At 37.4% G+C, this 72,089-nt stretch overlaps 1 protein-coding gene and 1 pseudogene across 1 annotated transcript; both read right to left on the minus strand.

Annotated features, from left to right (window-relative positions):
* Window positions 1-20,160: 20,160 nt before the first annotated feature.
* LOC121152769 lies at window positions 20,161-20,311 on the minus strand (annotated as a pseudogene).
* A 1,608-nt stretch (window positions 20,312-21,919) lies between these two features.
* On the minus strand, window positions 21,920-50,856 carry BCHE (butyrylcholinesterase). The gene is made up of 3 exons (XM_040974946.1): window positions 49,340-50,856; window positions 29,496-29,662; window positions 21,920-22,900 (listed from the first exon to the last, which is right to left on the minus strand). The coding sequence occupies exons 1-3, from the start codon at window positions 50,854-50,856 to the stop codon at window positions 22,776-22,778; spliced, it is 1,809 nt and encodes a 602-aa protein (XP_040830880.1). The 3' UTR covers window positions 21,920-22,775.
* Between the last annotated feature and the right edge of the window lie 21,233 nt (window positions 50,857-72,089).

Genomic DNA, 72,089 nt, shown 5'->3' on the forward strand with positions numbered 1-72,089 from the left:
ATTAGAAGCGACAACCATATGGGATTCAGGAGCGTTCAAGGTGAGGACTTAAGCCATTAGGCTATTGTGCCAGGCTCTTGTTCTCTAACTCTTCTTATATCAGCTCATCAGTCTAATTTTTAATATGTTTTTTAATTATTTTGTTTTTATAAGAAGAAACATTGTGTGTATTTCACAATACAGATTTAGAAGCATAGCTGTAAGTTCCAATGTGCCCTCCCTTTTGCAAATGTTCCTCATCTACCTCCTCCTTCTATATGTGTACATACATATGTAAATGTATGCATATATATATAATATCTATGGTGATGCACTTTCATAATATTCTTACAAATGTATATTGCAAAAGTTCATTAAATGTGAAATATATAAAGCGATGGCACAATTGAAATATATGAAAGCCTTTCATAAGGATGCATTCAGTTGTATGCAAAACCAGAGCCTACGGCTGATGGAAGAGTTACTAAAGGCCAGTGTCTCTATTTTATATCTAAAACTGTATTTTATAAATAGGAGAATCGGTGTCCGAGGCTGTGGCTCAACAGCCTGCAAGTTCCAGGAGGCAGACCTGGTGATGCCCAGCTGCTCCACTTCCCTTTCAGCTCCCTGCTTGCGGCCTGATGACCCAGAGCTTTGGAACCTTGCATCTGCATGGGAGACTTCAGAAGAAGCTCTTGGATCCTGGCTTTGCATTGACTCAGCCTCGGCTGCTGTGCCTGGTCGAAGAGTGAATCAGTGGATAAAAGAACTTTCTCTCTCTCTTGCTCTCTATAAATGTTCCTTTCCAATAAAAATAAATAAATTGCTAGCAAATAGAAATAGTTATCTGTTTGAAATGCTAGAATTAAAATTTTTCTTTGTACTTTTTTGTCTGAATGGAATATGTTGTAAAGATATCGATGCATATTCAGGCACATGATGGGTTCTAGATGACTGACATGGTGATACGAAGATTTTCATAGTATGCATTTAAATCGATTTTTAAAACAGTTTCTAAGATTGTATGTGATTTGACAATAATAAAAACAATTGAATGAGAGTTCCTAAATTTCCCTCTTCCAAAAAGCTCTGGAATAAAAATTATTTATATTTTACTTTGCAATTTCATTTTCCTTGTATCTGACAGTACCACTTGCAACAATTAAAGACTAAATGTGAGAAATGAAGATTGGGCTCAAACAGCAAAACTTGGCAAAGCTGTGCAAGACACGGAGAGCTCTATAGGCACAATATTGTATCAAGGACACTGACATGGCTTAAGTCTGTCTGTATCTCGATTAATCTTATCTCTTACTGTCTATCTCCAGTTTGCAGTAGAAATACTTAGCATTTGATTACCTTGTCATTGTAATTTTAATATGTGTAGCTTGGTTTTTTTATTTCTATTTTAACTTTATTTAGTTTTAACAAATCCAATGTGTCCCTTCCTCTCTACCTTCAAGTCCTTTTTTTTCTGTTTATATTTTAAAAACAATCATAATTGTGACTTATCCTCCAGTAAAAGGTTAAATACTTTATGGAATAGAAAGATTAAAACATAAAAAGCAGACATTACTTAGTGGTAATACAGGTACTGGCTCTGACCAATAACTGTATGAATGTGAGGAAAAATGAGCATTTCAGAGAAAGCTTTAATGCAACCAGAGATAATTAAATCTATCGTAGTGTAACATTCCTAGAAATATATAGAAGATTTTTGTGTACACATAAAAATGTGATTATATAAATATTTTCGCAACAAAATGGATTCAACTGAAGGGCATCATGTTGAATGAAATAAGTGGAAATTAGCAAGGCAAATGATGCATATTCTCACATATACTAAAGTTTAAAGCTAAAGTTTAGAGCACACACTAAAAAAAAAAAGTCTCATGGATGACAGATGACTACATTGAGGTGGCAAAAAACTATGCCTCTTTCTTTCGCTCTTGATTAAAGTAGATGGTCAGGCAGCCAAGGAGATATTCACTCCATTCACATTTCTTGAAGCTTCTTTTATACAACCTGTGTGCTGTGAGGTAGAAATGGTCCTGTAGTGCTTATCTCACAGAGCAGAGTGAGGATCTATGTCAGCATATTTAGATTTCTTTAAGCATCGCTCTAGAACTGCTTCATTCCTTTTTAGAATGCAGTTCTATGATTACTAACTTAACTGGATTTGCACATCTTGCTGATGTACAATCCTGCCAGTATACAAGCTGATGTGTGATTCCTATGCCTTCATCACAATCCCATTAGGGCTAACCCTTGAAAGCTTACACTCAAAATTATGTACCTCTACTTTATTCATACAGTCTTTGAACTATCGTACCATTACTTAACTTCCCAAGGACTAAGATGGCGCCCATAAGGAATAATCACACCATTCCAGGCTGGGTCAGACATGGTGATCACTTTACATGTGTAACTTCCTGGGTTATCAGTAAACATTGCCATCTGTCTTTTAATTTGGTTTACATTCTGAGTAGCAAAGAAAGTTTCCATTCTGACGAGCCCATTCAGACCATGATAAGAGGGAGCCAACTCCATGTCAGGAAGGGCAGAGTGTAGATAAGCATTATTTTTATAAGAACCCTGGAATCCTTTAATGGATTTAGGAATCTTTAGGTTTTATTGGGGTTTGTACTGCAATGGACGATTTCCACCCCCCTTGGAAAGTCAGATATACAGTGGGGAGGAGAGACAGGAAGGAAGATCTTCCATCCATTGATTCATTCCACAAGAGGCTGCAACAGCCAGAGCTGAGCCCATCCGAAGCCAAGAGCCTCTTCCAGGTCTACTTGATGGGTGCAGGATCCCAAGGCTTCATGCCATCCTCCACTGCTTTCCAAGGTCAAAAGCTGGGAGCTGAATTCGGGAAGCAGGGCCACTGGGATACAGAGAGAGCCATTAGGGATCCCGGCACATTCAAGGTGAGAACTTCAGTCTCTAGACTACCATGCAGGGCCCAATGGCAGATGTTTTTACTCCACCTTATGATGGGATTTCAGGGGTTGATTAAGTAAAGCTAGTGTTGCAGAATCTAGCTTTCAACCTTACAAGAAATGAAGGAGCAGACAGGTATCTCTGTTCACGCCCTACGTGGGGAAGAGCTGTCCTCGCTAGACCTCGTCATTTTCTGAGTTTCCAGAATCAACCAGGCTTTACCACACAACCTTACCTCATCCTGCCCAGAGGTGCTTCCTATGCAGGGAACCTGTTGATTTTCAGCCATCCCATGGCCTGTAGAACCAAGTAAGGTAAGAACACACTGGGAGCGTTGGGTATTTATGTAGTATATATAACCTTTAACATTTTTATAAGGCATAAATAACAGAGAAATGTAAACATAACCTAAAGTTTGGCATCATTTTATGACCTGACACTGCATTTGATATAATCCAAATCAGCTTAAATAAACATTGCCTCTCCAGGGTGAGAAACACCTCCTCAAAAAATGTTGAGGGATCCTTTTCGGAAACTTTACTGGAAACACTTATTGATTTAATTTTCACAGAAGCATATTTGGCAAGAGCTATCAACATCACAGTGGGTAAAGACATGAAGGGGAGAGAACTATGCTAAAAATGCATACATTTTACATACAAGCCATAGACCCCAGTGGGTTCAGGCAGGTCAGTGGAGAAAACAAACATGTTTGGATATATGATTTCTAAATAGTCTAACTAATAATTTAGATCAGATTAGCTTATTCAGAGAGAACAAAGAGGCAAATACAAATTGGTACTTCCAAAATAGATTCTTTTGTCTCAAATACTCATTAAATATTCACAAGAAGATCATATATTATCTGAAGAAAATATGAGACTTTTTTTTCTCATCAAGAAGTAATGCAATCAAAGTGGTACTCTGATTGTGTACATTAAAATTATTTTTGAAATTAAATTTTCCAATAAGAAATTTTGAGACTTTTTGAATCGATTTGTTTCAAAAGTAATGTTATAAAGTGTCTATGGAGAAAATATATGATTATTATTTGTTTTTCTGTAACCACAGTTATCATTGTGATGAAATGCAAATAGGAAACAGAAAAAAAGAGTTACATGATTAAGAATTTAAATTATAGGTGTAAGTATGAATCCACTTCAGAATGTTTGCTTTCGAGCTAACAGTGATATTACAGGTAAAGCAGTCACCTGTGGTGGGAGTGTGTACCAGGTTCGGTCTTAATGGTTCCTGTTCCTGTATAGCTCCTTGCTGATGGCCTCCACAAGGCAGTGGAAGAAAAACCAAGTGTTATAATAATCTTATCATCACCTAATTAATCATCTTATTAACATTAGTTTTATCAACAATAGTCATTTAAATATCTAATGTGTTAAACAGTGATGTACTTGCAAAAGTGGAACATTCATTCTTGGAATAAACTCCACTTAATCTTTTTTTTTTTTTACATTTTATTATTATTACTATCATTTTATGATTCAGTTCCATACTCCCTTATCCCCTCACCAAATCCCTGCCCTCCACCTAGTTCCTCTATATCATTACTAACATATGGTTCTTCATACTCAGTCGTATGTCTATTGACGAAGAACTCTATGTGTCAACCTTTAGTCTCATTTCTTTACTTCTCATGGGTCAAAGCACTATGTAGGCTCTTGTCCAATATCTGAAATCTATGTTATTTATTTATTTATTTGTTTGTTTGTTTGTTTGTTTATTTATTCAGTTAGTTAGTTGGTATTCTGTTTCTTTAATGCAATAGGACCATTCTCACTGAAGTATGTAATTGAAAAATTGGAAATAGTTTTGAACTCATTAAAAAATAGTAATATTCTATCTGTTTCTACTGAATAAGTTCAGGTAGAATGACATGTCAAAGGAATTGCAATACCCAGCACCCAGATCTTTGTTTTAAAATGCTGTTAACCATTAAAAATGAGCCAGAATACTTTTGAGAGATGAGCTATTTTAAAAGTAAGATGGAATGATCCTGGAAATTATGGTTACAGTAAAAAGCTTACAGCCACTTAAAATATGATGAAGGTACAGGAACATATGAAAGACACCTTAGCAACTCATTAAAAAGTATTTTGACAGTTTGAATATCATAAAGTAATATAATGCATTGATACATTGCATTTCAAAGAAAAGTAATTCTTAAGACAATAATTATTTTAAAAATAATCTGATGGGAAAGCTCATCTTTTTAGAAAAGAAAGTATATATTAAACGGGACCAAAATTAGAATATTATTAGGTTATGCACACTTTAATTAAAATTGTAATTCTCTGAGTAAGAAACATTAATGAATGCGAAAACACCGAAGGAAATTATGGGTAGGCAGAACCAAATACATAATAGATAGCTAACTACAAAGAGAAATAAGAACTACTTTTAAAGGGTGAAATAGCAGCAAAATATTGAGCAATAAAGTTAAAGATTGAAATGCTTACTATAAAGGAGCAACATCAACATAGGTGACTAAAGATTTAAATATCTCCTTAGCAAAGAAAGTGAGAGTATGGATGTTAGGTCTGTGCAGTTTGCACGGACACAGCTAGGACACTGACATCCAAGACTGAAGAAGAACTTCTGAAGAAACTCATTGGTAGCAAAACAGACAACACTGTTAGGAAGTGCTAAAGCAAATGAGCCTTTCAAAAGTACAAATTAGAATGGCTAATAGGCACACAAAGAAAATGTTCATGTTTCAAAGAAAACGTTCAGACGCCAAGGGTATTACAGAAATACAAATAAAAACCACATTGAGGTTTCATCTAACTCCAGTGATATTAATCTATATTGGGAAATTTATTAATAACACCTGTTGGCATGGATGTGGGGATAAAGGTGCACTGTTGGTAGGAGTGGAGGCGAGGGCAGCCACTATAGAAATCAGTATGAGATTAATGAAACAACTGAAATTGGTGACGTTTGCGTAGCTTATCAGGGTGGGAAAGATCGAGGAGTAGGGGAAATTGGGTGAGAACATTGTTATCCATTAAAATAAAATATTGCCACAAAAATCCATAATTTTTAAGAGCAAGTTATTGGATGGAATTCATATTAGAACGTTAGAGAAAGGAACTGATATCCTTATGCCTTTTTACTTGAAGTTAAGCTGAGGCATGATCAGATAGCTTTAGGCATCATTTTGATAGCATGAATGGTGATAAAAAAAAAAAAAAAACAGGAAAAGCCTTGGATGTGGGTGTACCTATGAGGTTACTCCAGAAGACATGGGCCTTTGATTTAATTATGCAAGATCAGAGGACCAACAGGTAATGGGATTGGGCACCACTCAATCAGCTGACAATCCCCACAGGAAACATGGCAAAGAACCACAAAGTATTGCTCTATCTTCTAGTCCTGAGCCACTTTCCTTACGTACCCTGCACATCAGATTTCCAGGTCTCTGAGCTTTCGCCTCTAGTTCTTAGACCAATGTGCCATAGATGCTCAGGCCTTCGGCCTTGGACCGAAAGGGCGTTAGCGTCGGTGGTTCTGAGACATCTGAAGGTAAAGTGAGCCATGCTATTCACAACCCATGACTTCAGAATTTCAGAATGCACACCACTGGACTTAATGCTAGATACACATGAGACAGATTTGCCAATACATGTTGTCTTATCTAGCTATCACCTTTCATCTATGCATATTTATTCATCTACAATTTCCCTTATTGGCTCCACCCTGACTAATCCAAATAGATAGAAGAAACAAGTTGAAAGTAGAGAGTTACAGTAATTTACAGTCTAGAAAATGAAGCCTAAAATACATAGTTCCCATCAAGGAGGCGAGGGAATGAGAAAAATAATGCTAGTATTGCTTAATAATTTCAGCCATTAAATTTTACTTCAACAATGTCTCAAATTAATGCCCTGGATTCTATACGTCCCATTTTTACTTTTACAATGTTTATGTGTCTTCCAAAATTAATTACTACATGTCAAAAAATGAACTACTTTTGTGCAATTGTGCACTTGATAATAGATAAATTTATGTGATGTTGCGTATACCTTGGAAAACTTTTGCAATAGGTGAAGTTTGACCAACTGATAATTTTTTTTGTATTTCACAAGCTGAAACTGATGCTTACATGTAAATAAACAGGAAAAAATAAGATACATAGAAAAAATAGGAAAAAATAATAGGTGGCAACTAAAACAGCTATAAAATCTCAACTTGAGAATTTTTTTTAGAACATAACAGTATCACGAGTCAATCAAGTCCCATGTAACTAAATCTTAATGGGGAATTGCGGTAGCAAAATAATTCCTATTTTTGACCCAGGCAAATAATCATCTGTTTCATAAGGTATAGAGGACCAGGTAGAGATGGCATAACAGGGTGAGTAAGATAATTCTAAGTAATTGTGCAGGCTACAGATGAAGAAACAATGTGGAAAGCTGGGCGATAACGTGATAACTGGTTTCTGCCTACACAATTCAGCAAAGAAGGGATTTATGAATACTTTATAAATTAAAGAAATTAACTGCGGCATTACTAAACTCAAAGTACCACCTACACGGCTTGTGCAGTTTTCTATTAATAGGGCTTGCAGCATTAGCTGCCAAGGCCCTGGAATAAATTACTCTGGAATTAGAGCTTGCCAGGATGATTTATTGCTTCTCATGCACATTACTTGTAGCAAGAAAATGCCATATTTGGAGTCGATCTCTTTGGGAATCCAAAACCTCCGAAGAGTTCCAATGACATAAGAGCTTGCAGTTACAGTCTGATGAATGTTCCAGAGAAGCAATGTGAAGACGACAGGGATAGTCTACATGTAGGTGAGATGTTTTTCCTTCACTTTTTGATCCCCTTGATCCAAACATCTACTTGTAAGAGAACAAGTCTGGACTAAGAGAAGCTCGCAAGTCAAACTGAAAAATGTGCCAACCTCACAATGTGCTATTTGTCTACTAGCATTTCCTTCATCCACAAAGCATGAATGCTTGTCTTCCTCTAGATGTAACACCAGCATTTGTGTGCTTCTTCCTGGCACTTCTTCTTGGCTCAGAGCTCCTCAAGTGCTTGTCATTTCCCGAGCAATAACAGTGCTAGGTGAATCATGTGATGCAATGTTTAATCTCTTGGATTATTTATTTCTAACTCAAAGATCCTAAATACCCTGGCATTCCTTGATGGGGCAGATTCGTTCTAATAGAGACTGTTGGTGGATTCTTGGTGAGCAGTGTTCACCGGGAGGACAAGTCATGATTTTAAAGTGGATTCCTGAATTCACTGGAGAGGAAAGGCAAGGTAGAAGCATGGTTACTGACTGGTCAGACTCATAGGCTGGAAACTCAACACAAATTTCTGAATTACTCATCTTGGAGAATTTCTCGGTTGGTCAATATATCTGTGTGAAATGAGTGTGGTGCACCCGGCTCCATGGTGATTTACTTATGCTAATATGTGAGGGCTCATTCTATACCTTGGTCCATGTGTCCACTTCTCTGCTCACCCATATCTCATCCGTTGTTGACATTAAGACACAAAGGCATCTCTCTGAGCTTTTTCTGTTAGCTTCCTTAGGAAACTGAACAAGTGTAAGTAAGTGGTTCTGCAAATCACATTCTGGACATTCAAACGTACAGGTGATTGATATCTGAAGAGACAAAGTCTCGTGGAACTGAGGCTCCAACCTATAGAGTCTGACACTAACATCAAGTAGAATGTGTTGGAACCGAGTTGTTGGACACCTAGTTTATGTCCACGGAAGACTGTCTTCAAAGATAGGTGCTTCTTCTTGGAAAATTGAACTTCCCATTCACACTGTGGAAACTGGAGAACAAAGACTATATTCCTACATTTGAAATCTCCCCAACACATCGGGCATGAACATCTGGCATAAGGGAATCATAATATTGATTCATCAGTGGTTTTGCATAACAGTATGTAATCACAGTGTGCAGTGGTAGAGTATCCTCACTTGGGTGGTGGACGCTGTCATCTCTGATGATGATGTCTACTTTATCTCTTGACTGTTGGAAGGGGTGTGTGTGGCGGAGGTGGGTGGTGTGATGCCCTAGGCTGTATTCTGCTTAGTCATAAAAGACTTAAAGCTCTAGCAGGGTTGATTTCTGTTGTTTTCAACTTAGAATTGTGAAATATTGAGGCAATATCCCTAAAATAAAATTCATTACTGTCAGTTGTTGACATTTAAGATTTATTTGTAAAGCAAAGAGGACAGAGTGAGTGAACAAAACAGACTGTCTTACCACTGGTTTACTCTCCAAATAGGCACAATGAATGGTACCCCATCAGGATCTCTCCCCTGAGTGACAGGGGCCCAAGAACAACCATCATCATTGTTTTCCTGGATGCATTGGCAGGTAAACAGATTGGAAGAGCATCAGCAATCCAAACCATCAATCCGATATGCACTATGACATGTCACTAGCACACTAGAACTATGATCCCACATTGCATGCAATTCCTGTGAGCTTCTACTCACCTTAGATAGCGTGTCCTTCCTGTGTGTCAGTGGGTACCCTTACTGGGGACATTGAACGGAAACACTATGCTTTCCTAACCAAAGCTTAACTGGGCCCTCTACAGCCCACTGGATGCAGTGACCTACGCACAATGTCAGCATGATCCACAAGGGCTTCCTTCAGGCAACATCATCAGTGACAGGGGCTGCCACATGCTGCTCTTACCTGCAGCCACTAGGTGCCATAGGTAAAACCAGTGCTGCCAGCTGCTGTGTGATTGCACCCTCCAAGCTGCTTCATCGTGTCTCTCTTCTTTCTTTAGAATGTCCACTGAAAAATCCCCTCCATCTATCAACTGCCACTGCATTTCTTCTCTTTTACTTCTACTGTTCTTCTCATGATCAAAATCAGAGCATTTTTTTTTCCTACAAAGCCATTTTGGATTCCCCCCAAATGCTTTATTTTTATGGCCTCCAGTCTATCAGTTTGTAGAGACATTGGAAGAAATAACAATGACTAGGTGAACTTAAAATGAGCCATGCCCTTTTAAAACTGACATCTTTATGATGAACATTGGCCAAGATGCCCGTTGGCACAACTGTATCTGGAGTTACAGTCTTGGCTCATGTCTGTCTCCAGCTCACTGCTATTTAACATGTCAACACACAGGTGAGTTTTGGCTCAGATAACTGAGACTCTGCCATACCTGGGAGAATCCTGGATTGAGTTTATGGTTTCTGGCTAAGCCTTTGAATGTGTTGGGGAATGGACTGGGGGATTGGAGCATTCTGTCTCTCTCGCCTTTTTAAATTGAAATTAACATCCAGGTTCTTTCAAAGAATTTGTTAATAAATTAATGTCATATGCCCTCATTTTATGCAAAATGTACCTCAAAACAACGATGGCAACAACAGCAGAAGATGTTGGAGTCTGGCTGGTAGTGTGTGTGTTAAAGAATGTGGAGGAACAGACTGCAGCCTGCATGTTCCTCCTTTGCTTTAAAAAATATATAAATAAATGATCCGAGCAGTGTTCCTCAGAATCTACATAAAAAGATTTGGGATAAATAAGTAATATTAGTTCTAGGTCTGATAATATGAATGAATGCTTTCTGTAAATTATGTACACTTTTCCTTTTGAAGATTTTATTAACAGAATGTGGGAAAATGTTAACATCTACTCAATTAGCATGACTTAACAAGAAAAGTGCATTCCAAATCCGCTTTCCCATGCAGCATGGAGTGTTGCAGCACAGCTAAGGATTCCATCACCTGGGACGCTGTCCTTCTGTCATAATGTCCACTGGAGTAACCGTACCACTGGTTCATTCTCCAAAGCGGCACTTCTCATTCAGGCTCCTAGTAATTCACTTGAAAAAAGGCAGTGGATGATGATCCAGTTTTTGGTTTTCCCCTGTGCATGTGGGAGCCCTGAACAGAATTCCCGGCTCCTGACTTCAACCTTTTAGCCTGTCTTACTCATGAGCGTGGCAGGCACTGTCTCTCTCTTTTCTTTCTCTCTCTCTTCTTTCTCTCTCTCATTCTCTATTTGTCATCCTGGATTTCAAATAAGCACATAAACCGAAAAATGTATTTTCACACATCAAAAAGAATGTCTGTTCTTACTACTTTCATTTTCCGCTTTTTTCATAGTATTTAATTTTGTTTCAATCTTGTAGGTCTTTGGAATGTTCACTCCGTGTGTACTTTGATTATTTAACTGTTCACAGACACACCCATACCCACCATATATGTATATATCTATAAATATGAATAGTTTAAAGATCTGAGTGAGACAGAGAGGTAGAAATACAGACAGACACAAAGGTAGGGTAAAAATACCTGAGTATTTAATGACAAAGATACAGATACCACTGTCTCGGTGATACACCCACAAATGTAGGTAGAGGCAGGCAGTGTCACGAGAAGAGGAAGGACAGAAAAGGGGACAGAGATGTATTAGGTCATTTCTCAAATGTTTACAGGGATCAGGAATGGGCTAGTGTGGAGTCGGGATCTGAGAGGTGGACTCTACCTGTCTATCCCTGGGCTGTGTCTCTTATTTTTCCCATGGCATTCACGGCATCATGTGGTGTCTAAACAGGTTCATGTCATTCCAACTCCTTGTATCCTTCTGATATTTATTTTTTTTTTTGCTATGAACTTCATAAAATATGCAGGTATCTAACAATCTTATAATGCCCTACCTTACTCAGCTTAATCTCATGTGGCTCTTTTTCTGTCTAACCTTCCATCTTGTTCTCAAATATTATGTGTTTTTCTTTGGATTTTTGTGCTTGCTACCACATTCTTCCTTAGATCTTGGTGGCATATTCTTTCTGCAGTAATGGTAATCTGATTTTTGCCACTTCTTTTCAGAATTAAGGATTGCTGACCATCAATACTGAAGTCACAAACTATCATGATGTTTCCCCAAGTATGTTTGGAAATTGAAATAAGTGACATCAGCTGGGGCATGAATCATAGACTTACTTAACTTATTTGTAAGTCTTACAAAGAAAATATGCACTCTAATATTTTTAGGTGCAACAGCCATAATTTATTTAGAAACTACAGAGGCCAGCATGGTACAGAATCTATAAGGGGTTAATTTATCTTGATGCCAAATAGACTTGGTTCTCTGATAGAAGCTTTGTCTGCATCTGATTCTCACATTTCTTCTTTTGTTACACGTTTATGTTATTCTTCATCAACAGGAAAAAGAACAGTTTGTATGTGTGATGCAAAGATGAAAGTAATTCTGTTGGGTGTGCCTACGGCGCCAAAAAGTCAGCCCCTTTCCTTTGTCATAATTGAAGGGTAGATGCCCTGAGTGTTATCCAGATCCACATATGAACATTACGTTTTCCAGCAGGCTCGGATACAGAGGGATTAAAGCAAACTCTAAGTGGCCAGTTTAGCATTCCATTATGAGGATTAAAGAACATGACTGTATTTACAGCTCAGGAGACCTATGGGTTGTTTTTCTTTTATGTAAGAGAATTGGTACCTTGGTTGAGTTCCCAGAACCCTGTGCCATAAAGCAACAAAGAATCATTTTTGGCCTGTAAATGTTCAGGGCGGGTGTTAGCAGTTAGTGGGGAATTTCAGTAGAGCTCTTGCCAAAAGTGCAATTTTCAATGTTACTGCATTAAGGGACCTATCAGGATTAGTTAATAGCAAAATGCTGCTCCAAGTATTTGAAAGTGTTAACATATTGGATGGAATGATTTAGCATTATGTGTTACAATGCTGACTAGTTCTTGGCAAAAACAAACAGTGAGGGTATTCACTTGTTTCTTCTCCCTCCATGAGAATAATTAAACAACAGATAATCTATTCATAGCATACAAATATGAAGTGTGCTCCAGTACAGAACAGCAGACACCGTGCTCAGCCCCCATGTGCACCATAGCCATTCTGCACCCTCCATGATGATTCACTGCTATTCCTTTGTAAATATGCTCCACCAGCGATAACTTAAAACTACACACGTATATAAACCAAGCATTCTAAGGGTTAAACTATAGGTCCTAATACAGAAACAATATTAAGCATACTAACTTGCATATTTAATTAAAAATGTTTGTGACTTGTTCATTTTAGTTATTTATCTATTAACAGCTATATGATAGTACATTTTACAACTAGATCAAAGTAAATTTATTTCATTTCTCTTGGTAGACCTGTGAGATGTTCCCGAATTTTGGCAAGAATAGTTTGGAATTCACCATTTCAGCCGGTTTAAGTAATCTGAGTCCTTAGTGATGGTCTGAGGAGAGCAATGAAGGATGCGCTGGGCAAACCACGCGGGAGAACAGCGTGGACGTTCTGGCCGATTTTGGGCCTTGATATTTTTGGGCATTTAGGGAGTGAACCAGGGTATGAAGATCTATTCTTTCTCTCCCTCTCAATCTGCAACTGTGCCTTTCAAACAAATAAATATTTAACAAATAAACAAAATCTTCTATGTGGTCATTTATTTGTGAAGAAAACCAAAAAATTTTCTCAGTTATCAAAAGCTTGCATTTACCTTTAGTGAAAGATGAGGCTGAGTTAAAGTAGAAAACTTCATGGGGATGTTGTTTTGAGCAGGAACACTGAAGGCATAACGTAAGGCTTAACTGAAGTTTAGGCAGCAAATTGAGTCTTGGCTCATGGGTGCTGGCTCCTCTCAGGCCACAGCTACACTCAATCTTTGAGTAATATCATTTATTCAGTTATTTCTGTAACATGTTTGAACTAAAAATACCACTTTTCAAAAATTTCCCAAGTAAGATAGCTTCTTTCATCTAGTTTTCATTTAACAGAGTATCCTTCCTTAGATAGCTGGACAGTACATGAAAATTAACAACTATCAAACCAAACCTGTGCTTATTTATTGCACCAATAATTCTCCATTTCTAAAAATTAATAATAACTCTATTCAATTAAGTTTCCAGCAGAAAGTCTTAACAGCCATTGTCAGTGTCTATATCTGTTTGCCAATTATGCTAACTGCTCTTTCAGAATTATCAAAAATGTAAAATCTGCCACTCCACAGTGACTTCCTGCCTTGGGCCACTTGTCTGGGATAATTGGATTGTTTTCTCTCTTCTCTTAATTTCCTCTCCCCTTCTTTACTGTCTACAGGAAGCCAGAGCTGCTTTTCTAACATGCGGTATGATCACAGTCCTGATCCTTGCTGCTACATACGCATGATAAAGGCAGGGACGACCTGCCCAGGACCTTCTCGTTTGTTCCTCCTGAGCTGATACTCCCTGTGAACTCACATGGCTCTTCATCTCAATACCCTTTAGTTGGGCCTATTAAATCAGCAAATAATATTTGATACACTATAAATCTATATTTCCTTATTTTGCTATATCTTATTCATGCCCATTATTTGGGTAATGATATCATTCTTTGAATGTTATTTCAGTGTTTATCGCACATTGTCCGAATAGTTCCGTGGAAGCAGAATTGCCTTCTAGTTTAAATACTACTATATCCCCAACATCTAAAATTAAAAGCAAAAATAATAATACTAATAACTGATGGCAAAAAGAAAAAGAAAATGTGTCCTAAGGTATGTTGAGGGATATTTAAAAATATATGCATCTTTAGGCATTATATATGCATGCATTTTATAAACCAAAATATGGATTAATATATTATTATACACTAATACAAAAATTGAACGTCTCTGTCAACAAGATTACTCTGTTCTTGTTACATATTTGTAAGACAAATAGTTTTGAATGTAGCACTATTAACACTATTCATACATGCATGAATCAGAAAAGTGCAAAATGAAATACATAAATGTGTGTGCATGTAAACATGCACATTTTCTCTTTTTAAAATAGAATCAGGGCTAGACACATATTACATACACACACAATTTATTAATTAAACTAACAGTGATGTGATAAACCAAATAGTGATAACTGGGACCCTTTTATCAATGGCTTAAATATCTTCTTTTTTGAAATAGTGATGAGGAGACTTTGGAAAGTTGATTAGAAAAATGTCTCAGGAAAAATTGCAGTGTGTCTCAGCAGAGGAAAATGTGTGAGAATTTGTAGGACGTCTTTTGATTGTGCCAGTCAGAGGTGACAAAAGCTCATCGGGTGCTGAGCATCTGAAAGCTTCCCTGTTAGCTCTCAATCCTCGGTCAGATAAATCAAGAGGCTGCCTCTTATTGGCTGTGAGACTGAGCGAACTGGGACAGAGTCATGATGCCCTCTCTGTGCCTGTGAAAGCTTCCAGAATTGGAAAAGCAGGAAGATAAAACATTCTGACGTAACTTTCACTTAATATTTTGTACATGACTTCAAAGAGACACGTATGAGTGAGATTATTAAAATATTATCCTTCTTGGTTAACTTACTTATCAAAGAGAATGTTACATACACATTTGGTTTAAAGCTGAAATGACGCTGCAGATGTCAGCATTTGCGATGTTCATATGCTTAACTGCTTTGCATAAAGTTAGTAACTTCAAAATTATCATATTTTATTGTTGTAACACAAAGATAGGCCATTTCAACTGAAGCAAATCATGGAATGTTTTTGAGATCATTGGAATGAGAAACATCTTGTAAGATTCAAAGTGTTGTTTTGTGTAGGGCAATAGACCAAAGACACATTCATGCCTGTGTTTGGAAAAATAGGTAAACAGAATTTCACACATCCTGAAAATCATCCTGTTTGAAATTCTCATAAAAAGTAAACAAAATAACAACAACAACAAAAACACGAAACACGTTTCACTCCAGGTCTATTCGTGCTTGAAACCAGGGACATTGCTCCTGCCTGTTGCCCTCTTGCATTGCTGTGGCAGGTGGGCACCGGGTCAGGCAACTTGGGCACCAATGTCACTGGGCCATATCCTAAGGTCATCTGGCTGCAGGCTATGATGATTTGGATCTGTGGGCTCACAGGGGATCTGGGGGATGGCACCGGTGAAGGTCTGCTGATGAAGGACCATTGAGGGAATTCCATAGTCAAGGCTAATGTACTTGCAGGTAAATGCGGGGTCCTGAGACCCAGTGATTTGGAGAGGGCAATTGGAGGAACATTAAGGGTCAGACCAACGTACAAGTACCAGAGGGAGACATGAACTGGGGTAGGTAGCATCGAACATCACTGCATACCACTCATTGGCACAGATTAAGCTAGAGCTGGTGGTTTGCATAGCAGGGATAGATCATAGTACTCACCAGTGAGAGTTAGAACAGGGGATGAGTGAGGTTAGGCTGGGACCTGGTACTAACCAGAATGTGAAAGAATTAGGTCTGGGGCAGAATTTGTAAGGAGTATGTATGTACTCCCCCCTGTGGAACTGCAGTCTCTGTGGCTGGGAGCAGACCTGGTGGGGTGGTAAGGTGACACCCAGTTAGGTTGGGGTTCCTACTGGTGAGCATAAGATCCAAGGCAAGGTACAGCCCAGATCAGGACAGGTTACAGTATCCAGCAGCCTACAAGTGTTTCAGCTATGGGGGTGAACCAAGTTGGGCCAGTTCAGAATACCCACTGCCTATCTGAGAACCAGGACGGAGGGTAGGGGCATGCCAGGTCAGGTCACAATATCAGCCAGTTTACATTGGGGTCGATATTGGAGGCCTCAGGTGTAGAACCTACCAACATGAGCTGGAATTGGAGGTAAGATAGAACAAGCCATGCTGCAGCACCAGCTGGTGGATGCTGAGGTGAGGCAAACCATGCCAGTCTAGGCACAGTGGGTATCGGTCTGTGAGCCCATGTGCAGGGGTTCTGACAGGGCCAAGGTTCCCTGGCCTGGATCCTTGGGCTAGCAGGGACAGTTGGTGCTAAATCTGTAAGCTCCAGGGAAAGGGGTCTACTAGGGCTCAGCTTGCCAGGACCAGGTCCTTGGGTCTAGCTGCCTGGTAGGCGCTGGGTCTGTGAGCTCTTGGCAGAGAGTCTGGCAGGCTCTGAGTTACCTGGTCTGGGTCATTGGTGCCACCTGCAAAAACCAGTCCTCCTCAGATAAAAGAACAGTGGAGAGCAGGTTCTGATACACATGGATGATAAGACAATCCATTGCGACCTACAGAGGATATCCGATACCATAGCAGAAGAAGGAGAATAGAGCAAATTGGACAACTACCCCTGTCCAATGATGACAGCAAAACTGTGAATGAATGGAGACTCCAAGGTTGACTATGTCAGCCAATTGACATTGAAAGGGTTTCCTCATCCTTGGATCTGTGAGATCCACAGCAGTTCAGAACTATCAAAACCACTTGGGAAGAACCCTCGAAATATGTGCCACCTTGAGGACCCTGAGTTAATATTGGGTTTCTATTCCCTTTCCTGAGTACTGGGTGTTGGCAAGCTCAGCATGGCTGCTCTGCTTATTTCTTCCTTCCCCCAGAAACAGGAAAAAGAAATAAAGAAGATTTGGAAACAATGATCACACCCATTTTTTCCTTTATGCTAAATCCTTCCCACCGTGCAACTATGTATACATCATCAAAAACAAGGATAAAAAGTTTAAAAAGAATTTTTAAAAAGCAGTATAACAAGACATGTATTACTGTTGAAGGGGTTGCTTGCAAGTGAGAACTCCTGAAGTTTAAGTTATCTTAATGTCTTAACAAAACTTTCTATGAGAGAACCGTATTTATTCCAGCATCTTCTCATATGAAACAAAGTACAAGTGAGATTTATGCCCATATAAGTAAAATCATATATGAATTGAGTTCAAAATCATATCACAGGGTTTCCCAACTATTCCTATGAATTAAAGGAAAGAGAAAATAGAAAAAAAAAGGGCAGTAGGGGAAATAAAAGCAAATCTATATAGGAAAGAAAATCATTCATTTTTCATGCTCATTCTGTTAGACAACCAAAATGATCATGAAAATTTAACTTTGATACCAAAGCAAAGAAGAAGCAAACTGGAATGAAGAGGAAAGCACTGGAGACCGAAATATTGCAAGATTATTATATTTCTGGGGCCTGAAAACTAACAGGAAACCGTCATAGAAATTAGGTGTTCAACGCTTACTATAATTTCAAGGTTACCGAGATGGCCACTGTGCACACAATCTTTACATTTTCATTAAAGTCTGCTGGAACTTGGAGTGTACACTTGCTATTTTAATAAACAATGGATTTCACTCAGTATCAGAGTGACTCGTGAGGGAGTTAAACAGGTGAGGGAGACTTTAGTAAAGACCGCTGCAAAAGAGGAGAGGGACAGACACCCACCACGTTGAGACAAACATGACGACACAATCAATGAAAAAGTAAAGGATGGAGGGACTGCATCAACGGGAACATAAACCAATAGCCCCAGTGTTTCTGCCACCGGAAATGGTTCCCCTTTTTCTCTGACATCAGGACGCCTGTTTTACACAGTTACTGTTTGTTAAAGGCAGAAAGGCTCTTCTCACTGAGTTGGTAAAAAAGTGCACTACATCGTTCTGTACTTGATTTAGAAATGTTCTCTCCTGGGTTCTGGAGAGATACCGCATGGGTTGGAGAGCAAAAGATGCATGATGACAGTGGAAGACTTACAGAAATTGAGGGACTTACAGAAATACAGGGGAGTCATGTACAGGTGCCAGTTTCTAATGGAACTGATTGAAGGAAAGATACATGAGCAACCTATATTAAGGATAAAACATGAAGAAAAAAATAGGAAAAAGTTGAGGTCATCTTGATCAATGCTAATAAATTTATATCAACAGATTAGACTAGTAAGTACCCCACTTCCTTTATTATTATTATTATTGCATTCTTTTTGAATAGTATCAGAAAGGGCCATTGTGGATAGAAAGCTAAGTACATAGATCCTCCTTGCATGTTCATTTTCAATAATCTAAGAGTGTTAATATTCTGTAATATGTGTTTACAAGTTGGTCTTCAAAAAGGTTTTTTTTTTCATCCCTTCTCTTTCAGTCATTGAAACAATAACAAAAGAAAATGGAAGGTCTTTTTTCAAGAAAAAAAAAAAGTAATAATTGCCTCAAGCAAAACCTTCTGCTAATGCTTCTGGGATGACAAGCTATTCTCAGCACTGCTAAGCATAACTTAATAATCATAAATAATTGATGCTAACATCTTTTTATCATCTGGGCAAAAGGCTCAGGTGTACTTTGAGAGCTGACAAATAAAAAACCCAGTGTTTTTACAGGATAAATGTATCTGAAAATAGGAGTTAATATGATTATTCCTTATATTGTACATCATTATTAAACCATTCCTTAAACAGTTACCTAATTCCAGGTTAGCTCAGATAAAATGGTATTCACATCCAATAATTAATACTATGTAAGCCGTGTACAATATTTATTTGATTTATTTGATCATTTTTCAAATGTACATTACTTCAAAGAAGGTATTTATTGTAAAACTTAAAAATAAAGATTCCTTGGTTCTGATGCAATGGTCTAGCAGTTAAGGTCCTTGCCTTGAATGTACCAGGATCCCATATGGGTGCCGGTTCTAATCCCGGCAGCTCCACTTCCCATCCAGCTCCCTGCTGTGACCTGGGAAAGCAGTCAAGGATGGCCCAAAGCTTTGAGACCCTGCACAACGTGGGAGATACGGAAGAGGGTCCTGGTTCTCGGCTTCGGATCAGCTTAGCTCCTGACGTCGTTACTTGGGGAATGAATTAACAAACAGAAGATTTTCCTTTCTCTCTCTCCTCCTCTCTATAGATCTAACTTTGCAATAAAAAAAAATAATAATAATTCTTTAAAAAGATATCCTGATTAACGTAGAGGTTTCTAATGTAGAAGTTTCAGAAAACAAAAATCAGCGGGTCAGACATTTATCCTTAACATTCCATAAATTATGTTCCAATTGCATTTTTTAGCAGAAAGTAACTAGTTTCTTTGTATGAGGAGTAAAAATAATTTTTCTTGCAAAAACTGAGGATTTTGTGGTTGTGTACTTGTATCAAAACAATATTAATCTAGTTCTTTAAATAAACCATTTAGAATGAGTCATTGCTTTCGAAACTGTTCCCTGTATGATATCAAATAAAGACCATTGAGAAATACTAATGTCTGTACCCTAGCCTCATATTGTGACTTAACTACCCTTTAACATGTGGAATATATATTGAAATTTTAGTATCTTTCAAAAACAACTTTATAATGTAGCAGTCTGGGAACCGCTAATATAGAAATAATATTTTTTTTCCTCTAAAAATATCTTTCACATGATTTTTCAAGATATAGAGCACTACCATACATAAGTAAGTTAAAGTCAATTTGGAGTCAGAGAATAGATTCTGCTGCAAGATTTTTTTTCTTTAAAAGAGAGAATGAAATCAGTGCCCTGCTATCACAAATTATGGAGTGAAGTTTCCCATATTCGGGGAAACCTCGGGATTCAGCACACCCTAAAATGCAGTGGGAAAGCCTTGCCTGGGGACAATCACCTTTGTATTCCTGGTGTAAATATTCTAACTGAACTGGCTGCAGGTGTAGCAAGCTACATTTTCCCCTGCAAATTCTAAGGTGTAATTAGGAATCAAGATTAATAACCACTGAATTAAATATTTCATTCATCTGGTGAAATTGTTCATGCAAAATTTGTGAAATGATTCATATATATGCACATGAAATCATTGGTCTTGTCTATGCATATCTACCTATCTATTTATCTATCTATCCATCCATCTATCCATCATCTGTCTGTCATTTCTGACCACTTCTTTTATCCTGACACTCACGTGCCTAGATGACATTTTGGATGATGAATCCCTGCACAGGTAGCTAAAATGTTGGCTCTCTTCTCGCTTCGTTGTTCCTCACCACTTTCCTCTTTCTTTCATTTGATTTTTTTCTAGTCTTTACTCAGGTTCTAAAATTATAATTGGTGCAATATTTCTAATGAATTAACTTTTAAGCTATGTTTTACAGTTACAATTCTAGCCAATGACATCAAAACAACTATTGTTTATCACTACTGTCCTTGATATACTAAAAATGTAATTTGCATTTTAATATATGTATAACTATAGAAATGCACAATAAATGTACGTTATGTTTACAAAGTGTACTATGTGTATGTTTGCTGCTCAGTCTGAACGCCACCGTAAGGAGGTGAGCACTCTTCCTTTCGAGTGAAACTTATTTTTTTCCTCATCGTGGAACTATTTAGTGAATTTGCTCAAATGTTTTGCTGCACGTTGGGAGACTCCTGTGCGTATAATTGTAGGGAAATTTGTGTTTATGCTGTGTGTCTATTTTCAGAAATCTGTTAATTTCTTAATTAAGATTCATATTCTTAAGATTCCACCACAGTAAATACTATTTTTGGCTGTTATTCATTTTACTGTTATCTGAGAAACAGACAGAGTCAGATAGAAACGCCCTTTGCATTGTTGCACCTTAAATCTCTGCGATGATGAGGGATGCGCCGCCTGCAAACGAGAGCCTGAAGCATCGCCTTGGCTGTGCTAGCACTTGAGTACCAGCAAAGTGCCTGGCTTCTGAGTGACTATGAAGATGACAAATTGACACTGAATCTGAGTGTAGACAAAGTTATGATCATTGAAAAATGTAGCACGTTCTATCTAATAGCACACAGCTTTTTCTGTCCTGACTGCTGATCTTGAAGATGTAATAAGCATAGAAAGTGCAGACACATTATTGAATTTGTAATGCTGAGATTCCTACGTTTTAGTGACCAACTCAATGAGTTAATTAATCTTGTGTGTGCTCTGGACAGACACGTTGGTAAATGCAGTATTGTACATTTTTCTAATTATAAAAACCATAAAGTTTGTAACAAAGAAAGAGAATAGTTAATGCTCTTCTGGAATTCAGCATTTTCTATATTAAAAGGTTAATAATTGTACATTTACTAAATCTCTTCCAATATGTAAATATCTCTGATTTCAAATTGTTCTCATTATCTTCATTATTTTTGAATTCCAAATTCACACATGTATGTTTGTAGAGGACTGAGGGGATGGAAATAAGAGACAGAAAGAATTAGAAGAATATAGTTTAAGAAGCATAAGTGTACATATTACGAAAAAAGCAAGTCACAGAAATATAGTCTTTATAGTTTTATTCTTGGAAGCAACATTTGATAACATAAGATACTATGAAATGGCTAGCCTCTTGTTTTAAGATTGTCTTTTGCCTTCACATATAAGAGAAGGGACACTTTTATGTGTTTTAAAAATATCTAATGTTAATTTTAGTATTGGTTGTTTTAAGATGTAATTTCTTTAAAATGCTGATTGGTCTATTTTCACCTACTTGAATGGCAGAGCATCAGCGGCAGACACACACAGTGTCCCTCCATCACTCCTTCACTCCCCAGATCAGCAGAGGCTGGTGGAGAGGACCAAAGCCAGAACAGGAATCACGTGTGTGTCGGGGGCTCAAATGCAAGAGCCATTGTCTTGTCACCCAGAATGAATGATTAGGAAGCAGACCTGGAAGACGAGTCAGGATTCCAACTCACATTATTATTTGGAATTGGGCATTCTGCAGAGCAATGTATTCCAGTTCAGCAGAATGGCCCATCTTGGAGGTTTAATTCACTTGGAAAAGTTATCTTTCCATGTGTGGCAATGAAAGCACATGTAGTGTAAAAACCATAGCTTATATTTCAGAGGAAAATTATCTCAAAGTTCTTTAGGAGGTTTTAAAGCTTCATTTCATTTTAATCCACATGTAATTAATTGTCAAACTATATGTTGTGATTTTTAAAGTAAATATACCATAGCCATTTGAATCTTATATGTTAGGCAAAATACAAAGTTAAAGATGCAAGAAATTGATATAATCCTTCCAGCATTTTTCTTTGAGCTGTGTCATAACTTCCTTGGTATCTGTGGCTGAGAGCTGCTGGTGTTTAGCCTTGAGCAACAGAGAAAGGAGCCTTTCATGAAGGGTGGATCTGCTCATTAGAATCCTGCACAGCTTTCTTTCCTGCTGGTATAGTCATTGAAGTGACTCTTCCAGTCCATCATGTAACTGTTCCAGCGATGGAATCCTGCTTTCCACTCTTGTTCTGCTTCATCAATATTTCCTGTAAAACATGAATGTAACATGCATAAATTGAAAATTTAATCTGTTTACTTTCATTGAAAAATAAGTATGATTATAAATTATACCTTCTCTAAGTTGACTTGTAGTATTATTTTAAATTTTAAAATTATTTTATTAGCTTTCTTATTGGAAAACCTTCTATTTAAAACTTGGTATTAAATCAAAGTAAATAACATATACATTGTATAACATATGTGAATTCTAGAAGTCACTAAAAGTACAGCAGCCCAAACTGCAATAAACACACTGGACTGCATCATGCTGAGAAACTTCTAAACAGCAAAGGAAATGGATTTACAGCATGAGGAGGCAACCCAGAGTATGGGAGAACATTTTGCACACACTACAACAGATAAGAAACCAATATCTAGGATTTAAAAGGGGTTTAGCAGTTCAGCAATAGAGAAACCAAAGACCACAACAAACGAGCAGACATTTTTTTAAAAGATTTATTCATTTTCATTGGAAAGGCAGATTCACAGAGAGAAGGGAGACAGAAAGCTCTTCCATCCTTTGTTCATTCCCTAAGTGACTACAATGGTCAGGAACCGATCTAATCTGAAGCAAGGAGTCAGGGGCTTCTTCAAGTCTCCAACCTGGGTGCAGAATCCCAAGATCTTGGACCATTCTCTACTGCTTTCCCAGGCCACAGACAGGGACCTGGAAGCAAAGTGGCACTGTCAGGGCACCAACTGGTGCCCATATGGTATCCCAGCACATGAAAGGGTAGGACTTGGCCAGTGAGTCATCATACTGGGTCCCCAAGCATTCGTTTTTTTTTTTTTCAAATAATCAATTCAAATGGCTAATAGACATGAAAAATAATCAGGCTCTCTACCTACTATGGAAACACACACACACACACTGAGGTCCATTTTAATACCGGTGTGATTGGCCTATATTCAACAATCTACTAAGACCATAGAATGGCATAGACATGGCAAATAAAGGTACCCTATTTCACTCTTGGTGGGAATGTAGGTCAGTACAGGTGTTATAAAAGCCTGTATGGAGAGTGCTAACACAAGTGAAAACCGATCTGATTCATGACCCAGCTAACATACTCCTGGGAATAAACCCAAAGGAAGTGAAATCTGCATGTGAGAAAGTGATCTGTGCATGATAATCCACAATGGTCACAACCAGGTATTGAACGTGTGTAGTCTGATAGAGATGCAACCCTTTTAACAGATGCCCTTTTTAAAATTAAAAATCCTGACTGTGATAGTAACATCTTAAAGATACTAATAAAATATATTCAGTACTAAAAATCAAACAGCAGATTTCCTAATATCAACTAGTCATGGCATTATAATGAAATTAGGAATGGAAAATATTTTCTAAACAACTGGACACATACTTTTGTGGTTGTTTAATTACTTTTCCTAGGCAGTGCATACATAAAACTTCAAAGCAACATTTCTGGACAGGTTATCGCAAGCCTAAGAGAGGACCAAGAAAGATACGATTGGTTTGTTTGTCTTTCAATTTTCATCGTTAATTCAAGCTGTTATAAAGTACTGTCCTGACTCTCGTTTTCTGTTAATGAAACCTGTTAGGCAGATATAATGTCTCAAATAACTGGCTTTCTCTGATGCAAGTATGGGACTTGCATTGAGTTCTGTCTTGGGGTAATTCGGGCATGGACTGCTGGACAGAATTTTTTTCTTTCTCTTTTCTTTCTCTTTCTGTCACTCTGTTAATCTGCCTCTCAAGTACATACGTACTTTTTCCATCCCAATTTTAAAGGGATTTTTCTCTCACCCAATCAGAATTTCAACTCCTCTCTTCAAACAATCCACCAACATTAGCCTTGACAAGAATGTCAAATGCCATTTGCAGGAGAACATTTTACCAAGTTTGTTCATGGCCGTGTAGCATCTTGGCAATATATCGCTTCCATCCTATAGATACAAGCGTATTTCGTATTGTGTAAGAAAACACAAATTATCTGCAATTCCAGTAAAAAAATCAATTTCTAGATATGCAAAAGTAAAATTGATTTTTATTTTCTAAAAAAGCATTGCTTAATAGTACAACAAACAATGCATCCAGAAAAAAATGACCATTTGTGACAGAAATTTACTGATTAAAATTTTTCAATTATTTTAATGATCAGAATATTCCTTGGAAAATAATTCTTTACAGTTTGAATAACAATTTTAATATTAATACTTGAGACTCTTGAGTAGGGCATACACCTTTTAAGAGTTTGGAGAATCTGCATACAAATTACAATCTATTTATACATGCTTTATTAATATAAATAATTAATTTCTTTATGCCTTTTATTAGGTCCATGGATTCAAATTTTGTTTTTAGCCTTCTCAGTCTTATGATTAAATAATTTATAATTTCTCCAAATAGCACTCAAAATTTTGTTTAATACAAGACAGAGCTTATATGCTTTAAGTATGTGTTTTAGGAAAACATCATAGAATTGAATCAGTGTTTTAACTATTTGTTGATTGACAAGAGAGGAATAGTTAGGGTTAGTACTGTGCCAAACAACCTCATAAACTCACTGGCATAACACATCCGCTCACGTTTCTCAGATGTTTGTTCTGCTACTAAAGTTATCTCGGATTTTTTTGTACTCTATGAAAAGGATGACAATTACAAAACCTTTAATTTATCCCTGCATTTTTATAATCAGCAAAATTTCATTGAAGCTGCACAAATTAAGTGTGAGGAGCTAAGCCATGTTTTAGCTCTTTCAGGCTGTGGTCACAAGCTACCATATTTCGCACAGCTTGCAGGGGATACTAGGTTCTCTCTAGGCAATCTAACTGCTCTGTCCTGACCTGGAGTGGTCCACTTCCTTGGAGCAGCATGTACTCCATCTGTGAGTCCCTGTCCATGAGTCCCGCTCACCATCTGCTGACATCATCTTGGGGACCAGGGCTTTAACATTTGTATCTGGAGGGGATATACACGTTCAGGCAGAACAAAAAGCAAATGGATACACTCAAATTGCTAGAGGAAGTAAAGTTGGAAGAGATTATATTGAAATGTGCTTTGAATAATATTAAAAGTATTGTAAGTCGTATGTTACAAAATTTACTGAAATCCCTTCTGTTTCTATTGCATCCTTGTGTTTTGAAAATGCATTAAATTTATGAAAGAATGTACAATACCTTATACATTAGATAGTAAATAATGCCTTCTCTGTTATAATTTTAAGTACTGAGTAGAAAGCTACACTCAGGTTGGGTTTCATGGAGACTTTCAGTACAAGTTTAAAGTGAAAATATAAGTGTGGAATGGATGCATCCTCTCGTGACCATCTGGCAAGCTGGACTCAGGTGAGCCTGCACCAAGATGCTCTGATGTGGAATGCGGACAACAAAACTGGCATCTTCACACTAACCCAAACTTTTGATACCTGTATTATACTACATATGAGAAAAATGTTAATGTCATTAATAATGAGTCCTTCATTTGGCTTTGTTTCTCTTATAATCAGGTAGATAATATCTATAGTACATTCTTAGGGAAAATTTAAATTTCATAACACATGAAACAAATAGACTTTGTTTTCTTGTCGGTGTATGCAATATAGTTAAGTGCCAGATCAGTGCATTTAAAGAAATGTTTTGTTTGAAAATATTCATCAACTGTAAATTACTGCTGAAGCGGCATATATAAAACATCTTGGGCTTCTATCTCAAGAGTGTGAAACTTTTTCAAAGGAAGCCGGGTAGTAGTTCCTTTACAAATATCCTTCATTTTAGAACCACTTTCAAAAGTGGCAGCAGTCCTTGTGACTCAGGGCAAGCCTTCATCCCATCTCAGTTGCTGCAATAGAGGCCTGCGTCTGCTTCTCCTGCAACCTCAAGCGTGTGTCCCTTCAGTGTGGTAGGCGGTAGATGCAGTTCACAAATCCTTGGCTTCTACACAGAGATCTCCACAGCCTCTGGGATACAACCAACACAGACCTGGGCAATGCTGTCTTCTGGGAGCAGACCAGTCTATGCAAGAATGACCCCTCTAAGTCTCCCTCTTTCTCTTTGTCTCAATCTGATTACTCAAACATAAGAATGAATGAACATTTGAAAAATATTAATAATCCATGCCTCATAATCTGAATAATACTAATATTCAAAATATTAAATAATAAAATATTTAATGTGACAAATATAAAAAAGTGTGAACATGATTCTTGATACCTAGAACCTTTTATTTATTTACAAAATATAAATCTATTGTTCTTGCTTGTTTAAATGTAATATTTTTATTATTAGAGACTTGTACTGATGCTATGTCATCATATGCATGTAAGTTGAAATACATGAATCATTTTTAATAGGAAAACTTCTTTTTGGTGGGATAAATTACATATTAAAGCACTGATAAGATGTAAGATCTTGCTTTCTTGAAACTTGAGAAATAAACCAGAGCATGATGTGTTCTATAAAGTTCATTGTTGCGCAAGCTGTCTGGCTTTCCAATAAAAATTAAAAAATAAATCTTTCAAGCTATGAAGTTGTTCCATTGGCCTGGTGTGGTAGTCTAGTGGCTAAAGTCCTTTCCCAGCATGCACCATAATCCCATACAGGCACCAATTTGTGTCTTGTGGCCCAGCTGTTGTGGCCATTTGGGGAGTGAATCAGCAGATGAAAGATCTTTCTCTCTGACTGACCTCCTCTCTGTATATCTGACTTTCCAATAAAGATAAATAAATATTTTTTTAAAATAGCTATTTCATATTTTAGGAAGGAAGGTGAAGCAGCTGCCCTAAAACACTGGAGTATGTGTGTTAAGGGAATGTAAGTATTTGGAGAAATATTTTTGAAGCTTGTGTTCAACATTACTTGTATTGAAACTCTATTTGATCAACAGACAAATTAGAACTGATCACCAGATCTTGAACCAAAATAACTGAGTTATTGTAATCTGTTCATTTGAAATCATCTCTGCTATCCCCGCTCATTTCCGCTCAAATCCCTGTCATGTAAGAACAGTAAACCCAGCTGAAGAATACATAGTTAATGAGAGGCTGAAAGCTACCTCTTTGGCTGTCTTGGCAGAGTTAACCTATGACCTCACTGCTATTCATTCGCAGAGCACACAAGGACAGTTCTGTTGCTCTGCAGTGGCTGCAGAAGCCTGTCTCTGGGTATAGATTTTGCCACAGAACTTTGGTCACACACATAACGCTGGTGTACAAGGCACATCTTCCAAACAGATGAAGAACATAATTGTAATTTTGGACAGTAATATAGTAGGATCCAGAGTCATATTAAGCAGTCGAGTAAATCTCCGAAATTTTCACATTTTCTGAAACTATCCCCCAAGGCTTCCAAGCAAGAAACAAAAAAGCATCTACCAGGTTGTGATAGTCAGCACAAAGCCTCAGTGTGGCAGGGTGCTGTGAACAGATGGGTAAATCCTCAAGCAATTGTCCAGTGAATCCACTAGTGTTTTAAAAACTAAAAGCGGAACACAGACTTGAGAAAGCACTTGAGCTCTCAATCGCAGGGCATTTTAAGCAGAGTGAGTTGGATTCATGTGCCTTTTTTTCCACAGAGAAGAAAATAGTACTGTAATCCATGTTTAATATGCAAGGTCATTAAAGTATTTCCCTAATAATTAATATCGGAATTATTTCATAATATGAGTCCATTCCCCTAATTTTGCTTTAGCTGTAGCCTGTTCTTGTGAGTGTTTCTATGATTTATGATTCTGTTTATTATGTGCCATATCATGTCTGTGTGTTTCTAAGCTCGGCTTCTTCAGAATGTTCAGACTGGGTGTTTTCACACACACTCTCAGAGTTTTTACCCTTACCAGGAAAGAGGGATTCCTCTTAGATAGTCTAACGGACACCAGATGCTGTCATGCTGAATGTCGTAGCAGAACAAATCAACTCTTAGAAGACAAATGAATGGCTTTGTTGCTCTGATAATGGACATACACTTAGTATTAACGAGTAAAACATGTTAATTACCCATTAAGTGATCGAAGATTGGTTGTCTAGGATGTAGCGAGACGTTACTTATCCTACTGCATTTTATCTTTGGGAAAAATATATCGAAATTTTCTTTTCAAACATTTTCATTCTTTATTTACATAAGGAAAAAACATTTCCTGTATTTTATGTACGGACTTGAAGAAGCTTACTTCCCTCCCACCCTCTCCCCACCTTTGCCTCATTGTTTCTTCCTTTTCTTAGAATTTTTATAATGACTTACTTTCAATTTATTCTGTAATCTCAAGCTTAATCCACCACTAAATAAAGAATTCAACAAGTAGTAATTACAAAGACTACCATTACTGGGGGTATTGACAGAACTACAAACAATAATCAAATATGAAGATGAAACTATACTCACATATCTTATATTTTATTATATATATTATTTGCTAATCTGCTTCATATACTCTTACAGCAAACACTTACAATAGTTGGTATAGGAAATTCATTAATCAAATGTTTCTGTTGAAATCACGTAGCTGTAGTTCAAGGTAACTACTTATTAGCAGCACTTCTGCGCCTTTCATAGTCTGCAGTTTCTTCCGTTTGCATAATAATCCACTTTCTACTCACTAAGCACACTGTAAACGACATGTACCTGTCATTTCCAAGACTTTGGGAAAAAATATTTTCCAGAATCGGCATTGTTGAGAACGCAGTTTAGTGTATATTCTTGGGGATTCCGTATTCAAGGTCAGATATTTCTGCTCAGTACTTTTGAAGAGTGGCCATGCCATTCCATTGTTCTGGGTTCCATTTGGATACCTAAATGATTAGACACAGACATTACATTTCAATTGGAATTATTGTTTAACAAAAATATTCATTCTCTTAAAACATTTAGCAAGATCATCCCAGCAGTCACAACAGACGTCTATCTACTGATCATATCAAATATGTTATCTAGTTCACTTTTTAAGATATTAAAAAGCTTTACCAATTAAACTTGTAGGAATTATATTTAGTTTCATTTAACACATTCTTTTCTTCCTTTAAGATTTATATTTATTTGAAACGCAAAATCAGACACTTTTTTCACTCCAGACCTTCAGAACCCTATAGAGTCTGGGGAGGAAAGCTGACATTCACTCAGCAGAGTTTTCTAGTGGGAGATTTTGCATGAATAAGTTGTACTGAATTAGATCCATTCATTCCTATTTAATCAGACCAACTAAACTGTGAATTTATCAACTTTAGAGATAAGTTGCTTTATAATAACCTAGGTATGTATAAACAGAAATTGAATGATTTATTAAAATAAGTAATAAAAATTGATTCAGCTAAAGCAACATCATAGCAGGATTGAAATACCATTAGGAACAGAATTATTTGAAAGGTGGTGCATTTGTCTACATGAATTATGTGCTCTCCTTCCATTCTTTTCTAACCAGAGATGTAAGAATGAAGAGATGCTGGGAGATGCATATTAAACTAGGAGAGACACTGATCTTATTCAGTATAATAATTATCTTAGTCCTTGCCCACTTTCCTTCTAGTTCTAATCAGATGAACTTACAGCACCATTTTAATCGCACATTCACTTCTGACTTGAGCAAATCCTGACTTACACAGAATTGGATTGTATCTTGCGCTCACCTGCAAAGCAGCAACAACACTACTAGTGCTCATCCAACAAATTGTGTTCTATGAAATAACTTCTGATTCGAAATTGTAATCTCAAGAAAACAACATTCCTTTATGTGTGTGTGTGTGTCATTTCAAAAATGATCGCAATAACTACTGAGTTGATGCAAAGATTTACATAATAATTTGAGGAAAACTCCAAAGATTTAAGCAATAACAAGGATATAATTCTTTGTATCAATTAAAAACTTTATAATGTATAATTTACTTCTCAGATACACAATTCTCAAATATTATGTAATTCTAATTTCACAACCACAAATCTCAGCATCTTGACTTTTATGTTTCTCCAAAACATTTTCTGTTCTTGTCAAACATAAGACATCAACAATGGAATATCTAAAGTTTCTTCATAAAAAGGAAAGTGCATATTCTGTTTATAAGACCAGGCTATTTTTTCTGCATTGTGATATATTAAATTTGAAAGATAACCTACACAATTTTACTGCTATGCACGTTGGAAAGAAAAAGAGCATTACATGTATATATATATATATATATATTTTTTTTTTTTTTCCTAACAATTGTGTCTTGGGAAATTAACTACCCAATGTTGATATTGATCACATATGTGACAAACTCTTTTCTGAACAAGTTAAAGAAAAGCCACCAATTGACTAACAATGTTTTATTATGAATAAATATTCATTTCAACTTAATGCATAAATTTTCAATGGGTTATAGAATCCTGATATTACCTGGCCTGGTATTAACATAAAATTTAAGATGAATTTTAATTGAGTCAAAGAGCTATCTCTCTGGAAGCTACAGAGCAATTTTTACGTCTATGTATTTCAGTGTCTTCTAAAATCTGGTACTGAAATCATTGATAATGATTGAAAGCCAGTGTCATGAGATGAGAAGGCCCATCGGCGCTATTTTGTACTGGCAATGTCTTAAGCATGTACATGTTCAGTTTTACAATCCATGTCGTCTCACCCTTTAATAAGATTGTGTTTTAATTTAATGGCCACAGAGACTGTCAAAGGATCTAAGCTTAGAAAACAAATGTTCACTCAATCAACATTTATTCAGTATGTACTATGTCAGACATATTTGAAACACATGTAATTCAGCAAAAATAGAATAGAAATTAATGCTTCTTTGAATATTTCATTCTGTGAGGGAATTTAGCCAATAAACACTTTGATGAAGAAAACATATGTTGTGTTAGTAGATGCTCGAGACGATCAAGAAATGAGCGATGAAGCCGATAGTAAAAACCGATCAGCACCAGCATGTGTGGGGAGCTCAGCGGCAAGTGCATAGCACGTATTTCCATTGGTGTTTCCATTTCATTCATCCAAGGAAACATGGGAATCTAACACCGTGCCTAAAATTCAGGCCAAGGACTCCGGGTGGGACTAGCCCTACTGGAATCCTCAGAATACAAACGTTCCCTGCCTGGGAGAATATCGTGTGGTTACAGGAAGGACATTTTTCATCTTAATAGAAGCCTGACTTCTAGGCAAGGAGGAAGCTGAATACCAAGCCAAAATACACAAGTAATGATTTAATCAAATGCTTGCATAATAGGAGTCCAATTATTATCCTGTAGCTGAAGACTCAGCTGCTGGAGTTGAGGATCACTCACACACGGATTGCTGTAATTTATCCCTGGAGGACACTGTATCTCTGAGGACAGAGCAGTGCAGTTGGAACCATTGAGTCCAAGTTCCTGTTCAATGTGTCTCTCTTCTTGACTGGCTCTGATTTCTGTGATTTTACAATAAAGCTGTGATTGCTAACATAGAGCTTCCTTCAGTTATATGAGTAGATGTATTGAATTGGGGAATGTGATGAATTTCAATGGGATTCTAGATTTTCAACCTCCTAATCTGTATTGTGATATAAATAAGGACCCTGAATTTCGTTGACACTGTGTCAGAAATCTTGGTCCCACTGGCCAATCTGGAAGGTTATCTTCTGAAAGTACATTTTATGTGATGCTGAATAAATGTGAATTTAGCAACTGAGATAAAACAAAGCTTGTGGTAGATACTTAGAATGAGGAGTGAATCATGCAGCTATATAAAAGCACGAGGAATGCAAAGGAAATAGGCTGCTAACGCTTTGTGTCAGATCCAAGGGCAAGCGTTGGTGAAGGCATTTTGCCTGGACCATCACTCCACAGACCGTTATTTACATGTGCTATGCATGTTAGTAAGCAAGGTGTTACTTAAACCCTGGGACACTCAGGCAACCAGAAGAGAAGTTAACCATTGTTCTTCACCAGATGCTCTGCAAGCGAATGCTCTCAGTGCTCAGTGAGAGGACAGCACAGGAATCGTCCAGCCATTCACCAACTGATTAGAGAACACCCATGGAAAATGTCTTCATAGGTCCCCACCCAGGTAGGCATCCTGCCTAATTGAGTAGCCCTGTGAGGGGCCTGGGAACCCCTACAAACCTGAGACATTTCCTGAAAATGACAGTCTCACTGGAGGAACTGCCCCTTGCAGTCTGCCAGGAAAGGTTCTTTCACTTTCACTTCACAAATAAAACTTCTCCTCTACTTCAAACTGTTTCACAGACTTTTACTTCTATAATAAACTGTGGAAAGAACTAACAGTATTTTCCTGGCAATACAAAGACTACAGGAACATCGTATGTTTGGGACTCTCCAAGGAAAGCAGATGTGGCCCTTAGAGCTCCAGCCATGAAAGGACTACTGGGAGATGAACTTAGAGAGGTGACAGGTCACATTAGTCAGGATCCTGTAGAGTTGGAAATGTGTGCACGCGTTCTCTCTGAGAAAGAAAGGAAGTGGTTAGCAGATTTCAACAGTAGCACCAATGATCTCCTTTAAATTATTTGACCAGTATGGAGACTACTAGAAATATTAGGGTGAGAAATTATGGTTTCCTCGACTAAACTAAAAACAGTGATCAAATCTTGCATATATATTGAAAACAGAGAATGTAAGAGTGGCTAATATATCAAATACGAAGAGTGAAGCCAATGATGGTGAGGATTTGGGACTGAAAAACTGGAAGAATGGATTTCTTTTTCCCCTCACTGAGCCTGGAAAGAATAATGTGTTTGGAAAAATATATCAACAGTTTACATGTTAGAGATGTTCCCATGTTAGCATCTCAGATTAAATTTGAGAGACAAATGGTGTTGTGAAACAGCAGTCAGAACGTCATGGTTAAGCTTTATTGATGGAGTCTGGATTCTGCTCAAACATTTCAATACAGTGTTCTCTCTGTAGAAGGAAAAATGTGATTCATTTTACAAATTTCAACATGACATTTAAAATCTGTAAAAAATCTATTAATTGATCTGATGTCAGTACCTGTCTCTATCCTATTCTCATCATACTATACTATCTTGTTCAGTCTCTTCCTTGATGTCCTGATGGAAGCCGCCATTTTATCTCTTACTGCTCTTTTATCTTCTTTTGCTGTCATCTTTCCCTTTTCTGATTAGAGGATAAATAGGTTGCTTTGTTGAAAATGGAAACTTTGCATATATCATGGCATAAGACAAGAAAGACACTGGAATAAATACAAACCATCACAGCTGATATTTTAAGTTACTACATTGCTTGTATTAAGACTGTTTTTATTTTGTTAATTTTGAAGGTCTGTTCATTCATCCGAAAGGCAGAGTTATCTAAAAAGGGGAAGAGGAGACACCTTGCACCCAATGATTCATTCCCAAAATGGCTGTAACAGTTGGAGCTTGGCCAGCCTAAAGCTGCGAGGCAGCAGTGATCACTGGGTCTCCCAAATGGCTCCTGGGGCACAGGCGCCTGGGCCACACTCTTTGGCCTTCTCAAGCGTGTTAGCAGGGAATTGGGTCTGAAGTGAAACAGCCAGCACTAGAAGCAGAGCATATTAGGGTGCCAGCATTGTATGAGCTGGCTTTTCCCTCGAACACCAAAACACTGCCCCTCTTTTGCCTCTAGTAAATATTTGCATTTAAACATCAATGCTACAAAGAAAAATGAGAACTGACATATGATAATTCCTTTATTTTAGGAAAAAACAGTGTCTTTCCTCAAATGATTGAAATTCTGCTTCAAATAACTAATACTTAACATGTGTGTCACACGTACAATACCTTTTCAAATGAACATTCAATATGTAAGTAATTTGTAGAATAACACATAATGTTATTCTACATAATGTGTAGAATAATGTGTGCCAAAATGTTTCAAATTTTACAAATGAGATGATGACATTTAGCATCCCAAGAAAACATAGCAGTCAGTTTAGCAAAAGCAAAATTGTAAATGGGCGTTCAGTTTCACCACCTCCAGCAGTGGTGAGACCAGACGCGTTCACGTGTGGCTGCTTTTATTCCGACACTTACAGAGCGTGAGCACATGACTCGTCTTATACAGGCACTATTATGCATTCACACATAATATGAAGTTGAAGGAAAGTATAGAAACACAGAAAATAGTAACACAGAACATGCAGAGCGATATTCAGTTTTTCTCAATGTCATGTTCTGAGATTCATTTTGCATAAAAGAAAATTCTTGGACTTAACAAGAGCATGAAATCCATTCCAAATAGTTTTTATTCTTTCTAGAGGAATTTTCTGTCACAGTGATATATTTAAAGCTAAGTTTCATTATAGGTTATACTTATTTCTGTTTTTTTATTTATATTATTTAAATTAAACGATGTACTTGCATATAAAAAGAACAGACTTCATGTAATTCATATACATAACTTTAAAAATAAAAAAAAAACATTACTCCCCATCATTTCTCCCTGCTTATTCATAAAAAGAGGATTAGAATCCATTCTCAGTTTCACATACAGATAGGTATTCTGAGTTTTCTGGGACGTAAATAAAAAATGGAAAGAGAGAGCAAGCGAGGGGAGGACAGATAAATAACAAAGAATATGCAAAACTGGTACAATTGTATAAAATGTCATGAAAAGGCAAAACATGTGAGTTTGCTAAACTTCCCAGGAGGGGAGAAAAGAGAAACGAAGACGTATTTTGACTTAACACTAATAAGCCACTACATCTCATTGACATAAATATTTGGAAGGCAAGCTATATTTAGCTGCACACAGAATATGTCTAAGAATAACTAACAATGACTGAGGTCAGAGGTCAGCTAAGAGAGCACGGCTGGAGACATCCTATGAGAGTGGACGATTCATGATCACAACAGAGACAACCAGCTGAAGCACGGCCAGTGGGTATGACTAAGCCTTGTACATGAGTGACGCATGGTTTTTTTTAAGTTTTATCAATTTGTTTGAAACACAGAATTAGAGATGTCCATTGATTCATTCACAGGATAGCTGCAAGAGCTGGGCTTGCTGAAGCCCGGGGACAGGGGCTTCTGTCAGCTCTCCTGGATGGGGGGCAGAGACTCAAGTACTGGGTCATCTTTTGTCGCTTTCCAGGCCATCAGCAGGAGCTAAATGGGCCCAACTGGAAACTATAATGCTAAGGGAAATGAGCGAATCCCAAAAGGTTAGATACCATATGTTTGCCTTGATTTAACCTGTGATTTTTGTTTGTGTGTTTTTGAACCTGTCATTGATACTGTCTCAATCCAGGTGTTTTGAAGAATTGAACTTGCATTATTTTTAACATATTGTTTACTCAATAAATTGTATATTGTTGCTGATGTTTTGTTGGGGCTTTTAACCGACAGGGACTTTACTCTGTTAGCTTTACCTTCAGACCAGAGAAGGTCTCCCCAAGAAGCCACTAAACTTATCTGGACAATAAGATGCTGGACTCTATGCTAGGTATATGCTTGCAATGAAGGAATCTCAACTGAACTTGAACTGTGGTTATGCAGCAAGGGGGAGGAATCCACCATGGGGGGAGGGTTGAGAGTGGGGTGGGGGGAATCCCAGTGCCTATAAAACTGTATCACATAATACAATGTTAATAACAAAAAAAAAAAAAGGAGCAGCAGAGACAGGAACCAGTGCTCACATGGGATGCTGGTTTTTCAAGTGACAGCTTCATAAACAATGCCATCAAGCCAGCCCCTACATGACTCTCCTAAAACGGTTCCTGTTGTCATACACTTTATCTTAGTCTAACCACTTTTGTTGCTATTACTTTTATTAGCCCTTGACAGAAGCTTTTGAAAAAATGATCAGTAGATATCATTAATACAATTGCATGTTTCTTTTTTTTAATTACTTTTAATTGGAGAGTTTGATACACAGAAAGGAAGATCTTCCATCCACTGATTCATTCCCCAAGCTGCCTCAAGGGCCGGAGCTGATTTTATCCGAAGCCAGGATCCTGGAGCCTTTTCTGGATCTCCCACTCGGGTGCAGGGTCCCAAGGCGTTGGGCTGTCCTCGACTGCTTTCTTGGGCCATTAGCAGGGAGCTGGATGGGAAGCAGCCAGCATCCATATGGGATCCTGGTGCTGTCAAGGCAAGGACTTCAGCCACTAGGCCATAGTGCTGGACCTCAATTACATGTTTCTAAAGAGTTACTTCATTGAAATGCTGAGTGACCAAATGGTTAAGATACAAAAGACAGAGACAAATTCAACTGATTTATACTTAATCGAAAACACAGAGTACCTGCAGGACACACAGGTGTGTTCTTTACTAACACATATCAAAATTTCCCAACACATGTTCACCTTTGTTGAGACGTGTTGTCTTACAGTATGTGTTATAAAATTGTAGCTGGGAATCCACTGCCTACTTTAAGAAACTTTTTTTGATATATTGTGAGAATAGTTAATTTTAATTAGTATTTAAAACCTCATTGTGGTCTTAATTCACTGACTTTAAATGTTCCCACAAGTAGATGGATAGGTGCCAAAGAGAGATTAGATACCAGTGTACAGCTCTCTTTAAGTAATCAGTTCACATTGAACAAAAGGTTGAAAGAATACAAGGTTGTCAAAATATGTCTGAGTGCTTTAGGACACTTTTCATACGAGGAGCAAAGTTTCCATGGTCTGCAGGTTTGCTCTTCCTTCTTTGCTCTGCACTGTTTGGACAGAAGAGTTTGCCTAATGAGCTGGGGAGTTAAAGAGGAATGCTGAGCCACGGCCACCTCCTTCAGCTTTCCACAAAGCTGCATGGAATACTCGATCCATTTAAATAGAATCAGAACATTTTCTTCCTTTCTTACTTATTTCCATTCCGTTCTTTCCTTGCTTCCTGTTTCATGAGTTTGCTATTGTGCTAATCCATCCTGCTTAATTTCTAAGTGTGAAGAATAATTATATTTGCACCTGCTTTTTTCCCCCTAAGGGCAACACACAAATGTAGTCACTTGGATATGATTATATAACTCCCTGAACTGCTATTGCCTGATGAAATGACTCAAATGTTCTACATATATGATGTGAGGAAATTTCTCATTCTAACAAGAGGCCAAAGTTTATGTGAACTATGATCAAGAAAATCTTCTAAACTTGAAACAAAGCGGCATTCTTTTGTCCTTGTGTTCATTAGCTACGTCTGTTTTTGTTTGTTTGGTGCTGTCTGTTGATGTCCATAATCCTCATGTCTTGGAAATGAATAAAAAATTGCCAAGGAGGCCTGAAAGCTCAATTTTGTAATCGCAGTGCAAGTGGATTGTAAATACATCATCTATGGCTATATGTTATTTCTAAATGAAAAACAGAACTTTTTTTTTTGCTTCTCTCTAAAAAACGATGTGTATGCTGGCTAAGATATTTTGAAGTTACTTGAGTTATGTTTCAGAGAGAGGGAGAGGGAGAGAGAGAGAGAGAGAGAGAGAGAGAGAGGGAGAGAGAGAGAGAGAGGGAGAGATGAAGAGAGAGAGAGACAGAGAGGGAGGGAGAGAGAGAGAGGGAGAGATGAAAAGAGAGAGAGAGAGGGGGAGAGAGAGAGAGAGAGGGAGAGAGAGACGGAGGGAGAGACGGAGAGAGAGAGAGAGGGAGAGAGAGAGAGAGAAAGAGAATAGAGGTAGGAATTAAGACACTAATATGGCATGCAGTCTTGTTAGGTGATGGCTTAACTGCTATGCCAAAGGCCCAATCCCAGGAAAATGCATTTTAGCTCATATTTACTGCAAATGTTTTAGGCTGTAGTGCTTTTTATGAAGTAACAATCAACCATCATAATAAATCTTTAAACTATGTGATCTTCTTTTTCATATTTTATAGAAGAAGCTAAGGCGAGGAAAGTAGCTTGTCCATTACAGGGCATTCAGATGACTGAGTACATCTCAAAGCCCACATCACAAAATTGATAAACGTGGTGTTTTAAGTGTTTTAGCTAAATATCCCGATATGACCATTAAATATTAAGCTACTATTTACCAACAAAAAAACATTTTTAAGTAATTTGTGAGAAGTAGCATATGCAATTGCATTAATGATGCCAATGATGTTTGAAAAAATTGCATTTATTATTATTATCATAATCACCACTATTATTTTGTGATACAGTTCCATAGGCTTTCGGATTTCTCTTATCCCTTCCCCAAAACCATCCCACCCCTCACTGATTTTCTTTATATTATTACAATACTATAGTTCTTTAGAAACTGTCATAAGTCTATCATTACTGGCATAGACAATGAGAGAGACTCCAGCATCCTATTATTAAGATATATTTAAGAGTTTCAATGGGAGTCCATCTTTGATCTGGAAGTAGAGATGCATACTGCATTGTATCTTTATATTTGGAGATGATAGTCTCTATTACATAGTCACTATACATCCCCTTAAATGAAAAGCCACAAAACAGAATCAACAACAGGAAGAAAAGTAGAAATTTACAACACTGTGAAGTTAGATAACATGCTACTGAATGACTAATGTGTATCTGAAGAAATGAAAAAGAAAACTAAGAACTGTCATGAAGAAAATGATGCTACAATATGACCTGTGAGTGAAGAATTTTATATGAGAAAAAAAAAACTATTTTGAAAAAAATTAAAATAAAACAGAGACATCAAATCCATGAGTTACAGTTTCCGCTGATGTTTGTTGGTGAGACGTGCCTCCTGTAGGCAAGAAATAGATTAGTTTTGCTGTTTTAACCCAGGCTACTACTCTGTGGTGTTTGATTGATGCGTTTAAGCCATTTGCATTCAGAATTAACATGAATAGGTGGTAGTTTTGCCCTGTCATTTTAGCAATGTGCTGTTCCCTGTTTGCTTTAGTCTTCTGTTGTTATTTTACTGGAATATTTTATACATTTGCATTTGGTGTTTCGTGGATGCCAGCCCTGTTGTGGTGGTGGTTGTAGTTGTTGTTATTTCAATGTTTTAAAAAGTGTTTGAGGTATTTTTTTTTTACAAAAAAAAATGTGTTATTAAATAATGACAATAATATGACAATAATGACATTTTATTGCCAGGAAGTGACCTCTGAGCAATGCGTATCAAATAAAACAGAACTGATTGAAATTGTCCTGATCTCATAACTTGCTGACTTAATTAGTGTAGACAGACATTAAAAGGAATTAAACGGCTGTTATAAATACATGTCATAATGCTTTTTGACAGAACACAGAAGGATGACCACGTACTTTGAATGAACATGTGGTTGTCTGACATTGGCTGGTGAGCCACAGAAAGGAAGAGTGAGATGAACTGAGGAAGCCTATTGAGAGCAGCTGTCCCTGCCCTGGCTTGCTTAGAGCGCCCTGGTACTACTTCCCAAGAGAAACGTGAGAAGGGTGAGCAGCCTGCAGCCTGTGGCTCTCACAGAGGTTAACTACAGGATCCGGTCATTCCTTCCCTGTGATGACACTGGTGAACGTGTTTTCTGAATGACGCTAATTGCAGCCAGGTCGCTGACAGCATTTTACTTCTCAGGGTCCGAGACGCAAATGCCATCGTAAAGCCTGCCAGAATAATGATTTTACACAAACCAAAGCCATTCGATCATGTGTGTATTTGAAAGCCCTCACCTGGGAAACTGTTTTAGGAGGTTTATGTGCAAAGTTCTATTTATGAAACTGGAGAAAAATATTCTATTTATTAAGTTATATTCTGTCTTATGACAGAGAAATATAAACATTTTATCACCAGATAGGCTTCTAGAACTTTTTGAATGTAGCATTATGAAAAGATAAAGGAGGAAATATGAAGTATTAAAGTAAATGTATACATGCACACGCATATAATATATATATATATATACACTTTTTATACAAAGAACCAGAAATGTCCTCAATCTTATAAATGGAAAAAATTTGCTCTGTTGGAGAATTGCAAATTTGAAGGGATATCACAGAATAGGCAACGATATACCTTATGTTTTAGATATATATTTTTCCTGATAACAGGGCTTAAAAGTTGTTATTTTAGTTACTATCATGTAGAAACTATGTTAAAATCAAGGAATTGACAATACAAATGTTTGTTGAAAATTTTTTTTTAGTAGAGCACTCTTGCAAAATTTACGCTGTCATAATCACTTGATTGGTTTGCAAGAGAGAAACACTGATACATTCTCAGGGAATTGGTTATAAAAATCTCACATGATATACATGCAGTATGTATTGAACCACAGGCACAGTTTCATCAATGGAAACCATAGGGACAAAGAGTAAGCCCATGGCATCGAATGACAATGACACTATGAAGACAGCAATTAGATTCCCCTCCAGTATGTAGTAATACTATGCTGCTGGAAAATTTATCCACCATACTTTCATATGAATATGCATCTATAATGGGATATATTGCCCACTGAATAAGGTGTCATACTAAATAATTTCACCAGGGATATAACTTGGAAACCATGTTCTGAACAGATTTTGATGTCAGATGTGCCAAACTCTTATGGTAGGCTCTTTCAGCTACACCACAGTGTTCCAAAAGTTGAAGGCAACATTTTTTAGTGAAAGTGAGAGAGAAGGCATGAAAGATATACATAAGTGTGGATTTCAATTTTTGAAGCTTCTACTGTTAAGTTTTTCTGTACAATCAGGTTTAAAAGTAATCAAAATACAATGATATAACCCTTTTAGTATATATATATTGCTTAAAGTCATTTCAGAAATATCTTACTGATATTTACTTATCAGTAATTCTAGTTATATTTATAAGGATGCTATAGTTAATAATTGGAACCATTCCTTTTATGCTGTACTTCTTTTGCTTCTATTATATTTTTGCTTATGTTATGAAACATTTCTTTTGTGTATGTAGTTAAGAAATCTTAGAAATGATTTAGGTGTCTTCCTCCTCCTGTTGATATTAAGTAAGCAAGAGGCCACTAGCCTATGTCTGTATCTGCACTTCTAGTTTCTTCTCAGAATGTATTTCTATTGATTTGGAAGGCAGAGCAATGTAGAGAAAGAGAAAGACTTGAAAGAATGGTAAGCGGCTGCGGCATTCCTTGTAGGCCGTGCCGTAACCAGGATCCTTGGACTCCTTCAGAGATCAAGGTTGGTCCAGGGGCCCAAGTGCTTGAAGTACCTGGCAATGCCTTTGCAGATACTCTTTCCAGCACTCAGTTACAGGATGTCGGAGTTGACACTGGTCATCAGACATATTTCTATGTGCAAATGTACCCTACAAGTAGGCATTTGTGAGAAATGCAAGAATTTGCAATAAAACAGTCTGAAACAGGTCCTGCAAGAATAAACATCAACAATGCCCCAGAAATACCTCAATCTGTGTATTTACCTTTACCACAGAATTCAACTGGCAAAATGGGTACTTTATTTTGCTCTTCAAAAATTTTATGTTTTCTGTTTCAGAATTAAGATTTTTTTTTTCAAAAATAGACAGACAATGCTGTGATTTTATATCTACTCAGCAAGGTAGTCGGTGTATGTGTGACATTGTCTTAGCATCCTAATGTGTGGAGTTTTGCCATAATCATACAAGTGCTTCAACATGATTTAAAATTTTTTATTACAAAAGCAGATTTACAGAGAAGCAGAGTGAAATGCCATCTGTCAGCTGGTTCACTATTCCAAGTAGCTGCAATGGCTGGAGCCAAGCCCATCTGAAACCAGGAGCCAGGAACTTCCTCAGAATCTCCCAGGCAGGAGCAGGTCCCAAGTTTTTGGGCCATCCTCAACTGCTTTCCCAGGCCACAGTCAGGGGGCTGGATGGGCGTGGGGCAGATGGGACACAAATTGATATCCACATCGGATTCCAGCGGATGCAAAGCTATCGTGCTCGCCCTGGGTATGCTATTGTATGTGTAGTAAAATAGATGTTTTCTGGATCTCCTTCTGGTTCCTATCACTTCAGGATCTAGAAATGTTGGTGGTGAATGCCATTATGTAATATATTTTCAACGAACAGTCTCAACTGTCTTTATCTTTACCTTCTTCTTTTTAAGATTTATTTTTATTAGAAACTCAGGTAATACAGAGAGAGGACAAAGGCACACAAAAGCTAGTGAAAACCATATTTTGTGATTTTTAGGTCAATATCTTATTACTAGATATCACACTTTGCATAGGAAAAATTATCTGTCCCAACCTACACCCCCAACTCTTATATTGCTTTTTATCTGTGACCTGTCAGTTCCATTTCAAAATAATTTGCCTTCTTTAAAAAAAAAGACTTATTTTTATTGGAAAATCAGATATACTGAGAGAAGGGGAGACAGAGAGAAAGATCTTCCATCCGCTGATTCACACCCCAAGTGGCCTCAACAGCAGGAGCTGAACTGATACGAAGCTAAGGGCCGGGAGACTCTTCTGGGTCTACCAAGTGTGTGCAGGGTCCCAAGATTTTCGGACATTTTTAACTTTTTTCCCAGGTCACAAACAGGGAGCTGAATGGGAAGCGGGGCTGCCAGGATTAGAATTGGTGCCCATATGGGATCCCAGCATGTGCAAGCCTAAGACTTTAGCCTTCCGTGTACCACACTGGACCCTTACCTTTTTAAAAAATGTCTTAGACAAACACAATTTCTGATTTGTCTCTTATTTTGCAAATCTAAAGGGGTATTTGCTGAAGTTGTTCGAGCATGCTAAAATGAGGTCCAGAGACAAACCCTTTGAGGCCATTCGCCCTGGGCCACCATCTCACTGCCCTGATTTTGAATGTATGCTGTTTATTGGGAAACTTATCACTTGTCAGCTGCCTAATATAAAGGCTTCAAGTGTCCAGCACAGGAATTGCCCAGCCATATCCTGACTGATTGAGTGATTAGAGGCCATCATTTGGGAAGAAAATCTGCATGTCTTCCACTGACAAAGGGGGTGTCAGGGGACCCTGAAAAATTCAGGACACCTCAAGAAACCTCGGTGTGTCTCTCCCAGACGACCCCCCCATCTCCCAATTCCATCCCGTGAGGTACTTTCCCCTCCTGCCTCTCACTTTCATTTATTCAGTTGACAAATAAAATTCCTCTGCAACTGATTGCCTATTTTTTATTTCTTTATTAAGCTGAGAAAAATACCCAAGAAGGTTTGCCAGTAACATTCTTTTTAGAATATAGGATCCATTATAAATGATTATGTCCCAAAACAGACTTTTATGTAGAATAAATAGCCACAGACATTTCTGTGATAGCTTGCTAAGTGTTTAGAATTCATGATTAGCTATTTTGTCTGTTTTTGCTTTGTCTCCTGTCTCTTGATTTTCCTTGCTTGTGCTCCATTTTACAAGTTACTGACAGCCAAATTTCCAGCCTAATAGATTGTATTGCATTTATAACTATTGTTTCTAAAAATATAGAAAATGAAATTAGGATAATAATAACGGTGCTGGAGAGATAAAAATGAGTCACCTTCATCAGTACTCTGAGCTCACAGACAAGCATGCTTCTCACAATACAGTAGAAAGAGTAAAAACATCCTGAGTGGTGTTCCCATAATAGCCTTTGAATATATTTCTGCGATGTCCTTTAGGATAAATCTCTTCAGAAAGGTTACCTCAAAATGTGTTTTATATTTGATGTACAACTTCATATATTTACACACACATACATGTATTACATATGTATGTATATAAATACACATATATGCATGGAAGTATACATACATGTATGTATTTTATAAAATACAGTTTAGTAGATGTAGGGGTTCCCCCTTCCCCACTTCCTAAACACTCGCCATTATTCCCCAAACTTTTACAAAAGTATAGTCCCTAAATAAAAGGAAGCAACATCATCATTTTGATATTTAAATGTATCATGACACGAAAGGGTAAGGTAAATGCAGAAAACCAAGTGTCGTGCCGAAAGTACAGCTAGCTGTTAACAAACTTGTTCCATTCCTATTAGATTGCTGAGTTCAGCCATAATTACATCTGAGCCCACCAGCATGTATTATCACTTAAACTAACTGTGTTGGTTATTGAAGCTATAGTTTTTAAAATAATGCAATTATTGTTCTTTGAGAAAAAGTAAAAAGTATATATAGACTATAAGAAACTATTAATAAAATACCTTTACACATAAAGTACTATCATTTACCTTGATATAGTTTTGTAGGCATAGGGAATAAAAGAGGGAGAAAATTACCATGTGCCTGGGTTGGGAGGATTAACATAAACAAAATATCCATACTACTGTAAGTGATATATATTGAGAACTCAGTCAAAATTACCACAATATCCCTCTCAAAAAAAAATAATAAAGATTGTACAAAAATCCATCTGGAAAAGCAAGTGACCACAAGTAGCCAAAGCTATCGTGAATCTTAAAAATAAAGCTGAACAAATCACAATTACACTTTTTAAGACATGCCATTTGGTATTAGATATCAAAATATTCAGTTTTAGTACAGAAACAAGGGATTAGACCAGTGTAATGGAATGACAATCCCAAAACTGAGCCTACATATGTACATTCAGTTAATCTTCGACATGAGAACCAATTAATAGAGGGGAAAATACTCATCTCTCCAACAAATGTTAGAGCAGTTGGGTAGCAGCCTGCACAAGTAAGAAGGGCTCACCTCACATACACAAAATCCAGCCCTGAATTGATTAAGGACCTAACCAGCACTCAGAAGCCATCAAAGCATTGGAGGGAAACATAAGCAGCACTCCAAGATACAGGAATTAAAACATCACCAAAAGCACAGGCAGTCAAAGCCGGAATAAACACAACAGCAAACCAAGAAGCTTCTCTACAGCAAAGGAAATGAAAAGCAAAAGGAAGAATCAACCTACAGAATAGGAGATCTCGGCACGCTACATGACAGATAAGGGACCAATATCCATCCTTTACAAAGAGGGTAAGAAACTCAACAGCATCAAAACAAAAATCCTGTTGCCTGAGGACGCTGTGCGGTATTCTAGTGGCTAAGTCCTGGACTTGCATCCACCGTGATCCCGTAAGGTCACCAATTCTGATCCTGGTTTCTCCACTTCCCCTCCTACTCCCTGCTTGTATTCTGAGAAAGCAGTAGAGGCCGGTCCAACGTCTTGGGAGTGAATCAGCAGAAGGAAGAGCTTTCCTCTTTGCTTCCCCTCCTCTCTGTAAATCGGACTTTCTAATAAAGCTAAAATAAATCTTTAAAAAAAATGGGTGAAGCAGATGACAAGATCTAGTACATCTGCTGTATGGAATATTAGTCATTTAAATGATTGAAATCCTACTACATGTTTGACACATATTCTCTTAGATGAAGTGTATAACTGAGATAAGATTGCCAGGAAGTGAAGATAATTGTTGTAACATGCATCTCTACTCCCAAATAAAAGAATTCCCAATGGAACTGTTAAGTATATTTTGACAACAGGATACTTTATTTTCAAACATTGTCTAACCCACAATGCCATCACACAGTTAAATAGAATATGGGCTGCGTGACTGTTGTAGAATGACTTGGGGCTGCGTGGCTGTTGCTGAATGACTGTCCCGTTTTCAAAATGCCATATGGTAATTCCTTCTTAGTCTGAACTGAATTTCTTAGAAGTTTCAGTTCTTGACATTCCACCAAAACATGAGAGCTTTGCCATTGGCAATATCCACATTTGTAGCACACATTTGCTTAGTTGTGTTTTTCATTCTATAGCAGTGACATGAATTAACTCTTTTCTTGAGACACATTTTTTTCAGATTTTTTTCCCCTTCTAGCATTTTTGGTTATTCCACTCCTCTTCTCTCTTATCTCCGTTGTCACTACAATTTCTACAACTATTATAATCACTGCTTCTCTGGCTTTCTTATACAAACTGATAATGCTACTCCCCACTTTTTCCTTAACTCCAGATTTGTGTGTGGAATATTCAACATTGATATTTAATTTATAATTAGTCAGATCACCCAATTACAGCAATGAAATATTCAATTTTAGTATAAAATGTGTTACAAATTATTAAAACACAAATTTTAAAAATTTCATTTTTTTTCTATACCGCAATTTGAGATTAATGGGATAGAAAATTAGAGCAGGAATAACTTCTTGGAGTATAGTAATCTGAAAAAAAATAACCTCCTCACTTGGAATTGTGGAAGAATCATAGAAATATGATATTTTATATATTAATAGATGCAATTTTTGAAGCCAGTCTTTTGATGTCACTGTCCTATTGAAACATGCCATTTAACAATATATCATTCAATTTTTACTGATTTCTAAAGTAACAGTTTTGGGAATAATTCTTAGATTGAATAGAAGATCTATATGTTATTCTAATTTATTCAAATACAGAAACATTTAAAAAATGTAAAATAAATCACATTCTATTTTTTTAATGACTCAATAAGTACAATTTTCTGTTCTAATGACTCTTGTTATGTTAAGTAAAATTACTAACTTCAAGGACGCAAAATTCTTAAACATTTGGTCAAATATGTGATTTTGGGAATCTCTTCATAAGTTTTGTCTTTTTTATAAGCATCTGGAGTCCATATCTCTTTCCATATAAGTAATGCTAGAAGAGTACTGATCTTTGATTCGGCAAATAATTGTCTGGACAATTTAATGAAATTCATCTTTTTCTGATGAATTCTCGCATTGTGCATTTTCGGTACATTTGTGTTTTTTTCTAAAGATTAAACTGATACAAGAATGCCAGTTAGCATTTATTGTTTAACTCTTTTCAAAGCCATTCTTCACCTGTTACTAAGGAGCATAAGGATTTAAATGGAATGTGCATGTTCTCATGATAGCAATAACATTAATCCTATGGGGTTAGTCCTCACCCTTCTGCAAAGTCATCAAATGTGCTCATGGGTCCATTATAATAACTTACCAGAAATAATTACAGAAGCAGAGGTAAAGTTTTTTTTTTCTTCTTTCACTAAGGAAACCCCATAACTATTATCTGTCAGAAAATATATTAACAAGTCTGATAATAATTGGACTAGATGACCAGATGACAATTTTTCATGAACGGGAACTTGTCTCTATAGCCAAGGATATCTAATTTTAGATCATGCTCTGCTCTTACCTTTGTAACATTAGCTAGGCATGCATCAGCATGCTAACATCTAATGTGTGAACACTGGAATGCTATGACCATTCTTACCTATTGCTTTTAACAATGCTTTATAAAGACAATCCGGTTAATGTCCAATAAAATTAAATGCAAGCTAATCATTTTGAATCATAGTTAATCTTTGTCCCTCCATCCATTAACAACAATTCACTTTTCTTTTTTTCTTAGAGATTTATTTATTTTTGTTGGAAAGACAGACACAAAAAGATCTTCCATCTGCTGATTCACTACCCAAATGGCCTCAGCTGCTGGGACTGAGCCAATCTGAAGCCAACAGCCAGAAACCTCTTCCTCATCTCCCACGAAGAGATGCAAGATTCCACAGCCCTGGGCCATTGTCCACTGCTCTCCCAAGCCACATGCTGAACAGGAGCTGGATGGAAAGTGGAGCAGCAGAGACGTGAATCTGCACCCATATGGCATCCCGGGGTACATGTAAGGTAAGGACATAAAGTTTACGTTGACCCCTTAAGCTTTAACCTTTGTACATTAACTTCTCATTTTAAATTAAATGTTAACTTTCATTTATTGAAATGTATTAAACACAGAAGTGAACTTGCAAGCATATAAAAACATTTTAAATAAACAATGTTCAGATTACACGTAACACATCCATCTTTTAAACACTGTAGTTTAGCAGCATCATTTAGCTGTTATGTAGTAGACTGGGAATTTCTCATCACCAGAGAATATATTATCACAGACTGACATCCAGGAAACAACCAATATGCCAACTTTCAATTAGATTTCTACCATGGCATCATAAAGTTGAAAAATCAGAAGCCAAATCACCATGACTTGCAACTGTCCATATTTTCTCTCTCTTGAGGACATAATATCATAACATGTTTTGCATATCAGGGAAGGTCATGATTTAGTGTGAACTCCGACTATTTAAATCCCGGCATCAGACTGGTCAAATTCAGAACATTTAACCGAATGGAAAGACTTCATAGAACGTGCCAATCATAGATTATCGGAGAACTCTGAGAACCCCTAATAGAGAAAGAATGATGTGCTGAATTGCACGTATTCTGCCTCAGGCTAAGCCCACTAGCACGTTGCCCTATGATTTTCTTGGTCAGAGATGTAATTCCGCACGTATCTAATGACACTGTACCAAGCTACACACAAAGCATTCAAAATATACCCTACACTTGAAAAACTCTAACAGCATTTTAAAGTCTCAGGTTAAAAAGCAGCTGTATTACTAATGCCAGTGTTCAAGGGAAATATCTATTTCCATACAAAGTTTGAACAGCATTGTTGACATTTTACAATATTTAGAAGATTAAATCAGAAAATAGTTTTCATTGCATTTCTATGATTAAAAGTTTTAAGTGAAATTCACTGTTACAGAAAGTAACTGCTGTACAAACAGAATAATTAAATCTTTGTGCCATGCATGAAATCTGTCAGACTATGCAACAGATATGCTAAACGAAGCAAACAAAACCAGACAAAAATGATTTATCAGTGATACTTACCCGTACTTTGCAAAACTTGCCCAGTGTTTCATAATGGATCTACTCAAAACTTCCTCAGCTTTTGTATAATTCGCTCTTCTTTCAAGAGGTAGGCCAAACACAAATTCAATTTCATAACCATGCATCACTCCCATCCATTCTGGCCATGGAAGTTTGGATGATCGGTGTTCAAAATAATAAAAATAAGCATTGCTCCCCATCTCTGAACACTTCTCAGCAAACTCCAGAGCAGGACATATGATGTTGTAATCCCCGACCACATCATCCAAGGCCTCTCGGTAGTTCTCAGGTCTCTGGTCGTCTAGCCAGTCTGCATAATGGAACAGGATTGATTCCTTGCCAAATTCACTTACACTTGGAAAAAACATGTTTAAGCCATCTTGAAACTCCTTTCTCGTTATGATGCTGTTGTTATCTTTGCTGAAACCAGGAGCACCATATACAAGAAAGGCCGTCCCTTCATCTTTATTCACACCCACCAGGATTTGGGTTTTCTTGAATTGTCCAGCCTGAAGTAGTGTTTCCGGCATATCGGTGAGAAAATCACCATCCACAGTTGGGCCAAAATTTACTGACAGGAGTGTATCAAACGGGACAACAAATACTTCATTAAGAAGAATTTCCTGGGCATCTTTACTTCGCAGGCATTTAATTATTTCAGTCTCATTCTCTCTAGAGCAACCAACAAATCTAGCCAACGTGAGTGTTCTGTTCCTGGCTTCATGCAGAGACATGACTGCCCAAGCGGCATTAGATGATCCACTTTGCAGAATGGCTCTATTGAACAATGGCTGACTTCTAGCAGAAAGCAGATGCAGGCTGACTGAAACAGCTCCTGCACTTTCTCCAAAGAGAGTTATGCTTTTAGGATTGCCACCAAATGCTACTATATTTTTTTGAACCCATTGAAGGGCCAGTTGTTGGTCAAATAAACCCATGTTGCCTGGGGCCTCAGGGTTTCCTGGCAATGCCAAGAATCCTAGCGCACCCACCCTGTAGTTCATTGAAACAACAATAACTCTTTCAACCCGAGTCAGAAACTTGCCATCATACACTGGCAGTGATGAGGTCCCGGTCTGGAAACCACCACCGTAGATCCATATCATGACGGTGGCGTTTTTAGGTTTAGGTGTTGGAACCCACACATTCAGATATAAACAATCTTCGCTGAGGTCAGTGTTTGGGTTCCACATCTCTGATCCATGGAAACCTGGGAAACTTTGATCTATGTTTTGATAGCAGGAATTTGCATATTTTGTGGCATTCCAAATGTCAGACCACTTGGTCAGTGATTGTGGCTTTTTGAATCGCAGTCTACCCAGAGGTGGCTGTGCGTAGGGAATGCCGAGAAAGGCTGTTACCGTGCCCCCTAGGACAGGCACATTCAGCCCTCTGACCTTCCCATTCCTGGTTGGAATGATCACTTCGTCTTCAGTGTGTGCCCTCCTAGTAACCATGAAGAACAGAACAAGCCACAGAAGAAATCGGACATATACGATCGTGTCCTGATTCTGCATGCTGACTTCTGAAAGAGAGATCAATACAAAATTTAATATTACATAATACTGACTCTAATTCCCCGAAATACAGCTGTTTCTTGAATCCTATAAATTATAAAGACTAATAAATCCACTAACATTATGAAATCCAATCTAGATTTTTTTAAAAAAAGAAAATTGAGGCATTTCAGTTATCAGTTTAGAAGAAAAGTAAGTGGATTGGGAAGAAGAATTTAATCTGATTTGGGGAATATTTGTTATTATAAATATGTAAATGAGATTTAGTATTTTAAGGAGGAAATTTGTCCTAGACAAATTTAATGCAAGCGGACTTGAACATGGTTAGGTAAAATTGAATTAAATATCATAGAAATGGAATTATTTTGGTGGAAAAAACATTTCAGATCATTTGTAATTTTTTGTTTGGTTGGTTGCTTGGTAGTTTTATTTATTTATTTATTTATTTTCAGAACACCCATGACCCAGAATTTTCCATGGGTTTTGATATGCTAAGCTACATACTATACACAGTTGCAGCAAACATGGAGTCAAGTTGTGGTGAGATATAATTTCCATCTGCAGTAGAGAAGACAATTCAAACTCATGTATCTTCTGAACTTTCGTGGCTGACTAGTGCTCAACAGAACTGTGGGAAGAGTTAAGGAGTTTTAACAAGCTGCAGTGTTGGCCTTTCCCGTCTCACAGTTCCGTCTGTTGTTTTGTGGTTCCCTTCTCTGCACAGTGCGGTCCATGGTTAGAAGAAAATGCAGACAAGTAATTCTCACACTACAAAATGACAAAAATAGTGTGATGTCATTTCTTCTGCAAATTGTGAACAAACTTGCTAGCACTTGAGGGGGAAAAACTGGTGCTGGGATATACATTGGGCAATTCCTCTGAAGTTTAGAAATTGTAGGAGGTTTCTCTATTTGATGGTGAGAACTAACAGCACCCAAAGCAGAAAAGAGAACTCTCGGTTGCTACTAAGATACATGAGAGAAGATACCGTCTTAGATGAAAGGTAGACTCAGTGATTTCTCATGGCACATATTTACTGTTAATTGATTAAAATGCATACAATAAGTGATGGTTTCAATGTAGTCAGAAAGGGATTCTGACAATGCAACAAACAACTGAAAACAGAACTAAACTGCACAGTTTCTAAGACACTGGGAAAAGGACGTTCTTGTTGTGTCCAGTGACAGCTTTAGTAGCTGGCACCTGCTTCAACGTTTGTTTGGAATCACAATGAGAATGCTTTAGGTAAGCCACATTCTATCAAAATTCATAAGGCAAATATGAGTTTCTCTTGAATAATAGAATATTTCAGATTTGGAAGATCCACAGAGAAAGAAAAGTGTAAAAAAAAAAGTTGTCATTTGGAATATCAATAAGAAACTGATTTTGACATTCAATTAAACACTCATGCCTGTACAATAACGAAAAGGTCCAGAATGTCAAGCTCAGTTCCTTTACTATGTTTTAGGATGCAAAAATGTAAAACCAAATTAAATGAACAGAAATCTTAATCATCAGAGAATCGAACATTTGTGGCAGTTCTGTTTTGTTTTTAATTGTGTTGCTTTACATTAAATAACGATTCTCCTATTGAAAAGACCAAACCTTCAGGTGCTCCCACTTAAAACCACTACATTTACTGCTGAAAATGGGACAGTTAGTGATGATTAAGTGTGTTTGATCAAAGGAAATGCCTGATTAAATCCACGTGTTTATGCAGTATTTTCTCCAAAGATCAATATGTTGAGCGTATCTAAACTTGTCTCCATCTGCACCTAATTCAACAAACGTGCATCTTTCCCATGTATTTTGTGCAAAACGCTATCATCTTAAAAACTAAAAGCAGAAATTATATTTATATAGAATTTAGAGTTTGGGGGCTGTTTTTTTATTTATTTTTTATTTATTTTTTTATTTATTTTTACTTTTGTTGCAAAGTCAGATATTTAGAGAGGAGGAGAGACAGAGTGGAAGATCTTCTGTCGTGATTCACTCCCCAAGTGACCCCACTGGCTAGAGCTAAACCGATATGAAGCCAGGAGCCAGGAGCTTCTTCCTGGTCTTCCACTCGGGTGCAGGATCCCAAGGCTTTGGGCCGTCCTTGACTGCTTTCCCAGGCCACAAGCAGGGAGCTGGATGGGAAGCAGGGACACAGGGGTTAGAACCGGGGCTATATGGGACCCAGGCACGTTCAAGGCAAGGACTTTAGCTGCTAGGTCACCATGCTGCGCCCAAGTTTACATTATTTTTAAACAATTTATTTTTGTTTACTTATGTAAAATCCAGCACGACAGGGGGAAGAAACATACAGAGAAAGAGAGACCTCGCATCCACTGAGTTGCTCCTTAAGGACCATTCTAGCCGGATGTGGGCAAGGTCAGGAACCCTCCGTGGTTTCCATGTGAATGGCAGGGTCTTTGGTGCTTAGGCTCGAGTTGTTTTTGCCTTCCCAGGCACATCTGCAGGAAGCTAGGGCATAACTTGGGAAGCTGTGACTTAAATAAACATTCTCATATGGAAATGTTTGTGGTACAAATGGTTACTTATTGTACCACACCAACCCTGGTTAACTTTTTTCTTTTCTTTTCTTTTCTTTTTGTTTATTGGTTTGTATTTTTATACCACCTGGTTAAATAACAAAAAATACAAATATTAAAGGATATCAAGAGATTCATGTTAGCCTAAATTCACCATAAATATTTAAATATTCAATATAATTGTACTGCTTTCCCTTATATAAATCTGAGCCAGTGGGTGTTGTGACATTGAATCAATGATTAAGTTTTTGAATCATGTAATATATCACTCCTAACAAAGTGCTGGGCCAATTTTTACAGCAGGTTCACAGGATATCTAAATTTGGATCTATCTAAATAGAAATTATTTTTAAATTTCTCATTTTTATTTCCTATATTAAAAGATTCTACAATATGCCTTATATTTATACAATATATTTTATATTTATAGAAGTAAAATACATATGGGTCATCCTTCATTTATCGGTTCCCAGCATGTGCATTCTCTGGAATGTGGACTCGGGAGCAGAGCCAGGACTCGTGTTCAAGGAATCTGAGATGGAGTGTGCATGCCCCAAACAGCAAAAACATCTCACACCAAGTGTCTGCTCCTGAACTGATGGTTACTGATTGAAAAGTGCAAGTTTTTATGTGGAGCTTTATAATATGTGTTATACATATGTATGTGTGTGTATATACACACATATACACGAATGTGGACGAGGAGAAAATATTTGGTAACTCGTAAATACTGTAGCCTTCCAAGTTATGAACTGTATTAGGATATCAATGTTTACTTCCTAAACTCTGTGCAGTGGAGAGTTAAAACTCTGGGTGCAACGCCAATTAAAACTGTCATAAAAACCTTAAAAAGGAAGGAAAGAGAGAGAAGCAAGGGAGGGAGGAAGGAAGGAGGAGAGGGAGAGAGTAGAGCTGTTATATTCTGAAAATTTTATGTGGAGCCTCTTATTGCATTAACATTAGAGTAACATGAGAACTGATTTTATAGGAATTGCACATTTACTGTGACTGTGAGAGGCCAATATGGCAAAAAGCTAAATATACAGGCCATTTTTGAAAATCTGTAAACTTTTTAAAAAATCACTCTCAAAATAAGAAAGGAAAAAATCGAATCCCTTTTTGTGTTATTAATTCAATTTTGAAATAAGTATAGGTTCTTACGCGAAATTTACTAGAAAATAGCCAATGCTTGTATGCAAGATTCGGATATTGAAAAAAAAATCAACACGAAGGGCCATTTGTCTGCTATCTATCTGTGATTATTGGATATCAAGTTTCCAAGTTGATGGGTCAGCCAGAAACTTCCTAAAGAATCATCAAAGGAGTATTTACCATAATTTTCCTGGGTGTAGAGCAAATCTTCTTTTTTAAAAGTTATGTGTGTCTACACACATTTATTTCTATTTGAAAATGTAGCTTTGTTTAGTGGGTACATTAATATGATTTAGAGCAAGCACAGCTAAAATGTATTTGATCAAATTAAGAAAATTAAGCTATATACAGAACATGAAAGGTTTGTTTTGCTGCAAACTCACTGGATTGGAGAACTGAGGAAGCCTCTAAGGGCACCACTATTGTTGATAAAAGTTAGTATATCAGGTTGACAAAGTATTAGCGAGTTCCTATTACCAACCAGAAACACCATTCACATACATTTTGTTGTGTGGATAATACAAGTGTTTTAGTACTAGATTGGTTTCTCTTTTCAAATGTGAATCTGAGCATAGGTTGTATACACTCAATTCTGATTCCTAACATCTGAGATAATCAATGTTTTTTGTCAAGAACCAGTTTTTATCATAAAACTATCAATACAAAAATGATAGCATTCAGAAAATGTGTTACTAAGTAATGTCAGGCAAGCAATCAAAATAGAAAGTATTTTTGTAAGATGTGATTTGTTAAGACATTATTCGCTTAATTTTTACAAAACTAAACTATTTAGTTTAATAGTTAATAGTTTTAAACTATTTTTTTCAATAGGAGGAGGACATTGCAACATAAACAATTTAGGAGTGTAAAGCAGAACTTTTAAATTTGATCAGTGTTTTCTTTGTTATTGCAAGCTCATTTTATTCCATATCACTGAGAATTCTAATATTTCAATTTCAATTTAGCAGCCACAGTTTGAAAGCTCATGCTTCCCCAGATAAAAGTAGTCTTTAGAGAAGTTTATAATAATTGTATTTGTCATAACCATGAGATGCTTTACAGTAAGGAAGCCATTACATAGCCAAAGGATGGTGTAACCAAGTTTATTATGAGGATATAATCACATAATAGAGAAAGCACATAATTAAATAAAATAGATATAATAGAACTCAATATCAAATTCAATTTAATTTTAATCCTCTGAAAAAACTGGAATTGATATCATCAAAATAGTGTCAGAAAAAAAAGTATAAGAAATAGTTTAAAAGAAAGCTTCAGTTTGCTTGTGGTTGTTTGAATGCTACAAGTAACAACAGCTGTAACACATTTTGCTACAAAATAAATACTTATGTAAAAAATTGGGCAAATGGCAAAGCAGACATGTTTGTGAATCAAATTAAGAAGTGCTTTCCATTTACATAAATGATTCTTAACCTTTTTAATTGCCAATTCATCTTAACGTTCCTGATGACAAAATATTCAGTCAGGAAAGTACCCTATTCAACAAGGAAATAAGAGAGCTATTAGTTTCATCTCAGTTTTTTTTTTTTAAAGAGGAAAATAGAGCCAAGACTATTGTAATTGGTCCTTTAAGGACAAATTCAATACATAAAGCATTTAGGATAAAACTGTGTAAAATGTAATTCCTTATGGGGCACATTAGAAACATCCATGACAGTGATTCCACACGTCCTTCTGTGCAGAGTTGAATGCATTCATTGTTTCTTCAGCAGTTAAATAGGCTGTGTGTGCGTTCCCTCAACAGCAGGTTGGATGTATGTGCCTGCTCGCTTCATCGGTTCCATTTACCGGCTTTACTAAACTGTTCTCCACGGAGCACTAGACACACAGCGAACATGCGAAGAGCTCACACCCCTTGCACAGAATGAGCGTCTCTGTAACTTGTACCTCTCCTAAAAGGAGTAAAATCAGAACAACTTACCCGCCGCTGCAAGAAAGATGATAAAGTTTGCAAGGGCTGCACAGCCTGTAATACTTCAGGAAAGTGCAGGATGCAGCTGCTGCTCCAGCCTGGAATTGGACTGCAGTGACATTACAATCAACTCTTACTGACAAAGCTCGCGAGACTTGGCAGCGCAACTCCATCTGGACGTAGCCAATCTTTACTTTCTGACATCTGTTCTGAGGCTAACGATATTAATGATTCATTTACAAAGATACTGCCAGATTCACGGGTCATGATTGCAGACGCTGTTCTAAGACCAAGGAAAAAGAAGTCAGAAGAGCCTTTTTAGTTTATTTTAAAGGAGATAAAACTGAGCAGAAGTTACATGCTTTTTTTTTTCTAATCAACTTTTATAGAATGATGTTTTTCTCTATTCTTGTCATAGGATATAACTATTTACACTGTTGTTCAAAAAATGCTGATGGAAGGGTGCATAGCTTTGTGTCAAGTTTGCAGTTGTAAAAGAAAATATAAAAGAAAATAATTGCAATGTAGATATAAACTGTGTAAATCAAGAGGAGTGTATATGACAAATTAATGTTCTGGGCTGATGTTCTTTCCCACTCCCGTACCTTAATACTTGTTTGGCTCATAAAAATTTCTGTTGGTAATTTCCTATTTAGGGCATCCTGCAGGCAATTAAAGAGAAAACCACTTTTCTGATCGAACATACAACAAATGATAACCATAGCACTGGGCAGGCTGATCACCAAGCAGCCAATAACCCCTTGAACATAGCTTATGCCTTTCAAGTTCATCTTCCTTGACAATTTATAAGGAATAGCTTTGCTATTCAAACAAATATGAATTAGATATTATGCAAATTTCTAAATGAAGGGGTTTTTTTAAATAATTTTTAATTTTTTTATTGGAAATGCAGATTTTACAGAAAGAGAAGAGAAGACCAAGAGAGAGGTGTTCTATTGGCTGGTTCACTCCTCAGGTTGCCACAAATGTCAGAGCTGAGCGTATCCCAAGCACAGAGCAAGGAGCTGCCTCCAGTGTGGGTGCAGGAGCCCAAGGACGGGAGCTGTGTTGTACTGTTTCCTCTCCACAAGCACAGAGTTGAATCAGAAGTGGAGTAACCAACTCACGAACTGGAACCCATATGCTAGCTGGCTCTGCAAGCAGACAGGCTGCAATCCCACTTCACTGGCTCTGGGAAATGTATGTATACAAATTAGAAACTTCCTCTAATCCCTGTGGCAACTATTGTGGGAATCACAATTTTAAACTAGATTTATCCGATGTTGTTTCCTGTCTCCTACTTGAGGAGAATGAGAATGCCAGTTTTCTAAAATCATCTTTTCTGGAACTGTGTAATGGAGAAAAGTGCCATGCCCAGACACAGCTGTACTGAATAAAAGCTTGACTCCCAATGACACTGTTAAATGCATCCTGACAGCAGGATGCTGGGCTGTGTACCATGGTCTGTAACTGCAGTGTCAGTCAGGGTACTCAAGTAGCACAACGATGGATTTGTGATTGTTGTAGAGGGACTGTGCTGTTGTTATAGGCAAAAATAGCGGGGGGATTGGGAAAATGGAAAGGGGACATCCCTGAGCCGGAGGAACTGCACTATGAAAAATAAAACAGGAAAAAGAAAGACATTAAATCTCTTCGTTTTTGGAAAAATTACCACTTCATAACAAAGTAGAACCAAAAGCATATCCTATTAAAATACATTTCCTTGAAATGTGAAAAAGTAAATAAAATCAGCTGTTTTGTGGGCGTTGTCACTTAGATAATATTTATTAGAGGTGGCAGACCTCAGAAACAAAATAATCTGTAGCATATTTATAATATTTGCATATGTCATAGTGACACAAACATTCCAGAATACAGTATCCCCCAGGGGAAAATTCCCGATGTATGCGAAGTTTCCATACAAACATAAAATTATTCTTTCCAATATATTTCCACTGCACTGATTTTCATGTTAGCCTCCCAATCTCATTGCGAAGCACTAACAGGTGGAGTGATGTGTTCTGATGTCAGTGCATACAGCAGAGCCCACTGCTTGTTCCTCATACTCACTTACTACTGTGTAAACTATTTCAAATTGTGTTTACCTCTTTAAAAATGAAGCTTAACAATGCAATTATTCACTAGCCAATTTCTATGCTTAATTCCTTTTTTGGACATTAACCACCATCACCAGCTATAATTACAAAACTTGGCATGTTTTTTTTTCTTCTAAGTGAACTGACTCCAGTGAAACACCTTAAGCTACTGCCCCTTTAATACATTTTCACTGGTTTCTCAGTTAAGCCACATCACTCGCTGCATTATTTCTGTGTATCCTTCCCTCTTCCTGTCTTACTGGAGAGTTTCTTCCTTTGAGGCTAAACACACAGCAGCTGTCTTGCTTCTGAGGTGTCGTGATTGTCCCACTCATCCAGCAAGAGGATGTAGCTCACACACACTCAGCTCGCTGCAGGGTTGATAGGCAAGCACTGTTCCATGACTTCCCAGCCTTGGTGGTTAATGAACCCACTCTTCAAAGCTCAGGGAGCCTTAGAAGCGACACTGATGAATCACAAGGCTCTTGACACGACATTAACACTGCTTGGATTTTGCAACCATATATGCTGAGGTTTGGGCAGGGGAGCCATGGCAGCCTTGGCACCGGGAATCACTTTTTGTTAGCCAGTCATGGTGGTTTTTGCTTAGAAGATTTCATTATAACTCAGTTACCCACCATTATTACGCTGACCGTTTTGTCAATAGCTTCGCTCAAGGATGTTTGAGTCGATGCACAACTCATTAATCCTGTGTAATGGTGTATCCCTTAGACATGTCATTACCACAGAATGGTCTTGTTCTCTTATTTATATTTTTCATTTTATATAGAAGCAACACATTCTCTGACAAGCCATGGAAGAAAGGGAAGACTATTTCTACAATTTACATATCACAGACAAGGGGAATATCATTTGATGTATTCTTGAGGTTTTTTTAAATCTATGTACCTATATCTTACATAGCTTATATAATAGTAGTTTAATGGCTTTTACCTGATTCATGTTATTTTCCTTAAGGCTATACATTTTCCATTAAATATTTTAATGATTGACTCGTCATCATATAAACTATATTTTGTTGTACATTCATTATGTATACAATAGCAATGATGTCAGACAATAAACATTATTTAAAAACACTCTTTGAAGTTCTGCAAATATACTAATTCATTGAAAATTCACGATCGTTTTTTGAATTTTTTCATTATTCATGATGCATTTGCATTGGCTTGGGGAGCTGCCCTTCTGCCCTCAACGTTCCTCCTCTCCTTCCTGCTTCCCCATATTGTTACAGAATTGTGGACCTTCGACAACAGTCACAAGTCATCATGTCATTATCCCTGTCTTGTACTTAATTTACAAAAGGGTTGAGTAATTCGCTTTAAGTCATAAATATGTCAATGTTATTTTCTAATAGTCATACTAAAACTAATGGCAAAGCGTATTTTACTGACAATATTCATCTTTTCCTTCTATTTAATTTTTATTCCAGTAGTGAACTATGATATGTACAAGTTGATTTTTCAGCCTTCTGAACCCCTTCACAGACTTTGAATAGAAGTATTTCCATTTGTTGTTAATCAGAATGAATCTGAACAACCTCTGGAGAAAAGACTAGACACTCATATTTAATTATAACTTACATTTTAGAAAAATCATTTTTCAGCAGACGTTAGACGTGGTTCTGGATGTGCAAGTAATATAATTCTGTGAAGATCTGGTGGCAGCTATGAGGAAAGAGCCTGCAGCCTCATCATCAAGGGATGACCTTTGGAGCTTACCAAGCAAAGGGAAAGTTGCCAATGGAAGTTTTTGTTGAGTGTCATCTGAAGATGCATGTGGTTTGGGCAAAGTAGTTATGGGAAGAGATTTACAGGCATCTAGAGAGATTTATAGAACTTAGATCACCAGCTTGTAAAACATTAGTCAAAGGAGGCAACTCACGCTTGCTTTTAAGGGAAACTAACAGCAACAGAATTTTTGGAGGAGGGGCAGAAACACAGGATCAGAAGGAAGAAACAAAGGCTTAAATGAGATTGCAAAGGGATTATAAAGAAGAACTCATTAAAAATACGCCTACAAAAAAAGAAAGGGAAAAAAGGCAAGCTATTTTGTATATAATCTGATTTGCAAAATGGACTTGAGCAGATTCTTGCCAACTCTTTCATGGGATATAGCACTCTAAGAAAAATCAAGCCTTAGGGTGTCAATCAGATGTAATCTTACAAATTCAGAGTCCAAGGCCGTGTGCCTTCAGTTTGAGCATAGATTTTTTTATCTGATTACAAGGTGAGAAATCATGGAAAAGGAATCGATGACCAGAGTCTGGCTCCTGAGGAAGTGGTTACTGTGCTGTGTTTATACTCTATCTTATTTTTTTTTCTGGAAGGGGGTCCGGGGGGTGGGGTGGGGGGGGGGGGGTGGTACGCGGTGGGGGGGGGGGGCCTGTACGCCCCCCCCCCCGGGCCCTGCCTGGTAGGATACCAGGCAGACTGCATGGGATTTAGCAGGGGCCTTCACACAGCTGTTGGTGGAGCAAGAACTTGGTGCTTTTTCTGCTGTTTTGCCTGGATTATTGGCAGGGAGCTATATCAGGGTTTAGCAGCCAGGGCATCAACCAATGTGCATGTGCAACCCTCACAATTGTGTACGCATATCATCACTTAAGTATTATTTTTATATTTTCTATGCATGTAAAATTTGTGTTTCTGAATATTTCAACTATTTTAGGCATCATGTTCATTTACGCCTAAGCATTCCATTTATATTTGTGGAACTCCACCTGTTCACTACTTGCAAATATAGTAAATCCATTCGATCAGAGGTATGGCCAACAAAATATGAAATTAATTAGCCCTGTTATTGAGAGAAGCATTTTATATCAAAATATGTCAAACTACATGTATATGTAAAGGAACATGATGTTGAAAGCAGAGTCAGCAGCTAAAATCATGACGCTTTGGTTATGTGAGAGATTATGTCAGATGCGAATTGATGACTATATAAAATGCCTAACCCACCATAAAAATCTAGAGTGAAAGTAGGAAATGACAGAACACTGGTAAAAATGTGACTGTATTGTGGTACACAAGCATTCACACACACACACACACACACACACACACACACACACACACTTTCATTTGGCAGGCTAGGCATTACAATGTTGAAAGTGACTATTGCTGGATAGTATTTATACACAATAATTTGTTCCTAAGCATTTGTTATGTTATGCAATTTCCTTATTGCAATGCACTGCCCCTATAATTACAAAAATGAACAGAAAGCCATATTCTCAATGAAAAACTCAAACATTTCAATTATTCACTTCCTTCTCACATTAAGCTAACTAGAAGTATGAATGTTGTATGTGCTAATGAAGACATCAGCACCCCATCCCAGGATGCCCAGGTCTCGTGCACACCTCTGTTTGTTATTCTATTCTCCTATCTTACCAATACAGGATGTTGGCACAGCAGGGATGGCTCAAGTAAAGGAGTGACTGGCACATGCATGGGACACCTCAAATACGGTCCCGGTTGGACTTCTACCCACTGCTCATCTCCTGTGTTTGGGTAAGTGTATCAGTTGATGGAAACTCATTCTGGCTCCCTCACCCTCTCAACTGAACAATAAAGAATCATTAGCAATGAATTCTTATGCACGGATATGGAAACAGTCATGTTTTCTATGATTTGAAAAAGCAAGAAGATGCGATTTTGCCCAATTCACATTACAGAAATAAAATAAACTTCAGAAGTAAAACAAGTTACAGATAGTAAGAGGAAGGAAGAAACTGGGGAACATAGATGTTAAGAAGGGACAAAGAAAATAGAGTGAAAGCTAGATACACGTTAAGGAGAGGAGTGTTCCCGGTGTGTGCTATGTGGAAAGCGAGGGCTGAGTGACACATGCACTGACTTAAAGGAAGACGCTGAAAACCCTTACCTTTGTTATGAAAGGATAGCACGTGATTTTCAGTGGCTCTGGGTATTCACATATTTGTCGTGTGTGTTTGGGGGGGAGATTGTTTTGTACAGATATTGGCTAGAAAAATAAGCAAGTAAGGGCTTAAGAAATAAGCGAAAGGTCAACTATATTTGATGAAAACCAAGCTGTCACGCTACTTGTAAAGTAGAACTTTCAGACACTGAATTATTTCTCTATTACCATAATTTGAAAATGTTGCTAATTTGCACATACAAGTTTTATATAAAAATAACCTGTTTGTGAAATAAATGTAGTTATCCTAGAAGCATCCCATTGAGTCTCGCCATGACTTCCAACCTAAGACATAAAGACTATTTTCTATGGTAGATTCTCGCCTAGAACTCCAGGATAACCTGGCTGTATCATCAGATAGTTCTGGCCTCTTACCGATTTTATCTTGTTTCTTTTCCTCTTTGCCAGAATTCCAGATACTTATCTACTATTTCCATGAAATGCTGTTTAATTTACTTCAGAATTATTATTTTTTTTTTTAGTTTCTGAAGTCTAAATCTTATGTCATGGGGCAGTAATAAAAATCCCAAGTGCAAAAGTTTAGAACTGTTAAGAAATCCACCTGTTTTGGAGAAGGATTAGCAGTGGCTGCCGAAGAGCCTGACATTTAGCTAAGCACTGGATTGCTGCTGTATTACAGCAGCTACTAAATATAATCAGGCCAATAATAATTAATCTTGCTATGTCTTAGTACAATCTGTATCTTAACATTGTTTTTCAGTCTGTTCGTATTTGGTGATTAAAATTATCACCAAAGAAAAGAATTATCTCTAAAACTAAAAACAGGAATGAATAGAACAAAAAGACGTGGAGAGAGACTCCATGTTCATGCTTTGGGAGAATTAGTATTGTTAAAATGTGCATGCAACCCACAACAATGTGCAGATCCAGCCTGAGTTTCATCAGCCTAGCAATGAATCTCAAAACCGACTCATCAGTCCTTGCTAAGATAGTGGAATGGATTGTATAGGTAGCTTGCAGCTTTTGCAACAGAACACCAGCATTTCAACTCACCAGGTTTTGTACAATCCTGTTTTGCACATTAGGTCTCATCAGGGCACAGGTGTCTGATTCTAAGCCAAGTCCAAAGATTCTAACATAAGCACTGGTCTTAGAATCTGCTTATTATTGGGTTTGTCATCACAACTTTGAATCCCATGGCACTGTCCTAAGACAGCCTATTTTCTGCTCAGACCTGGTTGGAAGTGATAAAGCAACAGTCTGGTCCCATGTTGCTCATCTGGCCTTGTTTCCCCGAATAATTAGTTAGCATAAAGTCCTGGTGTGTGAGCCAAGCACACCCAAAGTGAGCAGTGACACAAGCCAAAATCAGTCTGACTTGTTAGACTGAAGGTGTTCCTCAGTGCTGGACAAGTATAGACAGCCTGTACACATTAACTAGATGGAGAGAAGCTTTACACTGTACTAGATACTGACTAGCTTTAAAGCTCCTTCCAGCTCCCTTTTTTCAGAAGCTGTGTAAGTGGTAGCAGAGTGTATGAAGCATAGGCAAAGTTGATCAATGCTTCTCTATTATGAAATATGAAATGAAATAGCTTTTGTTAGGGCAAATGACATCAGAGAATCTGTGAACAATCCAGTCTGGGGAGACCACGATCTCAATGACTTTGACATCTGCTTTAGTGATTAAACATTCCAAAATATTGGACTCCTTTATTCTATTCCTCCTTCTCTTCTTCACTTGCTGAGTTCTCTGTTACTAAATAACTGCATTTTCCAATGATTGATTTGTGGGTTCGCTTGACAAATTCGTATGATATAGTGAAAAGACAGTGTGGTCACCATCGAGGCAGGAATGCATTCTTGTTCTCACAATGCAGAGAGCATATGATGATTGGAATTTTTACTACCTAACTCAGTGTGAGAGGCTCAACTCACCTGCCTCTGTGTGTGTGCACATGTGTGTGTGTGTGTGGGTTGTGGCCCTGAAACACACTTACTTTCTTTGATAACCAGCTATCTCTCCACACGGCTTACTTTGCAGCAGGAGAAAGTAGGGTTCAGGCACCTTTTCCTTCTTTATTCCAAGTGAGTTTTCTCCTGATTATAACAAAACAATGGACTGTAGTATCATTGGGTTTCTGGAACTCTAATTAAGGTGACACATTTAGTGTTAGACTGTTCAAATTGGTGTCTCTAGAGCTGAACACCAGAGGATTTTAATCAGCTACCATCTTAAGATTCTTAAATAAAGCCAGGAATTTGATGCGTCTGCTGAAGAATTCAAAACACAATTTGTCTCACTGAGTTCAAAATATAAAAAACACATACTATAACTTGTTAGTATCATAGACTTACCATAAAAGTAAATTAGTTTTTTCTATAAATGCATGGAAAAATTAATTTGAATTTGAAAATTTGAAAGTGGGGACTGAAAGATCAATATTAACATATAAACCAAGAAAGAAGCAAGATATTGGAACATAATTATAAATTTTAAAGCCATAAATCAAAGTTATGATATATATCCCAAGAGGGTTCCAGGAGAAAATAACCACATAAAGAGATCATTTTGGCTATTTGGTATTATTTTTTAAACTAATTAATTCTTTTTTTTCCAAGATATGGTCCCCTAGGCTCCATAGTCTCTCTTCCCTCTGTCCCAAATCCCAACTCCCCTTTAAATTTGCCCATATATTAAAATAGTGTAGTCCCTCTCAATCAGTCACCAGACCATCAGTCTGCTATTTAAGCATATCCTGACATTGTAGGCATAGACAATGGCAGAGAGTACAGCATCCTAGTATCAAACACTTTCAACATTTTCATTGGAAATGTCATATAGATGCACACTGCATTGTATCTTCACATATACATGCCACTACACAGTTACTATACATCCCCGTAACAAAAAGCCATAAAATAAAACCAACAACAGGAAGAAAAGCGAAAAATTTGCAATATGAAATTAAATAACCTGCTACTGAAAGATCAATGTGTCACTGAAGAAATGAAAAGGAAAAACAAAAGACGTTCTGAAGGAAGTGACGCTATTATATGACCAATGAGTCAGCGAGGACATGAATAAGAAAACAAAAACTTTATTTTGAATGAATGAAAACAGAAAGAAAATTTCAAACCCACAGAAATGGAAAAAATATAAATCAACCATGAAAATACAAGTACTATTATTTAAAGAAATAAGTTAATTGGATGAAATTTTTCATCCAAAAAAAAAGTCAAGGTAGCCATATATTCGAACTACTTAGGTTCTAAAGACATACATTACCCGTTGAGACCCCACAATTATTATAGCCTAGGGTGGTGTCATCTCTGTAGGAGAGGCAGGCTTAGCTCTTGGCTCCAACTCAGCCCAGTTGTGTCCATGGAGGGAATTATGCTAGTAAACTAATGCATTGGAAAGCTCTCTTTCTATTTCGGTCTCTCTGCTACTCAAATACAGATACATAAAAAGGCAGCACATACACCTATGAAGGGTGATTGTCTAAATTTCTATTGCCAATAAGACTTTCATTTAATGATGGGAGTTTGAAATTATTTTAATTAAATTTGTTAACCATCTATTTAATAGTAAAGCAGAGGCTAAGGGAAAAGCAGGCGGGGGAAAGTAGGAGAGAGAATCTTTCATCATTTCCCAAATGCCCAGGACAGCTGTGCTGGGCCAGGGTGCCGCCCAGGAGCTCACTGGAGCCTCCATGCACATGAAAGGATTGGATTTAGAACACAGTGTGCCACCTTTGCAGGGACATTGCCAGGAAGCAGAAACAAAAACCAATTGAAGAGCCAGGACTTGAACCAGCATCCTGATATGACTGAAGCGTCGGCTTCAACACTCACACTGCAACACCCACCTAATACTTAAGTTTCCCACACTGCATTTCCAATCTAAATTTTTTTTTAAAGATTTATTTTTATTGTTCAGTCAGGTATACAGAGAGAGGAGAGACAGGAAATCTTCTCTCAACTGATTCACTCCCCAAGAAGCCTCAACAACTGGAGCTGAGCTAATCTGAACCCAGGAGCCTGGAGCCTCTTCTGGGTCTCCCACGCAGGTGCAGGCTTTCAAGCCTTTGATTGATTGGGCCGTCCTTGATTGCTTTCCCAGGCCACAAGTAGGCAGCTGGATGGGAAGTGGACTGCAGGGACTAGAACCGGCACCCATATGGGATACCGGCATGTGCAGGAAAAGGATTTTAGCTGCTAGGCTACCATGCCGGGCCCCAAATATCTATTTTTTTAAGTTCGAAAGTGCTTCACCATAGATTGCTATGCTTCTCATGTTGAAAGGTAAAGTCTAGTGAAACCCAATTTGCTATAAAACAACAGAAATGTTCAACACTAACCCATTTAAGCTGATCAGCATCAGGAAAATAATAACCTTTTAAATGGTTGTTGAATACATGGAAAGTCTGGGCCTGTGCTCTGGCACAGTAGGCTTAACTGCTGCCTGCAGGTTTATGGTAAAGCACCTTGGGAAAGCAGACGAGGACCCTTTGCTTTCTGTTACCAGTTCGACGTGCTGCCCTCTTGGAAGTAACCCTACAGCCATCTACAGCGTGAGCTTTTAGAATCGTAGGCTCCTCATATGCTACGAAGTGAATATGTGCCCCCGAATCCTTACTCTTCAATCCTACGGCACTGCAAGGTCAAAGCATGCGGGGGATTCAGATGAGGAGAGTTCTGATTCATGAATGTTGATTATATTGTAAACGTCATTCTAAAAGTCGCTCTCTCTTTCTCCTCCTACCAGCTGCTAAGGGAGAACTCAGCTTTGCTTCCCTCTGGAGTGTCAGACCTTAAGATTATATGCTGAAAGGAGAAAACTGCCCTCCCTAAATGCTAAACGATGAGGTCATGGGAAGTGTGAAGCGTACGTTTATATTCATTATAAATGACTTAACCAGTGATATGTTATTGTTATTCAAATAGCGTATGATATGTTAAGTGGAATCATGCATTATTTTTCTCCTACAAATGATTTGCTTCATTTCAGTTGACATACAGATAAATACGTTGATATGAGAAGCAGAATTTTTTTTAAGTAAAATGACAACCCACTGCATATAAATGACCATATTTTTAAAAATATGTCATTGTATCTGTTTTAGTTTTATCTCTCGGCTGTTGTGGGCAGCCGTATTGTAAGAATAACAATGTCCCGGCTTGCTGGCTTCTGTCCTCTAGACACATACTAAGCAAGTGGAATTTATGGATTAAATAATTTATTTACTTCAAATTTTCTGAGGAGCTTCTAGAATGCTCCCAATATTTGGTTGGATCATTCTGCCTCATGTAGGATTGTCCGTTTTCTTATACTTGCTCCAACACTTGCATTTATGAAATGAGAGTTTATTGTTATCTTGACATGCTTTCTCTTGCTCATCGATGGTTTTCATACACCTAGCGGCCATTTCTGTATCTTAATGAAGAAATTCATGTTATGTTCTTTTCTTGTCTTTTAATTTGCTATTTTGTTAGCGGTAGGCTTTTCAAATCATTTTCTTATATACTAGAAAATCAATAATCATTTTTCTAAAACTAAATTAATATTAATGATAGCTATTTTTCCTGAGAAGTGAGATTTTACTGTTAAGAGTACTAAAAGGTAATATAAGCCACTCCATAAGTAAGCTATTTTATATATCAGACTCTTGATGAAAAAATTGCTGATGAACAGCCTGTGAATTAAGGATACTGAATCCAAAGTAAATAGTAAGATATGGAAATGTCAAATCAATGAAGAGAATAATTGAACCCAATTGAACAGCTATAGTAACATAAAAATTGAATAAAAATCATGATGACAAAATATTAGCATGCATTCATTTGATAAGATTAAAATAATGTCCATTTTTAACACTTCTACATAGTAATGGAATTTCGGAGGTATATTAATATAAAATATACTAACTGTGTTTTACTTTATTTGATACTTTATCAAATGTAGAACATCTAATAATTTGAAAATGCATTGTGTTTAAGCGATGAAGCTATAAAAAATATAAATAAAAAGAATGTGACATTCCAAGCATATAAGTAGGGCAACAAAATTAACCAAGAAAACTCAGTAAATCAAATAGAAAGAAAGGAAAGGAAATGCATTAAACACACACACATATGGACATAGACACATGTAGTTAATTGCCCGAAATAAGACCAAATGCATGTGAGACTTTAAACCAGATGAAGAATCTGCATCTATTTGAAAGAAATGGATCAAGTAACAATAAAGTTAATAATAGAACCTGCATAAAAATATATATGCATGAAATTTATTTATTTATTTACATTAAAGAGAGAGAGCGACAGATTCTATGTTCTGGTTCATTCTGTAAATGTTCTCCAGAGCATGGGATAAGGCCAGGGATAACCAGGATCCAGAAATTCCAGACATGCCATATGGGTGGCAGAACCCACGTCCTTCGGTCATCGCTTGCTACCATCCAGTTTCAATAATAAGCTGTGAGGATTAGTGTAGATTTCAACGCCAGGCTGGTAAAGAATGTCAGCATCCCCAAAAGCTGATAAAAACACTGGAATGCCATCATGCGCTCCTTTGATTATATTTTCTAAAGCTTCATTTTAATGGTTGAAGGGCTAAGTTACACAAAGAGAGGCAGAGACAGAGAGAAGTGTTTTCCATCTACCGGCTCACTCCCCAGTTGGCTGCTATGTGCAGGGATGGGCAAGTGGAATCCAGCAGTCAGCAGCTTTCTCTGGTCTCCCACAGGAGCAGAGGGCCCAGGGTGCTTGGCCATCCTCACATCAGCAGGGACTGGACCTGAAGCTGAGCAGCTGAGACTGCAATCGGCCCTGACTAGATGCTGCTTTTGCTAGCGATGGCTGAAATGGCAACACTGCATCATCGGCCCCTACACATTGTGTTTTTTTAAGATCAAGCTATGTGGCATTTAAAGTAAACAAGATGGGGGGGGAGGGAAATTAAATATATTCAATTTACAGTGTGGAAAATTTTACCCAATATACACGTTAAATTGGAGCCGTACAGCAAACAGAAGAAAGTGAAAAAAACAGATTTCACAGTAAAGAAGACAAGCATAGAACCATAGAAAAGTTTATGTTATATGACTGTATAGATGTTCAGAATCCCTAGGCCCAAGAACATTACTTCTAAAAATATCATACACCAGGATTAGCAAGGATATTTTTACAAATAAAGCCTGTTATACACGTTTCTTGTGAGCTTACATTAGATTAAAAGAAAATAAAAATCCTCATAATTTCAAAAAGAGTAATGAATAAGCTTACCCAATAAAAATATACAAAATAAGATTTCACATTAGTGACACGTTTTTCTACAATTTAGTTCATACCGGATCACAAAGCAAGACATAGCTTGTGTTAACATCAATTACAGATTGCTACATCTTCTAGTAATTCAGTCTAATTGTAAATAAACTCTAAAATAAGAACAAAATAATCACTTTATAATATTGAAGATTTCAAAACCAAATCTAAGTGATTCTTTGATTAATGAAGAAGAAAATTGGATATGATAAAATGTTTAATGTATATCAATAACATCAATAATAGTTAATGGATTATAACTGAATTAGCATTAGAAAAAATCTGTACACTGAAGTATTGAAAACAAACTTACGGAGAAACATGAATTTCATTCAGAAACAGAGCAAAAGAATGATAAGGCAAAGAAAATATGTTAGGAAGGAGCAAGCTTCCTTCCCTGCTTGCTTCTCTCTGGCTTCTGGACCAGTGTGGTAAAAGCACCCAGAGGCCTTGGGAGTTCACACACACAGGTGAGTGAAGACGGCAGGGCTGTGGTGGCTGCAGCTGCACCGCTTGTCTGGGTCTGCACTGATGAACACAATCTGGTTACTCTGTTGTTTCCATCTGAGTTGAGTTCTGCTTAGTGGCACAGCAGGTGGCTGCACAGGCATCTAGGACAGTGAGAAGCCCATGCATTCCTATCATTTTGGTTTTTTCTTTCTTCTTTTTCCCTCTTTTTGTTTTATATATGCTTGCATGTATTTCATGATGCTGTTCCAGACGTTGCACAAGCTCTGCAATGCAAGCTACTGAGGTAGAGCACTCAAAGGCATCTGGGACTTTGAACAAATGCGCTGTCTCTGTGGGCAGGGCAAACAAGCAGGGTTGAGTGGATTCCCAGCTGCCTGTGACTACTGGGGTCTTGCTTACACAGTCTGTAGGAATTTGAGGCCTTTGGGATGTGTATGACACGCACTTTTATTCCCTGGCAGCTAACATGGCACACTGGAGGCCAGGAGACACTCGTTTGCCCAAGGTAGACCACTGTAGCACTCTGTCCTCATACAGAGTACCACATGCCATGGGTTGGGCTTGTAGACAGTCTTGTCCAACTGCAGGCATTGGTCACTTGAGAGAGTGAAAGTGAGGCTCTCATTATGATAACAATCTTAATTATTTCCTCCCATGCTGACAAAAGAGTATATCTGCTACTCTGATTTTGAGTGTCACCTGGAACTTCCACCGAAAACTTGGGAACTGAGCAGAGTATGCTGGCCCTTAGCAGCACAGAATGCCCAACATCCACTGAAGAAGAGATTCTTAACAGTGTCACAGAATCAGCAGACACAGTGTAAAACCACTAAAGGGAAAAAACCAAACAGTACTCCCCAAAATGCCAAAAGTAAGTGCAGAAATACAAGAAACAAATTCAAGGGTGACTTTGTACCTCCCCAAAGCAATGCAACAACTTTTCAAACTTAGAATATGCAAAATTGATGAAATGCTTGAAAATCAAATGAAGCCAAAATGGTCACAGGATTACTGAAAAGCACACAAACAAATTATTGAGCTAAAAAGTTCACACATGACACAGAAAAAAGCATGCAAAGGCTTTGAGATATTTAAGAAATATCAAGCTGAAATATGAGAACTAAATTCAAGATGCCAAATAGAAAACACAGCCTCCGCAGTAGGTTTGGGTATTATCTAAAACCCAAGAAAATCCTGGGGGGCAGTCACAGCTTCCAAAGCACAGAGATAAGCTTTCTTTTCTGTTCATTTTTATTTTTATCTCTCATGACACAATTCTCTAGTCCCAGGGATTTCCCCTTCCACCCCTACTGTTCCCCACCCTCATGGCTTTCCTACATATTATTTTAACATATGTAGTCCTTCAGGCCCAGTCAGAAGTTGTCCATTGTGCTATTTAAATGTATCATGACATGGTAGGTAAAGACACTGGTTGAAACTCCAACATGCTATTTTCAACTTATATTTTACAGAATCATTCAATGCCCTTTTTTTATTGGGGGGGGTATGTGTACTGCATCTCTTCACTTACCAGTATGCTAGTCCACAGCATACAATTCTTCTAATGGAATATATCTATACACATGCTTGCCTAAGCATCTATCTTGTGTTTCACACGAAGGTTGTCTTCTATTATAGAGAACATGTGACACATGTGCTTTTGGAATTGGCTTGTCTCACTGAGCATAATGGTCTCTAATTTGGACCTTTTTAATTTTGCAAATACGAGAATTTTATTTTTTTTATTGAGTGTAGCATTTAATTGAGTTTCTTTGTCCATTCCTCATTCAA

This window comes from Ochotona curzoniae, unplaced genomic scaffold (genome assembly GCF_017591425.1).
Source record: "Ochotona curzoniae isolate NIBS_2020 unplaced genomic scaffold, NIBS_Ocur_1.0 contig_2599, whole genome shotgun sequence".
Taxonomy (NCBI): Eukaryota; Metazoa; Chordata; class Mammalia; order Lagomorpha; family Ochotonidae; genus Ochotona; species Ochotona curzoniae.

Bases quoted from the DNA above. Each gene is read 5' to 3' on its own strand.
- BCHE (XM_040974946.1), bottom strand. From the start codon at position 50,856: ATGCAGAATCAGGACACGATCGTATATGTCCGATTTCTTCTGTGGCTT. The intron at 29,663-49,339 runs GTAAGTATCACT...CTAATCATTTAG, and splicing joins GCAAGTTTTGCAAAGTACGG to GTATCCAAATGGAACCCAGA. The intron at 22,901-29,495 runs GTACATGTCGTT...CATGTTTTACAG, and splicing joins CAAAGTCTTGGAAATGACAG to GAAATATTGATGAAGCAGAA.